Source organism: Myotis myotis, unplaced genomic scaffold (genome assembly GCF_014108235.1).
Source record: "Myotis myotis isolate mMyoMyo1 unplaced genomic scaffold, mMyoMyo1.p scaffold_m19_p_51, whole genome shotgun sequence".
Taxonomy (NCBI): domain Eukaryota; kingdom Metazoa; phylum Chordata; class Mammalia; order Chiroptera; family Vespertilionidae; genus Myotis; species Myotis myotis.
Window position 1 is genome coordinate 950,225 of NW_023416359.1, and position 72,089 is coordinate 1,022,313.

General features: G+C 50.3%; 1 protein-coding gene across 2 annotated transcripts; it reads left to right on the forward strand.

Annotated features, from left to right (window-relative positions):
- The first annotated feature begins 11,423 nt into the window (after positions 1-11,423).
- PRKX (protein kinase X-linked) lies at positions 11,424-57,862 on the forward strand. Of its 2 annotated transcripts, none has more exons than XM_036311181.1 (9): positions 11,424-12,042; positions 34,367-34,535; positions 35,420-35,683; positions 39,567-39,686; positions 47,616-47,711; positions 48,293-48,350; positions 51,467-51,544; positions 54,722-54,883; positions 56,430-57,862. In XM_036311181.1, exons 1-8 carry the CDS (start codon positions 11,883-11,885, stop codon positions 54,845-54,847), a joined length of 1,071 nt encoding a protein of 356 aa, XP_036167074.1. In that variant the 5' UTR covers positions 11,424-11,882; the 3' UTR covers positions 54,848-54,883; positions 56,430-57,862. The 2 variants fall into 2 exon arrangements, with proteins under 2 accessions (XP_036167074.1, XP_036167073.1); XM_036311180.1 differs by having other exon boundaries at positions 11,425-12,042; positions 54,722-54,868; positions 56,430-57,861.
- Positions 57,863-72,089: the final 14,227 nt, after the last annotated feature.

Below are 72,089 nucleotides of genomic sequence, written 5' to 3' on the forward strand. Positions count from 1 at the left end.
CAGTCGCTGTGACGTGCACTGACCACCAGGGGGCAGACAGTCAACCGGTAGACCAGTCGCTATGACGTGCACTGACCACCAGGGGGCAGACAGTCGACGGGTCGATCAGTCGCTGTGACGTGCACTGACCACCAGGGGGCAGACAGTCAACGGGTCGACCAGTCGCTATGACGTGCACTGACCACCAGGGGGCAGACAGTCGACGGGTCAACCAGTCGCTATGACGTGCACTGACCACCAGGGGGCAGACAGTCAACCGGTCGACCAGTCGCTATGACGTGCACTGACCACCAGGGGGCAGACAGTCGGCCAGTCGGCCCCCTCCCCGACCCCAATCGTGCACCCGTGGGGTCCCTCGGCCTGGCCTGCGCCCTCTCGCCATCCGGGACCCCTCGGGGGATGTCCGAGAGCCGGTTTCAGCCCCATCCCGCAGGCCAGGCCTGGGGACCCCACTGGTGCCCGAATTCGTGCACCGGGGCCTCTCGTGAAAAGATATTCGAAGAGAAACACATGCACCGTTCTGTGTCTCCCATTCGGGGCGTGTGACACCCTGAAGACAAAGCCAGGGGCAGGCTGACCAGCCTGCGTCCAGGGGGCCCAGGTGAGGGGACGGTGACAGAGATAAGGGGAGGAAGGCTTGCATGCGACGGAGCCGACACAGGTAGAGTCAACAGGAAGTGGCGACCCACGGAGCTCACAAAAGAAGCGAAGAAAAAAAGTCCCATCTGATTAGGCCTTCGGAGGACGGACCACAAATACATACTATTCTTTAAAAATATATATTTTTATTGATTTCAGAGAGAAAGGGAAAGGGAGGGAGAGACACATCCATGATGAGAGAGAATCCTGGACCGGCCGCCTCCTGCACGCCCCCTACTGGGGACGGAGCCCACAACCCGGGCCTGTGCCCTTGACCGGGATTCGAATCCGGGACCCTTGAGTCTGCAGGCTGATGCTCTATCCACTGAGCCAAACTGCTTAGGTCCGTACCATTATTATTACTTTTTTATGCTTTGAGAGGAAGACAATGACCAGATTGCATGGGGAGGGGTCAAAAGGAATATACTTTTTTTTAAAAAAAGTTGCTTTTAGCCCTAACCGGTGTGGCTCAGTGGATAGAGAATCAGCCTGCAGACTCAAGGGTCCTGGGTTCGATTCCGGCCAAGGGCATGTACCTGGGCTGCGGGCACATCCCCAGTGGGGGGCGTGCAGGAGGCAGCTGATCGATGCTTCTCTCTCGTCGATGTTTCTGACTCTCTATGCCTCTCCCTTCCTCTCTGCCAAAAAATCAATAAAATATATTTTAATAAAATAAAAATATCTTTTAAGAAATGCTCACCGTCACCGATCACCAGAGAGAGATGCCCATGAAAACCACGCCTGCTGGTGGGAAGGCAGGCTGGTGCCGCCGCAGTGGAAGACGGGGTGGAATTTCTTTCCCCCGAGGCCAGAACTCACCCGCCGGTCCCGGGTTCGAGACCAGCCATTTTTTTGAGCTTTGTAGGCCCCGCTCTTCGCTTATCTCGACCGATAAGGTGCCTCAAACCTGTTTTGCAGCTGGGTTTCCGGGTTTGGGGGCTGGTTTTTTCACCCTAATCGTTAACTGGAAATCAGGGCAGAGGGCTGTGGGGCCAAGGTGAATTATTCTCTCTCTCTCTCTCTCTTTTTTAAAAATAAAAATGGCTTTAAAAGAGAGAGAGGATATCTCCATGGATTTCTAGAGAGAGTGGAGGAGAGGGGGAGTCGGGGGAGAGAGAGACACACACCCCCCTTTTGCCTCCTGCACGCACCCCAGCCAGGGCCAGTGCGCTTGCAACCCAGGTCTGTGCGCTGGACTGGGATTCGAACCCGGGACCCTCCGGTCGCCAGGCCGGGGCTCTAACCACTGAGCCAAAACCAGCCCAAAACCTATTCTCTCGTCCATGAATGTTATTATTTTTTTTTTTGATTGTTTGTTTTCCTGTTGGGCTAATAATGCGACAGAGAGGGAATCGCAGGACAGGAAACGTGCAAAGTCTATTTTATTCGTGGGGACCTGGGGACCAGAGAAAGTTCGGACACCCCGTTCCTTATCCAATCGTCTATTTAAAGAAAAGAAAATTTTTAAAATATGTATATTTTTAACTGATTTCAGAGAGGAAGGGAGAGGGAGAAACATCCATGAGGAGAGAGAACCATGGACCGGCCGCCGCCTGCACGCCCCCTGCTGGGGATCGAACCCGCAACCCGGGCCTGTGCCCTGACCGGGAATCGAACCCTGACCTCCTGGTCCATAGGTCGATGCTCAGCCACTGAGCCATGCCGGCCAGACAATGTAGAACTCTATCTATCTATCTATCTATGTATCTATCTATCTATCTATCTATCTATCTATGTATCTATCTATCTATCTATCTATCTATATCTATCTATCTATATCTATCTATCTGTCTATTATCTATCTATATCTATATCTATCTATCTATCTATCTATCCATCCATCTCTATCTATCTATCTATCTATCTATCATCATCTATCTATCTATCATCTATCTATTTATCTATCTATCCTCTATCATCTATCATCTATCTATCTATATCTATCTATATCTGTCTATTATCTATCAATATATATCTATATCTATCATCTATCTATATCTATCTATCTATCTGTCTATTATCTATCTATATCTATATCTATCCATCCATCCATCCATCCATCCATCCATCCATCTCTATCTATCTATCTATCTATCTATCTATCTATCTATCTATCTATCATCATCTATCTATCTATCATCTATGTATTTATCTATCATCTATCAATCAATCAATCTATCTATCTATCTATCTATATCTGTCTATTATCTATGTATATATATCTATATCTATCATCTATCTGTATATATCTATCTATATCTATCTATCTATATCTATCTATCTATCTGTCTATCTATCTATCTATCTATCTATCATCATCTATCTATCTCTATTAATTTTAATTTATTTCAGAGAGGAAGGGAGAGAGAGAAACATCCATGATGAGAGAGAATCACGGACCGGCCGCCTCCTGCACGCCCCCCACTGGGGATCCAGCCTGCAACCCGGGCCTGTGCCCTTGACCGGGAATCGAACCCGGGACCTCCTGGTTCCCGGGGCGACACTCCTGAACCCCGATGACGGGCAGCTATCGCACCTCACCGCTGCCCCTGGGGGCTCGTTAGGGGTGGCCACCTGGGCCCCACGTTGGATGCATCGGTGGAATCCAAATCTCCTGGGATGTGGCTATTTGTACCGGCCTCGCAGCTGCTCCCTGGACATTGCAAACCTGCAGACAGGGGCCTCCTCGAACCCTGGCTGGTGATCGACCTCATTCTCCTTCTCTGGGAGGAGGAGGTGGGCCGGACGTCAATAATATCACGTCTTTTACCCAATAAACAGGTGACTCTTGTACAAAACACATTTGGGTTTTTTGTTTTTTTTTTTGCATTCGGCTCGGTGCCTCAGGAGAGAAGAAATCCAGGCAAGTTCCCCCCAGAAACTTGGGGGAACCCCGAAACACCCATCGGAAAGCATGCATGCACCCCTATGTTCCTAGCAGCTCCATGGACCATCGCTAAGATCTGGGAACAGCCCACCAAGTGCCCATCAGGGGACGAATGGATCAAAAAGCCCTGGGTCGCTTCCACCGTGGAATAGTATGCAGCCCTGAAAAAGGAGGGCCCGGCCGGCAGGGCTCAGGGGTTGAGCCTCGGCCTTCGAACCAGGAGGTCCCGGGTTCGATTCCCGGTCAAGGGCACATGTCCGGGTTGCGGGTTCGATCCCTTATAGGGGGGCGTGCAGGAGGCGGCCGATCCGTGATTCTCTCTCCTCATCGATATTCCTATCTCTGTCACTTCCTCTCTGAAATCAATAAAAATATAGACTTTTTTTTGAAAAAAGAGAGAGAGAGGAAAAAAAAAATGTGAAATTTTGTTCATCTTCCCGGAATAAACCCACGGATGCTCCCCAATGTCACAACCAAGTCTCCTCCACCTCATGTTCGCCCCGATGATGAAATTCATTTCTAAGCCCGCGTCCTGAGTTCTGTGTTTCCTGGTGGTTTCGCACCACAAATTGTTTCACACTCAGCCCAGAGCTTATCTGCGAAACCTCAGCTTTTTTTTTTTTCTTTTCCCCTGATTTTTTTTTAATTTTGTTCTAGAGAGAGAGTGGAAGGGACGGAGAGAAACACACAGAGAAAAACATCATTTTTTAAAATATATATATATTTTTGTTGTTGTTGATTTCAGAGGGAGAGGGAGAGAGAAATGTCAATGATGAGAATCAGGGGCCGGCCGCCTCCTGCACGCCCCCTAGTGGGGATGGAGCCCGCAACCCCGGACCTGTGCCCTTGACCGGGAATCGAACCCGGGACCTCCTGGTTCATAGGTCGAAGCTCAACCCCTGAGCCCTGCCGGCCGGGCCCTCCTTTTTCAGGGCTGCGTACTATTCCACGGTGCAAACGACCCACAGCTTTTTGATCCACTGGCCAGCTGATGGGCACTCGGACTGTTTCCAGATCTTAGCTCCAAACTCTGTTCCCGCATGTCTAGTTTTTATATTTTTTTAATTTTTATAAATATATTTTATTGATTTTTTACAGAGAGGAAGGGAGAGGGATAGAGAGTCAGAAACATGGATGAGAGAGAAGCATCGATCAGCTGCCTCCTGCACGCCCCCCTACTGGGGATGTGCCCGCAACCAAGGCACATGCCCTTGACCGGGAATCGAACCCGGGACCCTTCAGTCCGCAGGCTGATGCTCTATCCACTGAGCCACACTGGTTAGGGCATGATTTTTTTTTTTTTTTTGAGGAAACTCCACACTGTCCTCCCATCGGGGCCGAGAGAGAAACATCGCGGATGGGCTGCCTCCTGGGGACCCGACGGGCCACCGGAACCCCAAGTTTATGGGGGAAACTTGCCTGGATTTCTTCTCTCCTGAGGCACCGACCCGAATGCAAAAAAAAAAAAACCACACAAATGTTTTGTACCAGAGTCACCCTGTTTCTCAGGCAAAAGGCGTCATTTTGTCGCTGGCGGTGTGGGGCCGAGATTCGGCCAAGATAGGGGCCTGGCGCCATTTCCTTGGTGTGTGTGTGTTTTATCAGGACGTGACATCTTTGCCTTTCAGCCCCAGGTGTCGGCTGCTGGCTGTGGTTTCCCGTCTTGAAATATTCGAAACCTCGTTCCTGTGGCACAGGATTCGAGGGGGGTGTTTGGGGAGCGCTGTGGCTATTGGCACTATCGCCTGTTTTTTAAAAATAATGTTTTTGTTTATGAACTAGAGGCCCGGTGCATGAAATTCGTGCACTGGGGCGGGGTTGGGGGGGGGATCTCTCAGCCAGGCCTGCACCCTCTCGCAATCCGGGACCCACAGGGATCGGGCCGAAACCGGCAGTCGGACATCCCTGTCGCAATCTGGGGCCGCTGGCTCCTAACTGCTCGCCTGCCTGCCTGATCGCCCCTAACCACTCGCCTGCCCGCCTGATCGCCCCTAACCACTCTACCTCCCTGCCTGATCGCCCCTAACCACTCTGCCTGCCTGCCTGATCGCCCCTAACCACTCGCCTGCCTGCCTGATCGCCCCTAACCACTCCCCTGCCTGCCTGATCGCCCATAACCACTCCCCTGCCTGCCTGATCGCCCCTAACCACTCTGCCTGCTTGATCGCCCCTAACCACTCACCTGCCTGCCTGATCGCCCCTAACCACTCACCTGCCTCATTGCCCCTAACCACTCACCTGCCTGCCTGATCGCCCCTAACCACTCGCCTGCCTGCCTGATCGCCCCTAACCACTCCCCTGCCTGCCTGATCGCCCATAACCAGTCACCTGCCTGCCTGATCGCCCCTAACCACTCGCCTGCCTCATTGCCCCTAACCACTCACCTGCCTGCCTGATCGCCCCTAACCACTCGCCTGCCTCATTGCCCCTAACCACTCGCCTGCCTGCCTGATTGCCCCTAACCACTCTGCTTACCTGCCTGATCGCCCCTAACCGCCTCTGCCTCAACCCCGCCACCATGGCTTCATCCGGAAACACATCTGGAATGACATCTGTCCGGTCTAATTAGCATAGTATGCTTTTATTCGTATAGATTTTATTATTATTTTTTTAATCCTCACCCGAGGATATTTTCCCACTGATTTTTAGAGAGAGTGGCCCCGGCCGGTGCGGCTCAGTGGATAGAGCGTCGGCCTGCGGACTAGAGGGTCCCGGGTTCGATTCCCCGACAAGGGCACGTGCCCGGGGTTTTTGGGCTCGAGCCCCAGCAGGGGGTGCGTGCAGGAGGCGGCCGATCCGTGATTCTCTCTCTCCCGCTCCCCTCCCTCTCCGAAATCAATATAAAAAGACAGGTTAAAAGGATCACGTGTGAGGGGAGAATTCCAGTAGCAGAGCTTCCTGCATGTTCAAGGTCACAGCCCGTGTTTGGATTTGCCCGTTGCCCTCCGTCGCGGGCCTCGGGCAGATAAAAGCCTCGCTGATGAACGGCCCCAATCAGGCTGGCCGATGAGACTCTCGGAGAAATGTCCTCTTGCTTCGGTCCCGGGAACGGAGATAAACTCGCCTCCAGGCCCCAGATAACCAGGGCGCAATCCATCCCGGGCAGCCGTCCGCCTGGCAAGTCTCTGAGCTGGCAAATCTCCCGGGAAAACGTCTCTCCTGGCTCCGAACTCTGTATCCTCATGTCTGGTTTTTATGTTTTTTTAAATGTTTATAAGCACATATTTTATGGATGTCAGAGAGGAAGGGAGAGGGAGAGAGAGAGATGAGAAACATCCATGATGAGAGAGAGCCCTGGCCGGTGTGGCTCAGTGAATAGACCGTCGGCCTGCGGACTGAAGGGTCCCGGGTTCGATTCCGGTCAAGGGCACAGGCCCCGGTTGCAGGCTGATCCCCAGTCGGGGGCGTGCAGGAGGCAGCCGAGCCGTGATTCTCTCTCATCATGGATGTTTCTATCTCTTTCTCCCTCTCTCTTCCTCTCTGTGAAATCAATAAAAATCTATACTAATAAAAAGGTAGTATGCTAATTAGACCGGACATCTTCCGGACGTCCTTTCGGACAAAGCCACAGTGGCAGGGGCTGAGGCAGAGGGAGTTAGGGGCGATCAGGCTAGCAGGGGAGGGCAGTTAGGGGCGATCAGGCCGGCAGGGGAGGGAAGTTAGGGGCGATCAGGCCGGCAGGGGAGGGCAGTTAGGGGCGATCAGGCCGGCAGGGGAGGGCAGTTAGGGGCGATCAGGCCGGCAGGGGAGGGCAGTTGGGGGCGATCAGGCCGGCAGGGGAGGGCAGTTGGGGGCGATCAGGCCGGCAGGGGAGGGCAGTTAGGGGCGATCAGGCCGGCAGGGGAGGGAAGTTAGGGGCGATCAGGCCGGCAGGGGAGGGCAGTTAGGGGCGATCAGGCCGGCTGGTGAGCATTTACAAGCCAGTTGTCCCAGGTTGCGAGAGGGATGGCCAGTAGGATTGGGCCTAATCCGACAGTTGGACGTCCCCCGAGGGGTCCCAGATTGGACAGGGTGCAGACCGAGCTGAGGGACACACCCCCCTCTCCTGTGCAGGAATTTCATGCACTGGGCCTCTAGTATCTATATATTTTAAAAACAAAGAAAAGGTGCCTGTCATTCTCTCCCCCTCCTCCTTCCTACCATCCCTAAAACACAAGGGGGTGAGGGGGAGGGAGAAGGATCTTTTACCTTTGGCGACAGTAGGGAGGGACCCAGCACATATTCACACCCAGTGACACAAGCCAGTCAGAGAAAGAGGGGTACGTACTCTCCCCCGATCGCACTCCCCCCTGGAACCTAATGAGCCAAAGAAACTGACCGTTTTACTCCTCCCTTCCTTTCCAATCTGGATGCCTTCTTGTCTCACCTGATACCACTCGCCCACTGTCACTGGAGGGGATCAAAAATCATTAAAAAAATTAATAAAATAGAAAAGAAGAATGAAAATAATAAGTCAATAAACAACCCGGCCAGCCCGTGTGGCTCAGTGGTTGAGCGTCGACCCACGAAGCAGGAGGTCAGGGTTCGATTCCCGGTCTGGGTTGCCGGCTCCATCTCCAGGAGGGGGCGTGCAGGAGGCAGCCCGTCCATGATTCTCGCTCATCACATGGATGTTTCTCTCTCTCCCTCTCCCTTCCTCTCTGAAATCAATCAAAAAATAGATATATTTTTTTAAAAAAACCTAGGACTTGACCACGGACCCTCACCAGCCATCAGCATTGCAGTCACAAGGTCAAATCTATGGGGAGTGCGCGCGCGCGCTCAGAGGAGAGATGCGTGCGCCCTTGTTCCCTGGTGGACAGCCGGGGTGTCCCGAGCCTCTTGGGCGGACAGGGCTTATGGGGGGGACGAAGGGGGGTCAGGGCTCGGTGGCCGGGGCGCAGGGACGCCCCCTGGTCCTAACCTGGGGGGAGTGCACCGGCACCCCGCGGCGCGTGCCTGGCGCGCATTGTTGGCATTCCAGCTCCAAGATTGCAAAAGCAGCCAGAGGAAAGCAGGCGTGGGCCACGCCCCGGGGCCACAGGCCACCCACCCACAAGGAGCCGGAGGGGAGGGGTGGGGCGAGGCAAGCGGCCAGGACCAGAACACCACACCCAGAAACGGGTTCTTAGCTTCCTGCCCCCGCCCCAACCCAACCCCGCCCCAATCTCTGTAAAAAAAAAAAAAAAACACACAGAAACCACCCTTTTGTTCTGAAGTTCTGACTTTTGCCCGCCACCGTGCGTCTCCAAGAAAATACCCCCGCCGAGCGCGCGCGCGCGCCCTTGGCGAGGTGAGGACCCAGGGGCAGGACACCCCCCCCCACCTCCCCAAAGCGCACAATCGCTGAGACCCCCCTCCTAACAAGGTCTGTACCCCGCGAGTCACAGAAAGACGCCTCAAGAAGTCCAACGAAAGAGTCCCATTTATTGCAAATCCGGGACTACCAGGGGGACCCCCATTCCCCAAATCTCATAGCGATAAGACGTCCCCAACCCGGGACTCCTATAGGCAAAGATCACAAAGGTATTGATTACTTCTCAGGCTTTGGAATGAGGCACCTGGTTCGCAAAAAAAAAAAAAAAAAAAAAAAAGCAGTTTCCAGAAGCAGCATGTTTTGCAAATTATAGTTTTGGGTCTCGGGGTCACGGAATTGGCAGAAACACATTATTCTAGAGCCTTCGGGCAGGGAATGAGGAAGCTGGGTCAGACTTAGGCATGTTATTGAAATCACAGTTTTTGGGGACACGTTACCTGGAGCCCTCTGACCTTGGGATAGCTGTGCTGACCTTCCCAGGGAAAGGAAAGTGGGCTTTCTAAGGCCAGTATGACCACATGATGGCGACCATCCCTCACTCCCAGGGTGGCCAGTGGGATTGACCAGCCTGGACAGCCCCAGGGGCTCTGCTAGGACTCGAGCTTCCAGGCCTCGCCAGACGCACTGGGGCCCTTGGGTGCATTTTAACCAGGTGTCCCCGGCCCCCGGGCACCCCCGTCTCCCCCAAGAATGGCTTTTGAACACACACACCAAGTCCAGCTCCATTAGAATTCCAGGTACAGCCCGGCCTGTGTGGCCCAATGGTTGGGTCTGGACCTAGGAACCAGGAGGTCAGGGTTCGATTCCTGGTCCAGGGCACACGCCCGGGTTTGCACGTGGATCCCCAATAGGCGGGTGCAGGAGGCAGCCGGCCCATCGATGTTTCTCTCCTCATCGATGTTTCTCTCTTCCCTCTCCCTTCCTCTCTGAAATCAATAAAAATACATTTTCATTTTTTTAAAAATATATTTTATTGATTTTTTACGGAGAGGCAGGGAGAGGGATAGAGAGTTAGAAACATCAATGAGAGAGAAACATCGATCAGCTGCCTCCCGCATGCCCCCCACTGGGATGTGCCCGCAACCAAGGCACATGCCCTTGGCCGGGAATCGAACCCAGGACCCTTCAGTCCGCAGGCCGATTGCTCTATCCACTGAGCCACACCGGTTCGGCTAAAAATACATTTTTAAAAATTATCTGATTCCTTCTGTCCCTGGTGTGTGGGTGTGTGTGTGTGTACGACAGGGGCCCATCAAGTCGCATGCACCGGCCTTAGCCGGTGTGGCTCAGTGGATAGAGAATCAGCCCACGGACGGAAGGGTCCCGGGTTCGACTCCGGTCAAGGGCACAGGCCTGGGTTTGCAGGTTCCCCGGCCCTGGTTGGGGTGCGTGCAGGAGGCAAACCAACCCATCGAGTCTCTCCTCCTCTCTGCCACTGTCTCCAAAAAAAAAAAAAAAAAAAAAAAAAAAAAGGAAAAATATTTTCGGTTGAGGATTAACCAAAAATAATAATAATAAAAAAAAAAACCCGAAAGTTGCATGCATCGCTTTGTTTTTTTTCTGTCCGTCTTTTAAATATAAGATTCATTAAAAAAAAATACACCTTTCTTTTTTTAAAAAAAAATGTTTTTCAACATATTTTTATTGATTTCAGAGAGGCAGGGAGAGGGACAGAGAGAAACATCCATGATGAGAATCATTGATCGGCCGCCTCCTGCACGCCCCCTACAGGGGATCAAGCCCACAACCCCGCCATGTGCCCTGCACGGATTCGAACCCGTGACCTCCTGGTTCCTAGGTCGATGCCCAACCACTGGGCCACACCGGCCGGGCTCCGAAAACAAAGGATTCTTTTGGAAAAAATGCATTTGAGAGGAAGCCCCAAGTGGTTCTCAACCTTCTGGCCCTTTAAATACAGGTCCTTACGCTGGGACCCAAACATACAATTATTTTCGTTGCTGCTTCATCACTGTCTCATGTTAGGAATCGTCATGGAAATATCTGATCTGCAGGAGGGTCTTAGGCGACCCCCTGTGAAAGGGTCGTTCGCCCGCCAAAGGGGTCGCGACCCACAGGTTGAGAACCGCTGCAAGCAAACCTCCCGGAAGCTCCCGTGCGCCCCGCGTCCCGGTGGCACCGTCAATATCTCGCCGCGCGCCCCGGTCCGACGGCGAGACCAGGAAGCTGAGCCGGCAACGCGCACCCCCCCCCCCCGCGCCCCCCGCCTCCCTCCGGGCCCGCCCGCCTCGAACCAAGTTCACGTTCAGTTTTATTTTTCAACTTTACTTGGGTTGGAACCACGCCTTCCGCGTCTCCATCGCGTCCCGCCTCCAACTTTCCGGGCTGCGGAGCGGGCGATGGCCCTGGCCGGCGCGCGCGCGCCCCTCGGATGGGGAACTCGGCGCGGACCCTTCTCTGGGGCGCCCGATTGGGGGTGACTAGGGGGCGCGGGCACCTCCCCAAAGCTGCCCGCCTACCCGATGCGTCGCTACGACCCGCCGCCACGCCCGGGCCTCGCGGTTCCAGGGCGGGGCCTCGGGGAGGGCGGCCCGGCCGGCAGCGTCCGGGCGCGCGGGGCGGGGAGAGCGCGCGGCCCCGCCCCGGCCGCTTCCGCCCGGTCCCCCCGGATCGTCGCGCACTCAGCTCCCGAGCCGGTGCCGGCGGCGGACTGGGGCCGCCAGGAATGAACCAGGAGCCGGGCGCGCGCGGCCGGGACCCCGCCTCGCCCCTGTCCCCCCGCGTCGCGCCTCTCTCCGGGCCTGCGCCGCGCCCCCCACCGCCGCCCGGCCGGCCGCGCGCGCCCCCCGAGGCCGCCGGCGACTCCCACCAGCTGCTCCTGTTTCTGCTTTGGCTGCACTGAACGCCGCCCCGCGCCTCGCCATTGTCCCCGCCGCCGCCGCCCCGCCAGCTGCCCCGGGCCGCGCGCCCGGAGGCGGGGGGCGCGCATGGGGGGGCGCCGCTGATGCCGCCGCCGCGACGCCCTCCGAGGCTGCGTCCCAGGAAGCGCGGTCCCCCTCGCCCCCCGGCCCGGCCCGGCCCCCCGGATCGGAACGCGCCCCCATGGAGGCGCCCGGGGTGGCCAAGGCGGACCCGGACCCTCCTTTGGAGAGCCAGGAGGAGACCTCCGACGGCGCGCCCGCGCCCGCGCCGGGATCCGACGAACCGTCTCCAGACTCGCCCGGTTACCGGCTGCAGGACTTCGACACGCTGGCCACCGTGGGTGAGTCCGCGCTGCGTGCGGGGCGCAGGGACCCGGCGCGGAGAGGCGCTCCGTCCCCCGGGGACGCGGGGAGGCAGACAAAGGACTCGGTGTCGGGTCGCTCGCTCGGCCGCCTCCCGGGGAGGCCTGGGCCCGGCCCCGCCCCGCCCGCTCGGGGTCCCCGCGCGCGGGGTGGCCCGTGCGCCCTGGGTCCCAGCGACGCCGCGAGAGTTGGAGAGAGTACCCCCTTCGCGCCCCCCGCGCGCCCCTCTCCCCCCGCAGGTTCCCCAAAAACCTCTGCACCTGCCTAGCCGGCGCCCCGCCTCGCGCCTCCTCAAGGCACCGTCTTGACCTTTTGGGGAAGTTTACGCCTTTTTTAATGTCTTCATTTTTTGTGTTGTTGTTGTTGTTACCATGGTGAAGGGATTGGTGCGTTTCGTTTCTTCTTTCTATGAGTTCGTTCCGGGTGGATAAAGAAGCTGTCGATTTTGGGGGGGTTGGTTTTGTATCCTTCTACCTTGCCGGATCCGTGGGTGAAGCCTAGTCGGTTTTTTTGTTTGTTTGGTTGGTTTTGGTGGAGTCTTTAGGGTTTTCTGTGTACAATGAGCAAAAATCACCTTTTTTGGAGACGGGCCATGTATTCAACGACCCCCCCCCTCGGGGTCTGGACCCGTCCCCCCCCCCCCGCCCCGCTCCGACGTCACAAACCTACCTGGAGGTCACGTCACATTGGGGACCTCGCGCGCTCCCCTTGGCAACCCCTCCCACCCCCACCCCTTTGCCCCAAGGGACAGAGGCGTCGGCTCTGAGGGCACCTGCGGACCCCCAACTTAGCCACACACACCCCCACCCTGTGCCCAGGGGCAGTAGGCAGCCTCGGGGGGCACTTAGTCGTTTCCCACGTCTTGGGGGACAGGTGTGCGTCTTGGGGGACAGGTGTGCTGTGGGCGCGACGGGGTGGGCGCGTTTGGAAAGCTGATTATACATTTCCTAGAATTGCACCTGCTTTTTTCCTTTTCCTTTTTCTTTTTTTAACATTCTGTACATCCAAATCTTGTCATTTTATTTTCATCAGTTTTCTACTTTTATTTTTTTTTTTAAAAAAAATATTTTTATTGATTTCAGAGAGGAAGGGAGAGGGAGAGAGAGCTAGAAACATCCATGATGAGAGAGCATCATGGACCGGCCGCCTCCTGCACGCCCCCTACTGGTTGGGGATGGAGCCCACAACCCGGGCCTGTGCCCTTGACTGGGACTCGAACCCGGGACCCTTCAATCCGCAGGCCGTCGCTCTATCCACTGAGCCACACCGGGCAGCCCGGTGCTCGGAAATTCGCGCAAGGGGCTGGGCGCTCGCAGCCCTGGTCGCCCGGAAGGCCGCCCGGAAGGACGTCCGGCTGTCCGGCCTAATTAGCATGTGATGCTTTTATTATTATAGATTATAGATAGATTATTATTTTTAAATCCACACTCAGGGAGGAGCCTGCAACCCAGGTACGTGCCCTTGGCCGGAACCGAACCCGGAACCCTTCAGTCCGCAGGCGGGGGCTCTATCCATTGAGCCACACCTGCCAGGGGGGATTCTCGCGCCAAACCCGCTGGTGTAATGGGGTGGCCCTGGCCCCCTAACCAGGCACCGAATTCGACGCCCCTGGCCACGCATGCGCGCCAGAGTGGCTTCTTGGCAACGGTTGCTAAGGGGTTGGGCCGAGGGGCTGTGGGTGGGGAAGAGGACCCTGGTGGGGGGGCCAGACGGAGTGGGACCCTGGAGATGGGGTGCCCGGGGTGTCTTTCTTGCCCCTCCTGCCCGCCCCCCCCAAAAAAAAACCCACAAAATTGGGAAAAGGAGGAGAAAATAAAATGGGCTCAGGTCAGGGCTTAGGGCTCAGCCATACAGACGGGCGGCCCTGGCCGGTGTGGCTCAGTGGGTAGAGCGTCCGCCTGCGGACCGAAGGGTCCCGGGTTCGATTCCGGTCAAGGGCATGGACCTGGGTTGCGGGCACATCCCCAGTGGGGGGCGTGCAGGAGGCAGCTGGTCGATGCTTCTCTCTCATCGATGTTTCTAACTCTCTCTCCCTCTCCCTTCCTCTCTGTAAAAAAATCAATAAAATATAATATTTTTAAAAAAAAATCAACAGAGGGCCCTGGCCGGTGTGGCTCAGTGGATAGAGCAGTGGCCCCGGGTTCGATTCCCCGTCAAGGGCACAGGCCCGGGTTGTGGGTTCGATCCCCAGTCAGGGGCGTGCAGGAGGCAGCCGATCCGTGATTCTCATCATTGATTGATGTTTCTCTCTCTTTCTCCCTTCCTCTCTGAAATCAATAAAAACACATTTTTTTAAAAAATATATCAATGGAGGAATATCCTCCCGGGAGGATTAACAACAAGAAACAGACACAAAAACAAAAATAATGCAAAATATATTTTTATATATTTTATAAAAAAATATTCCAAGCGAGCATGACAGGGTGACGGCCAGTGGAGACGGGTGTCACCACGGGGTTCCCCGGAACTCTGGTTTGGGAAGGAAGACGGTATGGGAGGCTCCCCCATTTCCTGTTGTGTCCCCCCTCTCTCCGGTCTCTCCCCATTTCCATCTATATATCTATCGATATATGCATCTATCTGCCCATCCATCCATCCGTCACCCATCCATCCATTGATCACTTTTAATAATTTATTATTGACTAGAGGCCCGGTGCACGAATTCGTGCATGGGGTGGGGGGGGTCCCTCGGCCTGGCCGGCGATTGAGGCTGATTGGGGGCCGTCTCGTCCAGTCCCCATTGGAGGCAATGGCCAACCTCCCACATCCCCACCCCATTGGTCGGCTTGGGGGGAGGGGCCGCGGGAGATTGGCTGGCAGCAGGGCGGGGCGGGGGGGGGGGTGGCGGAGGGATTACGGGAGGTTGGCCCTGGGAGCGCACTGACCACCAGGGGGCAGCTCTGGCATCGAGCGTCTGCCCCCTGGTGGCCGGTGCACGTCATAGCAATTGGTTGTTCCAGTCATAGGGTTGTTTAGGCTTTTAAATATATAGGTTATCATTATTATTATTATTATTATTATTTAAATTCTCCACCCGGGGGTATGTTTCCATTGATTTTTAGGGAGAGGAGAGAGGGAAAGACAGAGAGAAACATCGATGTGAGAGAAGCACATTGAGGGTTGGGGCCCGGGATGAGCCCCCAACCGAGGTCTGTGCCCTTGACCGGGAATCGAACCCGGGACCCTTCAGTCCGCAGGCCGACGCTCTATCCACTGAGCCAGGCTGGCTAGGGCACCCTCCCTCTTTCTCCATATTTCCCCCACTTCTGTCTCTCCTCCCCCCCCACCTCCGCTGAGCCCATTGGGACGCCGGCTCCGTTTCCCGTGCCAGCAGAAACGGAACAGAAACCAGTAGCTGGAACCCGATCGGACCATGGAAAGTGGTGGCAAGACCCACCCACACCCCGATCCCTGGCCCGGCCGCCCGGCATTGTGATCCTTTCGGGCACGCGCTGGGCCCTGGGCGGGGAGCCAGGGCAGGGTGCCAGGGCAGGGTGCCCGCGGGGCCAGGTGGGCGGGCCCCAGACGGGACCCAGTCTGGCTGCTGCCAAGCGGGCATAGGTGCCCGGTGAGTCATCGTGTCCTTCAGGGGAGAATGCGGGCGCCTCTGGGGACCCGTCGGACGGCTCTGATGTCCAGTGCTTGGTGCTCCTCTTGGGGATGACGATGTGTTTTCGTTTTTCTTTATTTATTGGATTTTAGAGAGAGAGAGAGAGAGAGAAACGTCAGCTTGTTGTTCAATCTATTCATGCATTCATTGGTTGAGTCTTTTTTATTTTATTTCTATTTTTATTTATTTTATTTATTTTATCTTTTTTTTTGGTTGAGTCTTTTTTATTTTATTTGTATTTTTATTTTATTTATTTTATCTTTTTTTTGGTTGAGTCTTTTTTATTTTATTTCTATTTTTATTTTATTTATTTTATCTTTTTTTTTGGTTGAGTCTTTTTTATTTTATTTCTATTTTTATTATTTTATTTATTTATCTTTTTTTTTTTGGTTGAGTCTTTTTTATTTTATTTCTATTTTATTTTATTTATTTTATCTTTTTTTTTTGGTTGAGTCTTTTTTATTTTATTTCTATTTTTATTTATTTTATTTATTTTATCTTTTTTTTGGTGAGTCTTTTTATTTTATTTCTATTTTTATTTTATTATTTTATCTTTTTTTTTGGTTGATGAGTCTTTTTATTTTATTCTATTTTTATTTATTTTATTTATTTTATCTTTTTTTTTGGTTGAGTCTTTTTTATTTTATTTCTATTTTTATTTATTTTATTTATTTTATCTTTTTTTTGGTTGAGTCTTTTTTATTTTATTTCTATTTTTATTTATTTTATTTATTTTATCTTTTTTTTGGTTGAGTCTTTTTTATTTTATTTCTATTTTTATTTTATTTATTTTATCTTTTTTTTTTGGTTGAGTCTTTTTTATTTTATTTCTATTTTTATTTATTTTATTTATTTTATCTTTTTTTTTGGTTGAGTCTTTTTTATTTTATTTCTATTTTTATTTATTTTATTTATTTTATCTTTTTTTTTGGTTGAGTCTTTTTTATTTTATTTCTATTTTTATTTATTTTATTTATTTTATCTTTTTTTTTGGTTGAGTCTTTTTTATTTTATTTCTATTTTTATTTGTTTTATTTATTTTATTTTTTTTTTTTGGTTGAGTCTTTTTTTAAAACAAAATATTTTTAGGGGGAAAGGGAGACCTATGTAAAACTTTAGACAATATAATAAAAAAACAAAATATGTTTTTATTGATTTCAGAGAGGAAGGGAGAGGGAGAGGGAGAGAAACATGAATCAATGATGAGAGAGAATCATGGACCGGCCGCCTCCGGCACGCCCCCTATTGGGGATGGAGCCCGCAACCCGGGCCTGTGCCCTTGACCGGGAATCGAACCCGGGACCTCCTGGCTCATGGGTTGACCTTCAACCACTGAGCCACACTGACGCGGCTCAAATATATTACTCGAAATAAATGTCTCCCCGGCCGGTGTGGTTCAGTGGTTTGAGCGTCGACGCAGGAACCGGGAGGTCGAGGGTTCGATTCCTGGCCCCGGTTGCGGGCTTGATCCCCAGTGGGGGGCGTGCAGGAGGCGGCCGGTCCATGATTCTCTCTCATCATGTCTGTCTCCCTCCCTCCCTCCCTCCCTCCCTCCCTCTTCCTCTCTGAAATGAATGCAAATAGATTTTTAAATAAATAAAAAAACGTCTCATCACTTAAAAAAATAAATAAATAAATAACACAAAAGGTAGCCAATGGGGGCCGTGCAGAGCTCCCGTGGGCGGGCCCGTGAACGCAGCTGTTGTGGGTGGCATGACGGGCAGCCTCCGAACGCTCTACCCACTGAGCCACACCCTCATGCGTTCATTTATTCCCGCCCAACCCCAGGGTGATTGGCGTCTCCCTGTCTGGGCGGGGCGCTCCCAGGTGGCCCGGGAGGCACTGCGTCTCCCTTGCTTTTCCGCGGCTGAGTCATCTGTGGCTTTCTGGTCGACCCAGAGGTTCCATTAATTTTTTTTTCTTTTTTTATTAAATATATTTTATTGATTTTTTTTTTTTTTTACAGAGAGGACGGGAGAGGGATAGAGAGTTAGAAACATCGATGAGAGAGAAACATCCATCAGCCGCCTCCTGCACGCCCCCCACTGGGGATGTGCCCGCAGCCAACGGACATGCCCTGGATCGGAATCGAACCCGGGACCCTTCAGTCCGCAGGCCGACCGACGCTCTATCTATATAATAGATAGATAGATAAATAGATAGATAGATAGATAGATAGATAGATAGATAGATAGATGATAGATAGATAGATGATAGATAGATAGATAGATAGATAGATAGATAGATAGATAGATGATAGATAGATAGATAGATGATAGATAGATAGATAGATAGATAGATAGATAGATAGATAGATGATAGATAGATAGATAGATAGCTGATAGATAGATAGATAGATAGATGATAGATAGATAGATAGATAGATAGATGATAGATAGATAGATAGATAGATAGATAGATAGATAGATAGATAGATAGATAGATAGATAGATAGATAGAGTTCTACATTGGCCGGCCGGCGTGGCTCATTGGTTGAGCATCGAGCTATGAACCAGGAGGTCAGGGTGCGAATCCCGGTCAAGGGCTCGATCCCCAGTTGGGAGGCAGCCAATCAATGATTCTCTTTCGTTATTGACTAGAGGCCCGGTGCACAAAATTCATGCACTCTGGGTTGGGGGGGGGTCCCTCAGCCCGGCCAGCACCCTCTTGCATTCTGGGAGCCCTCGGAGCTGGCCTAAGCCGTCAGTCGGATATCCTTCTGGCTGTGGGAGCGCACTGACCACCAGGGGGCAGCTCCTGCATTGAACATCTGCCCCCTGGGGGTCATTGTGCGTCATAGCGACCGACATCTCCCGAGGGGTCTCAGATCGAGGCCAGGGAGAGGCATAGGAGGTTGGCCAGCTGGGGAGGGACCGCGGGAGGGAGGGCTCCAGGGCGTGTCCAGCCCATCTCAGTCCCGATCGGCCAGACCCCAGCAGCAAGCTGACCTACTGGTCAGACCATCGGCCCCCTTGTGGTTAGTGCACATTATAGCGACTGGTCGACTGCCCCCTGGTGGTCAGTGCACGTCATAGCGACTGGTCGACTGCCCCCTGGTGGTCAGTGCACATGATAGCGACCGGTCGACTGCCCCCTGGTGGTCAGTGCACGTCATAGCGACCGGTCGACTGCCCCCTGGTGGTCAGTGCACGTCATAGCGACCGGTCGACTGCCCCCTGGTGGTCAGTGCACGTCATAGCGACCGGTCGACTGCCCCCTGGTGGTCAGTGCACGTCATAGCGACCGGTCGACTGCCCCTGGTGGTCAGTGCACGTCATAGCGACCGGTCGACTGCCCCCTGGTGGTCAGTGCACGTCATAGCGACCGGTCGACTGCCCCCTGGTGGTCAGTGCACGTCATAGCGACTGGTCGACTCGCCCCTGGTGGTCAGTGCACGTCATAGCGACCGGTCGACTGCCCCCTGGTGGTCAGTGCACGTCATAGCGGCTGGTCGACCGGTCGGCTGTCTGCCCCCTGGTGGTCAGTGCACGTCATAGCGACTGGTCGACTGCCCCCTGGTGGTCAGTGCACGTCATAGCGACCGGTCGGCTGCCCCCTGGTGGTCGGTGCACGTCATAGCGACCGGTCGACTGCCCCCTGGTGGTCGGTGCACGTCATAGCGACCGGTCTGCTGCCCCCTGGTGGTCAGTGCACGTCATAGCGGCTGGTCGACCGGTCGGCTGTCTGCCCCCTGGTGGTCAGTGCCCGTCATAGCGACTGGTCGACTGCCCCCTGGTGGTCAGTGCACGTCATAGCGACCGGTCGGCTGCCCCCTGGTGGTCGGTGCACGTCATAGCGACCGGTCGGCTGCCCCCTGGTGGTCGGTGCACGTCATAGCGACCGGTCGGCTGCCCCCTGGTGGTCGGTGCACGTCATAGCGACCGGTCGGCTGCCCCCTGGTGGTCGGTGCACGTCATAGCGACCGGTCGGCTGCCCCCTGGTGGTCGGTGCACGTCATAGCGACCGGTCGGCTGCCCCCTGGTGGTCGGTGCACGTCATAGCGACCGGTCGGCTGCCCCCTGGTGGTCAGTGCACGTAATAGCGACCGGTCGACTGCCCCCTGGTGGTCAGTGCACGTCATAGCGGCTGGTCGACCGGTCGGCTGTCTGCCCCCTGGTGGTCAGTGCACGTCATAGCGACTGGTCGACTGCCCCCTGGTGGTCAGTGCACGTCATAGCGACCGGTCGACTCGCCCCTGGTGGTCAGTGCACGTCATAGCGACCGGTCAACTGCCCCCTGGTGGTCAGTGCACGTCATAGCAACAGGTCTACTGCCCCCTGGTGGTCAGTGCACGTCATAGCGACCATTCGACTGCCCCCTGGTGGTCAGTGCACATCATAGCGACTGGTCGACTCGCCCCTGGTGGTCAGTGCACGTCATAGCGACCGGTCGACTGCCCCCTGGTGGTCAGTGCACGTCATAGCGGCTGGTCGACCGGTCGGCTGTCTGCCCCCTGCTGGTCAGTGCACGTCATAGCGACTGCTCGACTGTCTGCCCCCTGGTGGTCAGTGCATGTCATAGCGACCGGTCTACTGCCCCCTGGTGGTCAGTGCATGTTATAGCAACTGGTCGGCTGCCCCCTGGTGGTCAGTGCACGTCATAGCGACTGGTCGGCTGCCCCCTGGTGGTCAGTGCACGTCATAGCGACCGGTCGACTGCCCCCTGGTGGTCAGTGCACGTCATAGCGACCGGTCGACTGCCCCCTGGTGGTCAGTGCACGTCATAGCGACCGGTCGGCTGCCCCCTGGTGGTCGGTGCACGTCATAGCGACCGGTCGGCTGCCCCCTGGTGGTCGGTGCACGTCATAGCGACGGGTCGGCTGCCCCCTGGTGGTCGGTGCACGTCATAGCGACCGGTCGGCTGCCCCCTGGTGGTCAGTGCACGTCATAGCGACCGGTCGGCTGCCCCCTGGTGGTCAGTGCACGTCATAGCGACCGGTCGGCTGCCCCCTGGTGGTCAGTGCACATCATAGCGACTGGTCGACTCGCCCCTGGTGGTCAGTGCACGTCATAGCGACCGGTCGACGGCCCCCTGGTGGTCAGTGCACGTCATAGCGGCTGGTCGACCGGTCGGCTGTCTGCCCCCTGGTGGTCAGTGCACGTCATAGCGACTGGTCGACTGCCCCCTGGTGGTCAGTGCACGTCATAGCGACCGGTCAACTGCCCCCTGGTGGTCAGTGCACGTCATAGCAACTGGTCTACTGCCCCCTGGTGGTCAGTGCACGTCATAGCGACCATTCGACTGCCCCCTGGTGGTCAGTGCACATCATAGCGACTGGTCGACTCGCCCCTGGTGGTCAGTGCACGTCATAGCGACCGGTCGACTGCCCCCTGGTGGTCAGTGCACGTCATAGCGGCTGGTCGACCGGTCGGCTGTCTGCCCCCTGCTGGTCAGTGCACGTCATAGCGACAGCTCGACTGTCTGCCCCCTGGTGGTCAGTGCATGTCATAGCGACCGGTCTACTGCCCCCTGGTGGTCAGTGCATGTTATAGCAACTGGTCGGCTGCCCCCTGGTGGTCAGTGCACGTCATAGCGACCGGTCGGCTGCCCCCTGGTGGTCAGTGCACGTCATAGCGACCGGTCGGCTGCCCCCTGGTGGTCAGTGCACGTCATAGCGACCGGTCGGCTGCCCCCTGGTGGTCAGTGCACGTCATAGCGACCGGTCGGCTGCCCCCTGGTGGTCAGTGCACTTCATAGCGACCAGTCGGCTGCCCCCTGGTGGTCAGTGCACGTCATAGCGACCGGTCGGCTGCCCCCTGGTGGTCAGTGCACGTCATAGCGACTGGTCGGCTGCCCCCTGGTGGTCAGTGCACGTCATAGCGACCGGTTGACCGTCTGCCCCCTGGTGGTCAGTGCACGTCATAGCAACCCGTCGACCGTCTGCCCCCTGGTGGTCAGTGCACGTTATATCGACTGGTCGACTGCCCCCTGGTGGTCAGTGCACGTCATAGCAAGCAGTTCAGACTCCTTAGCATATCATTAGCATATTACACTTTGATTGGCTGAATGGCCAACTGTACGACCAGACACTTACCATCTTAGACTATTATTGTAGAAGATGTTTCTACCTCTCCCTCTCCTTCCTTTCTGAAATCAATAAAATATATCTTTAAACAGGAGAAAGGTTGCCTATTCATTTATTGTTGTTGTTAATCTTCACCCAAGGATATTTTCCAGTTGATTTTTAGAGAGAGCGGAAGGGAGAGAGAGAGAGAGAGAGAGAGAGAGAGACATTGATGTGAGAGACACCTCGATGGGTTGCCTCCCGCCCGCACCCTGACCAGGGCTGGGGATGGAGCCCGCCACCCGGGCACGTGCCCTTTACTGGAATGGAACCCGGGACCCTTCCGTTCACAACCCAACGCTCTATCCACTGAGCCACACCGGCTATGGCCTCATCTCCTCTTCGTCGAAGGACCCCAGTCCTATTGGTTTAAGACCCAACCTTGTGACCTCATTTAAGACTTTAATCACCTCTTTATCTATTTATTTTAAAAATATATTTTTATTGATTTCCAAAGAGGAAGGGAGAGGGAGAGAGAGAAACATCCACGATGAGAGAGAATCATGGATCGGCCGCCTCCTGCGCGCCCCCTGCTGGGGATCAAGCCCGCAACCCGGGCATGTGCCCTTGACCGGGAATCGAACCCTGACCTCCTGGTTCAGAGGTCGATGCCCAACCACTGAGCATGCCAGTCAGGCCATGTTCCTTTATTTCTTACCAGAGCCCCAATGCATGAAATTCATGCAAGAGTAGGCCTTCCTTTCCCAGCTGCCGACACCAGCTTCCCTCCAGCCCTGGCTTCGTCAGGAAGGACGTCTGGAAGATGTCTGGTCTAATTAGCATATTACCTTTTTATTATTATAGAAGATTACATTTCCTTTTTTTAAAATTGAATTTATTGTTGTGATATCTATATATATAAAAGCCTAAACGACTCTTCGACCGTTCGACCGGAAGCTATGACGCGCACTGACCACCAGGGGGCAGACGCTCAACGCACAGGCATGGAAACATGGAACAGACGGATGAATCGCAGAGGGAAGGAGGGAGGAGGAAGGGCAGGAAGAGATTAACCAAAGATCTTATATGCATCCTAGAAGCTCGGTGCACAAATTCGTGCACTGGTGGAGTCCCTCGGCCAGGCCTGCGGGGATCGGGCCGAATCCGTGCACCGGCTCTCCGACATCCCCCAAGGGGTCCCGGATTGCGAGAGGTCGCAGGCCAGGCCGAGGGACCCCATTGGTGCAGGAGTCCGTGCACCGGGCCTCTAGTGGGTTAATAAAATTGTATGGGTTTCAGGGCTATCATTCTATAATCCATCTGTATATCGTACCGTGTGCTCACCATCCCAAGTCAAGTGTCCTTTTGTAACCATTTATCCGCCTTTACCCTCTCCTGCCTCCCCCAGGCCCCTGTCCCTCTGGTAGTCAACCTTCCGTGTCTGGCTTCTTTCCATCAGTGTCGTGTCTTTAAGGTTTCACCACATGTCATGGCCTGGCTTCCTAGGTGACTCTTCTTCCTCCCATAAGCCTTGAGGAGGTTTCCATGAAGGGCTCAGAATGTCCCAATAGTGGTGGGGGGAGGGGGTGTTCTCTCAGGGGCTCCTGAGCCTCCAGAGGCCAGCCTGCTGAACTCTCTGAGGTCTAAGGAGGTGATTTCTATAGACTTGGCAGGTGTGTGTCTGTGTGTGTGTGGGGGGGTTGTTTTCCATTTCTTGAGGGTGAATGAGGGACTTCCGTTCCCCCCCAGACCCCAGCAGGGCAACTCTAAGGCAGGGCAGTAAGGACCAATGACTGTGGGGCTTTCTGCGTGACCCAGGAGGTAAGCACACCTCATCCAAGGCAAAGATGATTATCACCATCACCACCATCTCCATCATCACCATCACTATCATCATCACCACCATCTCCATCATCACCACCATTTCCATCATCACCACCATTACCACCATCTCCATCACCACCATTTCCATCACCACCATTTCCATCACCACCACCATTACCACCATCTCCATCACCACCATCTCCATCACCACCATCACTACCATCATCACCATCTTCATCATCACCATCAACTCCATAACCTCACCCTCATCACCATCTCCATCATCACCACCATCTCCATCACAACCGCCATCTCCATCACCACCATTTCCATCACCACCATCTCCATTACCACCATCTCCATTACCACCATCACTACCATCATCACCATCTCCATCATCACCACCATCTCCATCACAACCGCCATCTCCATCACCACCATCACTACCATCACCACCATCACTACCATCATCACCATCACTACCATCATCACCACCGTCTCCATCATCACCACCATCTCCATCACCACCATCTCCATCACCACCATCTCCATTACCACCATCTCCATTACCACCATCACTACCATCATCACCATCTCCATCATCACCACCATCTCCATCATCACCACCATCTCCATCATCTCCATCACCTCACCCTCATCACCATCTCCATCATCACCACCATCTCCATCACAACCACCATCTCCATCAACACCATCACTACCATCATCACCATCACTACCATCATCACCATCACTACCATCATCACCATCTCCATCATCACCATCATCTCCATCACCTCACCCTCATCACCATCTCCATCATCACCATCATCACTGACAGGTTAACGTGGTGGCACATGAGCAGCCTAAACAGCCATCTCAGAAGGTGGGTAAAGAAAAATTGAATTTATCTAAACACAGGGGATGAGATGGGTTATCCAAAGGGCAGGCTGCACAGCACTGAGTCATGGGGACATGGGGTCGGTGAGGGCAACCCCAGGAGCTGGAGTTCCACCCTTAGAAGCGGTCACTGGCAGGAAGCTCTTGTCCGCGGCGGGTCTGGGAGCTGAGCTGGTGGCTGGGAATGCGGATGGACTGCAGGTGTGTGACCGGGTGCCTTCAGGGCAGTGTCCACTCCTTATCTGGTCTGAGACTTGGTGTCCAGCGAGTATTTCCTGTTCTTTGACCTCCTTTGGCAGGAAGCTTGGGAATGGCCGTTAAAGAGTATATACCTCCCATCCCCTTTCTTTAACTACATTCGATCTTTCTTTATCTACCGTCTGAGATGGCCTTCAGCCTGCCGGTGTAGCACCATGCTAACTTCTCCATCACCATCATCATCATCATCACCACCACCATCATCTCTGTCTTCACCACCATCATCACCATCATCTTCATTATCTTCACCATCACCATCATCACTACAACCATCACCACTGTCATCACCACCATCTTCATCAGAATCACCATCATCACTGTCATCATTATCGCCATCACATAATCATTATCATTGTAATCTCCATCATCACCATCACCATATACACCATCATCACCACCATCTTCATCATAATCACCATCATCAGTCATCATCATCACCATCACCATAATCATTATCATTGTAATCTCCATCATCACCATCATCTTCATTATCTTCACCATCACCATCATCACTACAACCATCACCACCATCATCACCACCATCTTCATCATAATCACCATCATCAGTCATCATCATCACCATCACCATAATCATTATCATTGTAATCTCCATCATCACCATCATCTTCATTATCTTCACCATCACCATCATCACTACAACCATCACCACTGTCATCACCACCATCTTCATCAGAATCACCATCATCACTGTCATCATTATCGCCATCACATAATCATTATCATTGTAATCTCCATCATCACCATCACCATATACACCACCATCACCACCATCTTCATCAGAATCACCATCATCACTGTCATCATCGTCACCATCACCATAATCATCATCATTGTAATCTCCATCATCACCATCACCATATACACCATCATCACCACCATCTTCATCAGAATCACCATCATCAGTCATCATCACCATCACCATAATCATTATCATTGTAATCTCCATCATCACCATCACCATATGCACCATCATCACCACCATCTTCATCAGAATCACCATCATCAGTCATCATCACCATCACCATAATCATTATCATTGTAATCTCCATCATCACCATCACCATATACACCATCATCACCACCATCTTCACCGTAATTATCATCATCACCATCATCACCACCATCTTCATCAGAATCACCATCATCAGTCATCTCATCAAATCACCTCACATCATCATATCACCATCATATACACCATCATCACCACCATCTTCATCAGAATCACCATCATCAGTCATCATCACCATCACCATAATCATTATCATTGTAATCTCCATCATCACCATCATCATATACACCATCATCACCACCATCTTCATCAGAATCACCATCATCAGTCATCATCGTCACCATCACCATAATCATTATCATTGTAATCTCCATCATCACCATCACCATATGCACCATCATCACCACCATCTTCATCAGAATCACCATCATCAGTCATCATCACCATCACCATAATCATTATCATTGTAATCTCCATCATCACTATCACCATCACCATATACACCATCATCACCACCATCTTCATCAGAATCACCATCATCACTGTCATCATCATCACCATCACCATAATCATCATCATTGTAATCTCCATCATCACTATCACCATCACCATATACACCATCACCACCATATTCACCATCATATCAATATCACCATCACCATCGTCATCACCATCATCTTTTTAATATATATCTTTATTGATTTCAGAGAGGAAGGGAGATGAGGAGAGAGAGAGAAACATCCATGATGAGAGAGAATCCTGGATCGGCTGCCTCCTGCACGCCCCCTACTGGGGATGGAGCCCACAACCCGGGCATGTGCCCTTGACCGGGAATCGAACCCGGGACCCTTCGGTCCGCAGGCCGACGCTCTATCCACAGAGCCACACCAGCCAGGGCCATTTACAACATCATTCGCCGTCCATACAAAATGATCAACTTAAAAACCAGCCTGCAGGCCCTGACTGGTGTGGCTCAGTGGATAGAGCGTTGGCCTGCGGAATGAAGGGTCCCGGGTTCGAATCCGGCCAAGGGCATGTACCTTGGTTGCGGGCACATCCCCAGTGGTGGGAGTGCGGGAGGCAGCTGATTGAAGTTTCTCTCTCATCGATGTTTCTAACTCTCTATCCCTCTCCCTTCCTCTCTGTAAAAAAATCAATAAAATATATTTTCAAAAATAAAGATAAAATAAAATAAAAATAAAGTAATATCCAGCCTGCGGTACTAGTATTTGGTCACACATTTAATGAGCTCACACCTAATGCCTTGGCAGGGCCAGCCCAGCCAGCATGGCTCAGTGGTTGAGCGTCAGCCTATGAACCAGGAGGTCCCGGGTTCGATTCCCGGTCAAGGCACATGCCCAGGTTGTGGGCTCGATGCCCAGTAGGGGGCGTGCAGGAGGCGGCCAGTCCATGATTCTCATCATGCATGTTTCTATCTGACTCTCCCTCTCCCTTCCTCTCTGCAATCAATAAAAATATATTTTAAAAATATTAAAAGCACCCTGGCTGGTTCGGCTCAGTGGATACAGCCTCGGCCTGCAGACCGAAGGGTCCCGGGTTCGATTCCCGGTCAAGGGCACGTACCTCGGTGGCCGGCTCCTCCCTGGCCCAGACCGTGGTTGGGTCTATGCATGCAAGAGCTTTTTATTTTTATTTCATTTTTATTTTTAATCCTCCCCCGTGGATATTTTCATGTTGATTTCTAGAGAGAGAGAGAGAGAAACATCGATGTGAGAGAGACACCTCGATGGGTTGCCTCCTGCACGCGCCCCGACCAGGGCCCCGGCCGGGGAGGAGCCTGCAACCGAGGTCTGTGCCCTTGACCGGGAATCGAACCCAGGACCCTTGGGTCCGCAGGCCGACGCTCTATCCACTAGGACCCCATGGGAACGCTCGAGAGAGATGGACACGGTTCATGGGGAGTGTGTGGTCCAGGAAACGGGTTCTTTCTTCGTCAGGCAGGGCTGGGCCCCGTGTGCCTGGGGGGCAAAGACACAGAACACGGGCCTGTCCCAGGGGCGGCCGCTCCCACGTGTGTGAGCCGAGCCTGTCCGCACCCGTCTGACACCTCTTGGCAGTTTTCCGGCTCCTTCTCTGCCCTCAGGCGCTCCGGTCACCTGGCCACCACCTCCCTGGGTGTCCCCACCCCACTGAGTCCTAAAGGGCTGTCAGGGCTAAGCCCAGGGCGTCCACTGGGTAATCCCACATCGAAAAGGAATTAATCCAGCCCTGACCGGTGTGGCTCAGTGGATAGAGCGTCGGCCTGCGGGCTGGAGGGTGTCCCGGGTTCGAATCCCGGTCAAGGGCACATGCCTGGTTTGCAGGCTCGATCCCCAGTCCGGGGCGTGCAGGAGACAGCCGGTCCATGATTCTCTCTCATCATGGATGTTTTTCTCTCTTTCTCCCTCTCCCTTCCTCTCTGAAATCAATAAAAATATATTTTTAAAAAAACCCAAAACACAGAGGGCTTCTATCATAACGCTTGGGGAATTTTGAGATTGTCTTTGATTAGCTTTATTCCTTAACCAGAGTCCTGGTGCATGAATTCGTGCACCGGTGGGGGGGTCCCTTGGCCTGGCTGGTGATCAGGGCCAATCGGGGCCGGCTGGCTGGAGGGAGGGAACGCGGGAGGTTGGCTGTCGGAGGGCACTGACCACCAGGGGGCAGCTCCTGCATTGAACGTCTGCCCCCTGGTGGTCAGTGCGCGTCATAGCGACCGGTCGTTCGGTCCTTCGCTGGCTTAGGCTTTTATATATATAGGTTTATTTTTTAAAGTTTTATTCTCATTTTTTAAACCATTCCTGGGCAGAATTATGTTTGTTTTGTTTTAATATATGTTTTTATTGATTTCAGAGAGGAAGGGAGAGAGAGGTAGAAGACACATCCATGATGACAGAGAATCATGGATCGGCTGCCTCCTGCACGCCCCCTGCTGGGGAGGGAGCCCGCAACCCGGGCATGTGCCCTTGACCGGGAATCGAACCCTGACCTCCTGGTTCATAGATTAATGCTCAACCCCTGAGCCACGCCGGCCGGCTCTGATTTTTTAAAGCTTTCTCTGAGAGACTGGTTTGTTTTTAAAAAATATATATTTTTGTTGATTTCAAAGAGGAAGGGAGAGAGAGAGAGAGAGAGAGAGAGAGAGAGAGAGAGAGAGAAACATCCATGATGAGAGAGAATCATGGATCATGGATCGGCTGCCTCCTGCACGCCCCCTACTGGGGATCGAGCCTGCAACCCGGGCATGTGCCCTTGACCGGGAATCAAACCCCGACCTCACGGTTCATCGGTCGACGCTCAACCACTGAGCCACACTGGCCGGGCCAACATACATCTTCAAAGTGTGTTTTCATTCCTTGCTGGGTGGCTAAAGAGCTCTCCCATCCTTGAGAAGAAAGTAGTTCTGCAGCCCAAGCCGGTGTGGCTCAGTGGATAGAGCGTTGGCCTGTGGACTGAAGGGTCCCGGGTTCGATTCCCAGTCAAGGGCACATGCCCGAGTTGCGGCTCGATATATATATATATATATATATTTTTTTTTAAACTGGCTTTTATCATAACGCTTGGGTAATTTTGAGATCGTCTTTTATTAACTATTTTAATTAACTTTTTAAAGTTTTATTGTTCTGATTTTTTTTAAACCTTCCCTTGGCAGAATTTTGCTTGTTTGTTCTGTTTTAACACGTGTTTCATGGATGTTTCTATCTTTCTCTCCCTCTCCCTTTTTCTCTGAAATCAATAAAAATATATATATTTTTATTTTTAAAAAAGGAGAGAGACAGGCTGCTACTAAGTGTGTGTGTGTGTGTGTGTGTGTGTGTGTGTGGCGGGGTGTGTGTTGGGGGCCATTTGTTGATAGGTATGGGACACACTCATGCCAGCCGCTGCTTGTTTAAGAGATTTTAGCAAAGTCTGAGTCCTGAGCGAGGACAGGCCATTGGTATGTAAAGCAGCTGCCCAGTTGACCTGTGCAGTCATTGCTCTCATGAGCTGCTCAGCTACCTCAACGCTGCCTGGCATTCATCTCCACCCACCCTCACTGGCCCAGCCCCATCTAGTCTGTTTCCATGGCCGGTTTTCTATTTGTCCCGTGCCCGCCTCCCAGCTGTGCCTCTCCCAACAATCACAGCTCATGTCTCTTGACTCTGCATCTCTGTCTTATTTGTCCTGCAGCCTCCACTCCCCTGGCCTGTCTGACATCAGGAGAACCTTTACACAATACCACAACACCCTACACAAGCCAAACCCACCCAGGCACTTCCCTGTTCGCAGCCACGTGACATGCTGCAGACCATGGTGTAAATAATTCACACCGTCCTAGCTGGTTTGGCTCAGTGGATAGAGAATTGGCCTGTGGCCCAACGGGTCCCGGGTTCGATTCCCGTCAACGGCATGTACCTTGGTTGTGGGCACATCCCCAGTGGGGGCCGTGCAGGAGGCGGCTGATCGATGTTTCTCTCTCATCGATGTTTCTAACTCTCTATCCCTCTCCCTTCCTCTCGGTAAAAAAAAAAAAAAAAAAAAATCAATAAACTATATTTAAAAAAAATATTTCCCTCTGTCTCTTTTATTCTCTCTAAAAAGCAACGGAAAAATATCCCCGGGGGAGGATTAACCAGAAACCAAAACAAAAGCAAAAACAGAACAAAAAAAACAGAATTGAAGCAAAGAATTTCAAAATCCCTTCCTTTTCCTGACCGGTTTCTTCCTACCTCACGAATCTCAAGTTTCCTTATTGGTTTTTGACTCACCCATTCTTTTTTTTTCTTTCTTTCTTTTTTTAAAAAAAAATATATATTTACTGATTTCAGAGAAGAAGAGAGAGAGATAGAGACATCCATGATGAGAGAGAATCATGGATCGGCTGCCTCTCGCACGACCCCTACTGGGGATCCAGCCCCCAACCCGGGCACGTGCCCTGGACTAAAATCGAACGGTGACCTCCTGGTTCATAGGTCAACGCTCAACCACTGAGCCACACTGGCCGGGCCCTCAGAGGAGTCCTGGCAACAACACAAAACCCTGCACGACCAAAACCCACGCAGGCACCTCCCTCCTCTCAGCCTCCTGATGTCCTGTTGCCCTTTGAGTAAAGAATCCACCCAAAGGGTTTCGAAACCCCTTCCTTCTCTTGAACTGTTTACTCCAACCTCACCAGTCTCGATTCCCTTTATGGCTTTGGACTCACCCTTTTTTAAAAAAAAGTTTTTCATTTTTTCTAGATTTTAAAAAATAGATATATTTTTGTTGGTTTTAGAGAGGTAGGGAGAGGGAGAGAGAGAGAGAAACATCCATGAGGAGAGAGAATCACGGATCGGCCGCCTCCTGCACACCCCCTACTGGGGATGGAGCCCGCAACCCAGTCCTGTGCCCTTGACCTGGAATCGAACCCGGGACCCTTCAGTCCGCCGGCCGACGCTCTATCCACTGAGCCACACTGGCCAGGGCCATCCCTGTGTTCTTCAACTCACCCGCCTTCTGCTGTCTTTGAGGTGAAAGAAACCCCTTAAACCACTGTGATAATTAATGTCTTTCTAACTGAAATTATTGGGTTGACATCCTCTATAAGAAAAGCCTCATATGCTAAGTGTCTGGTTGACAGGTCGGCCGTTCAACCAATCAGAGCGTAATATGCTAATGGTATGCTAAGGCCGCTCAAGTGCTCGCTGTGACGTGCACTGACCACCAGGGGGCAGATTGTTGATCGGTGGACCAGTCGCTGTGACGTGCACTGACCACCAGGGGGCAGACAGTCGACTGGTCGACCAGTCGCTATGACGTGCAATGACCACCAGGGGGCAGACAGTCGACCGGTCAACCAGTCGCTATGACATGCACTGACCACCAGGGGGCAGACAGTCGACCGGTCGACCAGTCGCTATGACGTGCACTGACCACCAGGGGGCAGACAGTCGACTGGTCGACCAGTCGCTATGACGTGCACTGACCACCAGGGGGCAGACAGTCGACTGGTCGACCAGTCGCTATGACGTGCACTGACCACCAGGGGGCAGACAGTCGACTGGTCGACCAGTCGCTATGACGTGCACTGACCACCAGGGGGCAGACAGTCGACTGGTCGACCAGTCGCTGTGACGTGCACTGACCACCAGGGGGCAGACAGTCGACTGGTCGACCAGTCGCTATGACGTGCAATGACCACCAGGGGGCACACAGTTGACCTGTTGACCAGTCGCTGTGACGTGCACTGACCACCAGGGGGCAGACAGCCTACCGGTCAACCAGTCCCTATGACGTGCACTGACCACCAGGGGGCAGACAGTGGACCGGTGGATCAGTCGCTATGACATACACTGACCACTAGTCGGCAGATGCTCAGACCGGTAGGTTAGCTTGCTGCTGGGGTCCGGCCGATCGGGACTGAGCGAGACGGGCCGGACACGCCCTGGAGGCCCCCCTGCAGTCCCTCCCTGGCCCCGATCATGCCTGCGCCCTCTCGCAATCCAAGCTGAGCCCCGCCCCCCCCCCCCCCCCGGCCTCAAGTGCACGAATTTCGTGCACCGGGCCGCTAGTTGGTCCATAAAATTCTACACGTTTCAGGGATAAAATTCTACAAACTAGCACCCCCCTACCATCAACCACCACCAAAATTCCTGCAGCCCCAAACGGCAGCTGTGCTGAAAAACCCCCCAATGACAAGGGCATTGAGACACGTTCTGTCATGTGGGGGATCCCGTGACATCATCAGGTACCCCGTCTGGGGGTAGTGTACGGCTGTGGGTGTCACCCGGCTGGCGTGGACTGTGCGTGGATGACGTCCGACGATCGTGGCTGTTTGGGTGAAAACACCCCTTGTGCCAGTCGTAGCTGCAGTCGGGGCGCCCATGGGAGCTCCAGGCCTGAGCCAGGAATGCCAGGCATGTCCCGCCTACGACATTCCTTAGCGGCCTTGGCCTGGGACAGACACTCCCAGGTCTTTTGCGATTGTTTATGTGACTTCTTTTTATTTATTTTTTCTATAAAATATATATTATTGATTTTTTTACAGACAGAAAGGGAGAGGGAGAGAGAGTTAGGAACATCGATGAGAGAGAAACATCGATCAGCCGCCTCTTGCACGCCCCCTACTGGAGATGTGCCCGCAACCCAGGTCCATGCCCTTGGTCAGGAATCGAACCCGGGACCCTTCAGTCCGAAAGGCCGACGCTCTGTCCACTGAGCCACACCGGTCAGGGCTATAACTATATTGAAAAGTTGTGTTTTTTTTGTTTGTTTATATATTTTTATTGATTTCAGAGACGAAGGGAGAGGGCGAGAGAGAGATAGAAGCATCCATGATGAGAGAGAATCATGGACCGGCTGCCTCCTGCAGGCCCCCCCACTGGGGATCGAACCCGCAACCCGGGCCTGTGCCCTTGGCCAGGAATCGAACCCGGGACCCTTCCGTCCGCAGGCCGACGCTCTATCCACTGAGCCACCCCGGCCAGGGCTCCAGGGTTTTAATAATCAGGATTTTTTCCGGCAGCTCTGTTAGAGAGAATGTCTTATTTCTGGTCATTTTTTGGGGGTATTGTGTAACTCTGCCCATCGAATCACCTATCAAGCAGCTGCTGTGCTATTTTTAAAACAACCTACGTTTCTCACATTTATTCTCTGAAGTAGAAAATGTGCTAAATCGAGAATTTTTAAGGAAAGAAAATATTAAAAAAAATGGAACAATGCCCTGGCCGGTGTGGCTCAGTGGATAGAGCGTCGGCCGGCGGAATGAAGGGTCCCGGGTTCGAATCTGGCCAAGGGTGTGTACCTTGGTTGCGGGCACATCCCCGGTGGGGGGCGTGCAGGAGGCAGCTGGTCGACGTTTCTCTCTCATCATCGATGTTTCTGACTCTCTATCCCCCTCCCTTCCTCTCTGTAAAAAAATCAATAAAATATATTTTTTTAAAAAAAAAATGAAATAAATAAAATTGTGCCCATCGTGGATTTTCGTCCGACACAAAAGCATTCCCTCCTCTGTGTGTTGACGGGGAGTCGTTTTTCTCAGGCTGAGGCCTCAACTTAAAAGGGTTTTCGGGCCAAAAAAACTGAAGTTCTGGTCCATGACGGGGGCAGCTTTTCCGCCAACGGGTTGGTCGGGAACCAGATCGATCGAGATGGGAGAGGCTCGGGGGCCGAGGTCCGAGTGTGCAGTTCTGTTCTTGCCTCCAAATGATCTTTTTTTAAAGAAAATATATTTTATTGATTTTTTGCAGAGAGGAAGGGAGAGGGACAGAGAGTCAGAAACATCGATGAGAGAGAAACATCGATCAGCCGCCTCCTGCACGCCCCCCACTGGGGATGTGCCCGCAACCCAGGTCCATGCCCTTGGCTGGATTCGAACCCGGGACCCTTCAGTCCGCAGGCCGACGTTCTATCCACTGAGCCACACCGGCCAGGGCCTGTAGAGTATTGTTTAAACTGTATTGTTATTGATTTCAGGGAAGAAGGGAGAGGGAGAGAGAGAGAGAAACATCCATGATGAGAGAGAATCATGGATCGGCCGCCTCCTGCACGCCCCCGACTGGGAATCAAGCCCACAACCCGGGCCTGTGCCCTTGACCGGGATTCGAACCCGGGACCCCCTGGTTCCTACGTCGACGCTCAACCCCTGAGCCCGGCCGGCTGGACTCTTGCCGGTCCAATCCCGGTGCCCGTTCAGCCCCCCGTCTTGCTCCTCCGCAGGCACAGGGACCTTCGGGCGGGTGCAGCTCGTCCGGCAGAAGACGGGCAAGCAGTTCTTCGCGCTCAAGGTCATGAGCATCCCCGACGTCATCCGGCTCAAGCAGGAGCAGCACGTGCACAACGAGAAGTCGGTCCTCAAGGAAGTCAGCCACCCCTTCCTGGTCAAGCTGTGAGTCCGTCCCCTCTCCTCCCCCGCCCCCCGGGGTCTGGTCCCAGCCCCTTCTCCTCTCTCTCTCTTTTTTTTTTAAAAAAATATATCCTTACTGGAGCCCCAGCGCACCAAATCGGGCGCTGGGAGGGTCCCAGGTCTAGCCTGCGGTCAGGGCCGTCTTCCGCCCACTGGCCAGTCCCTAGTCCCGCCCCGCCGCTACCCACCCTGGTTCCCCAGTGGCCGGGCAATCGATCGGAGGCTGCGGGCTGTGGGGAGGGACCGAGAGGCGGTCATAGCGGCTGGTCAGTCGGTCGTTCTGGTCGTTACGCCGTTACGGTCGCTGGGCTTTTATTATATAGGATTGATTTCAGAGAGGAAGGGGGAGAGAGAGAGAGAGAGAGACATTCATGATGAGAGAGAATCAGGGACCGGCTGCCTCCTGCACGCTCCCCACCTGGGATCGAGCCTGCAACCCGGGCCTGTGACCTTGACCGGGAATCGAACCCGGGACCCTTCAGTCTGCAGGCTGATGGTTCTATCCACTGAGCCACACCAACTTAGGCGAACCTGTACCTGTTTTTAAAAATACATTATTGATTTCAGAGAGGAAGGCAGAGGGAGAGAGAGACATCCATGATGAGAGAGAATCATGGACCGGCCGCCTCCTGCACGCCCCCATACTGGGGATCGAGCCCGCAACCCGGGCCTGTGCCCGTGACCGGGAATCGAACCCGTGACCTCCTGGTTCCTAGGTTGACGCTCAACCACGGGGCCACACGTGCACCTCCATGTCCATCTGAGCTCACACCTGTGCTCACACCTGTGCACACCTGCCTGGTCCAGGCGCCCCCACCCCCCTCCCCGCCCGGCCCAGCCCTCCATCCCCGGCCTCTCCCCTGCAGGTTCTGGACCTGCCACGATGACCGCTTCCTGTACATGCTCATGGAGTTCGTGCCGGGCGGCGAGCTGTTCAGCTACCTCCGCAACCGGGGCCGCTTCTCCAACGCGGCCGGCCTGTTCTACGCGGCCGAGATCGTGTGCGCCCTCGACTACCTGCACTCGAGGGAGATCGTCTACCGAGACCTCAAGCCGGAGAACATCCTGCTGGACCGCGACGGGCACGTCAAGCTCACCGACTTCGGCTTCGCCAAGAAGCTGGTGGACAGGTGAGGCGTGGTGCCCCCGGGGCCGCCACCCCCAGGCCCCTGTCTGCGTCTGTTAGTTTTTGGTTTTTTTTAAAAAAAATATATTTTATGGCCCTGGCCGGTGTGGCTCAGTGGGTAGAGCGTCGGCCTGCGGACTGAAGGGTCCCGGGTTCGATTCCCGGTCAAGGGCATGGACCTTGGTTGCGGGCACCTCCCCAGTGGGGGGCGTGCAGGAGGCGGCCGATCCGTGATTCTCTCTCATCGATGTTTCTAACTCCCTATCCCTCTCCCTTTCTCTCTGTAAACAATCAATAAAATATATTTTAAAAAATCAATAAAATATATTTTTAAAAAAATAAAAAATATATATATATATTTTATTGATTTTTTACAGAGAGGGATAGAGAGTTAGACACATTGATGAGAGAGAAGCATCGATCAGCTGCCTCCTGCACACCCCTCACTGGGGATGTGCCCGCAACCAACGTACATGCCCTTGACCGGGATTCGAACCCGGGACCCTTCGGTCCAAGGGCCAACACTCTATCCACTGAGCCAAACCAGTTAGGACTGATTTTTAAAAATATATTCCTCTTGGCTCTGGCTAATGTGGCTCAGTGGATAGAGCATCAGCCTGTGGACTGAAGGGTCCCGGGTTCGATTCCCGGTCAAGGGCATGTGCCTTGGTTGCGGGCATATCCCCAGTGGGGGGCGTGCAGGAGGCAGCTGATCGATGTTTCTCTCTCGTCGACGTTTCTAACTCTCTATCCCTCTCCCTTCCTCTCTGTAAAAAATAAAATAAATTAAAATAATAATAATAATAATAATCATAAGAATAAAATGTACTTTTTGGCCCATCGACTCTCAGGTTGTGTCTGTATCTGGGTTTCGGGAACAAGCCAGCCATCAGCCAGAAGTGAAATCCGTGGGTCCGACGACGGTTCTATTTTTAATTTTTTTTTTTGAGGAACCTTTGCGCTGTTTTTCCACGGCGGCTGCACCCACCCTCATGCCCTCCCGTCCTCGTAAGGTGCAAGGGGGGGTCCCTTTTCTCCACCCCTGGTTTGTGGATGGACCCATGGTAGCCATTCCGACCGGTGTGAGAGAGCATGTCCCTCAAGGTAGCTTTTCTGTCTTTTTTTTTATGAAAACTTTTTTTAAAAAAACAAAAATATTTTTATTGATGTCAGAAAGGAAGACAGAAAGAGAGAAACCTCCATGATGAGAGAGAATCATGGACCGGCCGCCTCCTGCACGCCCCCGACTGGGGATCGAGCCCACAACCCGGGCCTGTGCCCTTGACCGGGATTCGAACCCGGGACCCTTCAGTCCACAGGCCGACGCTCTATCCACTGAGCCACACTGGCCGGGCCGGGCCGGCGGCTTTTCTGGTTGGAATTTTCTGCTCTAACGAGGTGTCAGGCACCTGTGGGTGCTTAACAGACTGGAATTGGATACAGCCCGGGCCCCTCACCCTCCCACCCCCCTCGCCTCGCCTCCCCGTCCACGTGGAAGCCGACACCCTGCATCGAAGGCCGATACAGTTACCTGTGGCCGCCTCCGTCCGGCTCTTCTGGGCGGCCAGGCAGGTGTGATGAGCAGGTGTAACCTCTGCCCTCTCGCAACTTTATTATTTTTATGTTATTTTATTTTTTTTTCCCCTCTGGCCGCTTTCCAAGAAGCGACACCGTGTTATGAACTCCCGTGAAATGATAATTCATCTCCCGACTGGAAGTTTATAGCTTCTGTATCTTTCTAAGGGTGAGATTTCCCTTAGCAAAATTCTATCAAATTAGCCCTGGCTGGTGTGGCTCAGTGGATAGAGCGTCGGCCCGCGGACGGAAGGGTCCCGGGTTCGAATCCCGGTCGAGGGCATAGGCCCGGGTTGCAGGCTGGATCCCCAGTGGGGGGCGTGCAGGAGGCAGCCGATCGATGATTCTCTCTCTCCCTTTCTTTCCTCTCTGAAATCCATACAAATAGATTAAGAAAATTCTATCCAATTATACAAACTTAGCAGAAAATTCAGAATATTGGTTCTGCATTTTCCGAACAGCCTAAAATTCATTTAGTTTTTTAATTTTGTAAAATAGATGTTTCTTGGTATCAGAGAGGAAGGGAGAGGGAGAGAGAGAAACATCCAGCCGCCTCCTGCACGCCCCCGACTGGGGATGGAGCCTGCAACCCGGGCCTGTGTGCCCTTGACCGGGATTCGAACCCAGGACCCTTCCGTCCGCAGGCCGAAGCTCTACCCACTGAGCCACGCCGGCCGGGCTATTTTTAATTTTTCATTGATTTTTAGAGGGTGAGAGAGAGAGAGGACCATTAACAGAGCAGACCATCAATCCAGAGCCTCACATATAGAGATTTTAGCAGGAACGTCTCAAAATCTATAGATTTTACCCCAATATTGCCGCCCTTTTGAGGTATAAAAAAAATTCTTCTGCAAGAAGAAAGGACCTGTTTTCTCCTATTTGTGGAGATAAAAAAAAAGGCATCTAAGGCTGCACAGAGAAGGGGGGTCCCCAATTAGGGGGAAAAAAAATTAAATAATCAAATACGTAACCAGAAAACTTCAACTTAGATGTGGGCCCCACTTGGCTGTTCACCCAACTGGCCACCAGGTGGCGCTAGAAGCTAATTTTTCTATTTTTTTTCTTTTCTTTTTCTTTATGTTTTTTTTTTTTTTGCAAATTATTTCTCCTATGGCCCTAGCTTGTTTGGCTCAGTGGATAGAGCATCGGCCTGCGGGCTGCAGGGTTGCGGGTTCGATTCCCGGTCAGAGGCACATGCACGGGTTGTGGGTTCGATCCCCAATAGAGGGCGTGCAGGAGGCAGCTCATCGATGATTCTCTCTCATCACGGATGTTTCTCTTTCCCTCTCCCTTCCTCGCTGAAATGAATTTCAAAAAATATATTAAAATCTTAAAAAAATAAAAAATATATAATATTGAAACATGCACCTCAGTCAATGAAATTTTGTTTTTTTTTCCTTTTTCAATGACAGTGGGCATTCGCTATTATTTTATATTAGTTTCAGGTGTGGTCAGATATATCATCAATGCTTCTATTTTTTAAAAAATACATTTTTTTGATTGATTTCAGAGCAGAAGGGAGAGGGAGAGAGAGATGGATAGAAGCACCCATGACGAGAGAGAATCACGGATCGGCCGCCTCCCGCACGCCCCCGACTGGGGATCGAGCCTGTAACCCAGGCATGTGCCTTGATCGGATTCGAACCCAGGACCTTTCAGCCCGCAGGCTGACGCTCTATCCACTGAGCCACACCAGCCAGGGCTCACTATTATTTTATACTAGAGACCCGGTGCACGAATTCATACACGGGTGGGGTCCCTTGGCCTGGCCGGGGATCGAGGCCTATCGGGGGGCCAGCCGGATGGGGGTAGGGACTGTGGGAGGTTGACCAGCCGGCTCCCCCGTTCGGAGCCAATATAAAGGGTGTCCCAGAATTCACGCAAGATTTGAATTCTGCGTGAGCATTAACAACGGCAACAAAAAAACATAAAAGCCTAATTTTACTGGGTTTATTGAATCGGATTCTAATATCTGTTGCCCTTGGATGTCAATCCCTTCGATTCAATCAGCATCACCAAGGACCAATGACGGCCCAGGAGCAGGGACCAGGAAGACCAATGAAGACCGCGGCTTTGCGTCTGTGCCAGCAGAGCCGGGGAGGCCATGGACCCGATGTGCTATTCCACACATAAACCCTAGACTGTCTCCTTTACGAATCCATAGAAAATTTACAATTTTTAATGATAAACCTGTCTTTTCCATCAAAATTACTTCTTGCGTGAATTTTGGGACGCCCTTTATCACCAACGGACTCACCCCTCGCCAAGCCCAACTGAGTTTTCATGCTTCCGTCCTCTCTCCACCCTCCCAGGACCTGGACCCTCTGTGGGACCCCCGAATACCTGGCCCCCGAAGTCATTCAGAGCAAGGGCCACGGCCGCGCGGTCGACTGGTGGGCGCTGGGCATCCTCGTCTTCGAGATGCTTTCGGGGTGAGTAAGGGATTCTGGGAAAATCGGACTATCCCCTGCCAGGCTCCCGTCCCCTGCTCCCTTGACCTGATCCCTTGGCCCCAAGGACACTCTGAAAATTTCCGGGGTGCGATTCTCACCGCCATTTCCCTAAATAGGTACCGTATTGATCAGCTTCCTATAATAGGCCTGCAGTTCGATTTATTCCGGGAGTGACCACTAGGGGGCGGTGTTCCCTATAAGGCCTGCAGCTCGATTTCCTCCTGGAATGACCACTAGGGGGCGGTGTTGCTAAGACGCCTGCAGCTCAATTTATTCCTGGAGTGACCATTAGGGGGCGGTGTTGCTAAGACGCCTGAAGCTCGATTTATTCCTGGAGTGACCATTAGGGGGCGGTGTTGCTAAGAGGCGTGCAGCCCGATTTATTCCTGGAATCACCACTAGGGGGCGGTGTTGCTAAGAGGCCTGCAGCTCGATTTATTCCTGGAGTGACCACCAGGGGGCGGTGTTGCTAAGAGGCCTGCATCTCGATTTATTCCTGGAATGACCACCAGGGGGCGGTGTTGCTAAGAGGCCTCCAGCCCGATTTCCTCCTGGAGTGACCACCAGGGGGCGGTGTTGCTAAGAGGCCTGCAGCTTGATTTCATCCTGGAGTGACCACTAGGGGGCGGTGTTGCTAAGAGGCCTGCAGCCCGATTTCCTCCTGGAGTGACCACTAGGGGGCGGTGTTGCTAAGAGACCTCCAGCTCGATTTCCTCCTGGAGTGACCACTAGGGGGCAGTGTTGCTAAGAGGCCTGCAGCTCGATTTCCTCCTGGAATGACCACCAGGGGGCGGTGTTGCTAAGAGGCCTCCAGCCCGATTTCCTCCTGGAGTGACCACCAGGGGGCGGTGTTGCTAACAGGCCTGCAGCTTGATTTCCTCCTGGAGTGACCACTAGGGGGCGGTGTTGCTAACAGGCCTGCAGCCCGATTTCCTCCTGGAGTGACCACTAGGGGGCGGTGTTACTAAGAGGCCTGCAGCTCGATTTCCTCCTGGAGTGACCACTAGGGGGCGGTGTTGCTAAGAGGCCTGCAGCATGATTTATTCCTGGAGTGACCACTAGGGGGCGGTGTTGCTAAGAGGCCTGCAGCTCGATTTATTCCTGGAGTGACCACTAGGGGGCGGTGTTGCTAAGAGGCCTGCAGCATGATTTATTCCTGGAGTGACCACTAGGGGGCGGTGTGGCTAAGAGGCCTGCAGCTCAATTTCCTCCTGGAGTGACCACCAGGGGGCGGTGTTGCTAAGAGGCCTGCAGCTCTATTTATTCCTGGAGTGTCCACTAGGGGGCGGTGTTGATAAGAGGCCTGTAGCCCGATTTATTCCTGGAGTGACCACTAGGGGGCGGTGTTGCTAAGAGGCCTCCAGCTCGATTTCTTCCTGGAATGACCATTAGGGGGCGGTGTTGCCTGATGAAAATTGAATCCTGGGGAACCGTGATCTTAAAATATTTGTTTATTAAATGTATGTCATTGATTTCAGAGAGGAAGACGGGGCAGGAGGAGAGAGAGAGAGAGAGAGAGAAACATCCATGATGAGAGAGAATCATGGACCGGCTGCTCCTGCACGGCCCCAACTGGGGATCGAGCCCGCAACCCGGGCCTGTGCCCTTGACCGGGAATCGAACCCGGGACCCTCCAGTCCACAGGCCGACGCTCTGTCCAATGGGGCACACTGGCTAGAGCCCAGCGGTCTTTAAATAGAATGAGGTTCCCATGTTTTCCCTTTATCGTTTTATTATTAGGGTAGGATAGAATAATGCAGAATATCCCATTTTGCAACATTATTGGTAAATGCAATGTTATAACGCGGTGCATTGCTGAGCATAATATTCACAGACTGTAATAGGAAATTGTTAGAGTAGCATTAGAATGTATTAAAATTATAGTAGGATTACTATACAAATCATGATTATAAGGAATTATCATTAAGGAATACTATACACTATAATTATATTCCTATATTATCATTAAGGAATACTATACACTATAATTATATTCCTATATTATCATTAAGGAATACTATACGTTATAATTATATTCCTATATTATCATTAAGGAATACTATACGTTATAATTATATTCCTATATTATCATTAAGGAATACTATACGTTATAATTATATTCCTATATTATCATTAAGGAATACTATACATTATAATTATATTCCTATATTATCATTAAGGAATACTATACATTATAATTATATTCCTATATTATCATTAAGGAATACTATACACTATAATTATATTCCTATATTATCATTAAGGAATACTATACATTATAATTATATTCCTATATTATCATTAAGGAATACTATACACTATAATTATATTCCTATATTATCATTAAGGAATACTATACACTATAATTATATTCCTATATTATCATTAAGGAATACTATACATTATAATTATATTCCTATATTATCATTAAGGAATACTATACATTATAATTATATTCCTATATTATCATTAAGGAATACTATACACTATAATTATTTTCCTATATTATCATTAAGGAATACTATACATTATAATTATATTCCTATATTATCATTAAGGAATACTATACATTATAATTATATTCCTATATTATCATTAAGGAATACTATACGTTATAATTATATTCCTGTGTTATCATTAAGGAATACTATACATTATAATTATATTCCTATATTATCATTAAGGAATACTATACACTATAATTATATTCCTATATTATCATTAAGGAATACTATACATTATAATTATATTCCTATATTATCATTAAGGAATACTATACATTATAATTATATTCCTATATTATCATTAAGGAATACTATACACTATAATTATATTCCTATATTATCATTAAGGAATACTATACATTATAATTATATTCCTATATTATCATTAAGGAATACTATACATTATAATTATATTCCTATATTATCATTAAGGAATACTATACATTATAATTATATTCCTATATTAATCATTAAGGAATACTATACATTATAATTATATTCCTATATTATCATTAAGGAATACTATACATTATAATTATATTCCTATATTATCATTAAGGAATACTATACATTATAATTATATTCCTATATTATCATTAAGGAATACTATACACCAGAATTATATTCCTATATTATCATTAAGGAATACTATACACTATAATTATATTCCTATATTATCATTAAGGAATACTATACATTATAATTATATTCCTATATTATCATTAAGGAATACTATACATTATAATTATATTCCTATATTATCATTAAGGAATACTATACATTATAATTATATTCCTATATTATCATTAAGGAATACTATACATTATAATTATATTCCTATATTATCATTAAGGAATACTATACATTATAATTATATTCCTATATTATCATTAAGGAATACTATACACTATAATTATATTCCTATATTATCATTAAGGAATACTATACATTATAACATGGGAACCTATGCTATTAGAAAATAGAGTTCTTCTAATCAATTAGCATAAGAATGGAAAGGGAAGTGATATAATTATAATCTGATATGCTATCCGGCTGCAATGATGTATATATTTATTTACTTAAAATTATAATAGCCTCACTGAGGATGAGCACAAATAACATTTTAATGGAATGTTCTAGCTGGTGTGGCCCAGTGGATACAGCGTTGGCCTGCGGACTGAAGGGTCCTGGGTTCGATTCCCGGTCAAGGGCACAGGCCCGGGTTGCGGGCTCGATCCCCAGCGGGGGGCCTGCAGGAGGCGGCCGGTCCATCATTCTCTCTCTCTCATCATGGATATTTCTCTCTCTCCCTCTTCCTTCCTCTCTGAAATCAGTAAAAATATATATTTTATTTAAAAAAATGTTTGTAATGGAAAAATAACTGTCTTTCCTCGAATTGAACACATTCAGCGAGAAGTGTGGCTGGGTCCATGTTTTCGCCCACCTCCCCCCCATCCAGCGGCCTCCTGCAAGGCCATGAGATTTTCCGCTCTTGAGTGTAGCCGGCCTGGTGTGATAATGTTGTTCTGGTGGAGGAAGAGGGAGAAGGTGCTTCCTTCCGCTTTCAGGATTCGGAGTCAGAAAAAACATCGGAAAATAGAAATGGTCTCACAAGAAAAATCCCGGCACGGCCACGAGGAACCCCGGGGGTTCCCTGGGTCCCCACTTTGAGAACCAGGGCTGCCAACGCCGCCGACCGGACGTTCCCAGATGAGGTTTTACTCGACACCGTCCCCCAGTGTTGACACAGCCCGGCGCTTTGTGCCTGGCTCTTGTCATCTATCTATCATCTATCTATCTATCTATCTATCTATCTAGTCATCTATCTATCATCTATCTATCTATCTATCTATCTGTCTGTCTATCTATCTATCTATCTATCTATCTGTCTGTCTATCTATCTATCATCTATCTATTATCTATCTATCATCTATCTGTCTACCTATGATCTATCTATCTATCTATCTGTCATCTATCGATCTATTATATATCTATCATCTATCTATCTATCTATCTATCTATCTATCTATCTATATCCATCATATATCTATCTGTCATCTATCGATCTATCTATCTATTATATATCTATCTATCTATATATTATCTATCTATCTATCATCTATCGATCTATCTATTATATGTCCATCTATCTATTATATATCTATCATCTATCTATCATCTATCTATATATCTGTTATGTATCTATCTATCTATTACCTATCTATCTATCTATTATGTATCTATCATCTATCATCTATCTATCTATCATCTATCTATCTATCTATCTATCTATCTATCTATCTATCTATCTATCTATCTATTACCTATCTATCTATCTATTATATATCTATCTATCATCTATCTATATATCTGTTATGTATCTATCTATCTATCTATTACCTATCTATCTATCTATTACATATCTATCATCTATCTATCATCTATCTATCTATCATCTATCTATCTATCTATCTATCTATCTATCTATTACCTATCTATCTATTATATATCTATCATCTATCTATCATCTATCTATATATCTGTTATGTATCTATCGATCTATCTATTATATATCTATCTATCTATCTGTCTATTATCTATCTATCATCTATCGATCTATTATATGTCTATCTATCTATTACCTATCTATCATCTATCTCAGCAATTCTCAACCTTCCTAAGGCCGCGACCCTTGAATGCAGCTCCCCATGCTGTGGGGACCCCCGACCATAACATTATTCTCGTGGCTACGTCATCGCTGTCATGTGGCTGCTGTTACGGATCGTCACGGAAACATCTGACCTGCAGGATGGATTTTCATGGTGACACATCGAACATCATGAAAGCTCAGTGATCAATCACAAAAACCATATGTGATTATAGATGTGTTTTCCGACGGCCTGAGGCGACCCCTCCAATGTGGAAGGGTCAGGTTCTGATACGAGGCCTGTGGCATGAGTTCCTCCCGCAATGACCACTAGGGGGCAGTGTCGCCCCGACGATAATTGAATCCCAGAGACCAGTGATTCCTAAACAGAAGGCGTTCATGGGTTTGTTTTTATGAGGTTTCTTTGTTTTTTAAAAATGTTTTTATTGGTGTCAGAGAGGGAGACAGAAAGAGATAAAAACATCCACGATGAGAGGGAATCCTGGACCGGCCGCCTCCCGCACGCCCCCCACTGGGGATCCAGCCCACAACCCGGGCCTGTGCCCTTGACCGGGAATCGAACCCGGGACCTCCTGGTTCCTAGGTTGACGCTCACCACTGAGCCACACTGACTTGGACTCGAACCCAAGACCCTTCGGTGCAAAGGCGGGGATGCGCTTACTACTGACACACTCTGGCCAAAACTATTCTCTATTTTTTTTTTTTTTTAATTTATTGATTTCAGAGACGAAGGGAGAGGGAGAGAGAGAGTCAGAAACATCAAAGATGGGAGAGAATCATGGACCGGCCGCCTCCTGCTCGCCCCCCTTCATTCTTCAAGTTCTTCGTCACCCTCAGATTCTGACGTGGGGACATTTTGCTTCAAGAATATTTCCGTTACCCTGGCTGGTGTGGCTCAGTGGATAGAGCGTCGGCCTGCGGACTGAAGGGTCCCGGGTTCAATTCCCAGTCAAGGGCACAGGCCCGGGTTGTGGGCTGCATCCCCAACCAGTAGGGGGCGAGCAGGAGGCAGCCGGTCCATGATTCTCTCTCATCATGGATGTTTCTCTCTCTCCTTCTCCCTTCCTCTCTGAGATCAATAAAAATTAATTTAGATGATAGATAGATAGATAGATAGAGATAAATAGAAGATAGATAGATAGATAGATAGATAGATAGATAGATAGATAGATAGATAGATGATAGATAGAGATAGATAATAGATGATAGATAGATGATAGATGGATAGATAGATACATAGAGATAGATAGATACATAGATACATAGATACATAGATAGATAGATAGATAGATAGATAGATAGATAGATAGATAGATAGATAGATAGAAAGATAGATAGGTAGATACATAGATAGATAGATAGATAGATAGATAGATAGATAGATAGAAAGATAGATAGGTAGATACATAGATAGATAGATGATAGATAGATAGATAGATAGATAGAAAGATAGATAGGTAGATACATAGATAGATAGATAGATAGATAGATGATAGATAGATAGATAGATAGATAGATAGATAGATAGATAGATAGAAAGATAGATACGTAGATACATAGATAGATAGATAGATAGATAGATAGATAGATAGATAGATACATAGATACATAGATACATAGATAGATACATAGATAGATAGATAGATAGATAGATAGATAGATAGATAGATAGATAGGTAGATACATAGATAGATAGATAGATAGATAGATAGATAGATACATAGATAGATAGATAGATAGATAGATAGATAGATAGATAGATAGATAGATAGATAGATAGAGTTCTACATTGTCCGGCCGGCATGACTCAGTGGTTGAGCGTCAACCTATGGACCAGGAGGTCAGGGTTCGATTCCCGGTCAAGGGCACAGGCCCAGGTTGCGGGCTCCATCCCCAGTGCGGGGCGTGCAGGCGGCGGCCGGTCCATGATTCTCTCCCATCATCAATGTTTCTTTCTCTTTCCCTCTCCCTTCGTCTCTGAAATCAATAAAAATATCCTATATAAGACAGGGCTGATGTGCAAATTGCCCCCTCAACTGGGAATTCAACCGGGAGTTCGACCAGGGGCCCAGCCGAGTCCCAGCTGTGCACGAATTTGTGCACCGGGCCTCTAGTGTATCCCATATACTAAAGAGGAAATATGCAAATTGACCCTCACGCCCTCACAAGGTGGTCACCTCCAGGTCATCACAAGATGACAGTTGGGGCGGGGACGAGGCCTGCAGGGTCGGCCATCCCTCGAGGGGTCCCAGATTGGAGAGGGTGCAGGCTGGGCTGAGGGACACCCCTCCTCTCCAGTGCACGAATTCGTGCACTGGGCCTCTAGTGTATATATAAAGGGCGTCCCAAAATTCACGCAAGAAGTAATTTTGATAGAAAACACTGGTTGATACGTAAAAATTGTAAATTTTCTATTGATTCATAAAGTAGACAGTCTAGGGTTTATGGATGGAATAGCCCATCGGGTCCACGGCCCCCCCGGCGTTGCTGGCACAGACGCAAAGCCGCAGTCTTCATGGGTCTTCCCTGACCCTGCTCCTGGGCCATCATCGGTCCTTGGTGATGCTGATCGAATCGAAGGGATTGACATCAAAAGCAAAAAAAAAAAAGGCTGCATTTGAAATAACCCGTGTCTCTCTCCGTGGCCCGGCCACAGCCCTCCCCCCCTCCCCGTGGCGGCTTGTCCCCGAGCCCCCCGGCCCCGGGAGAACCAACCCGTGTTCATGTTTCCGGCAGCTTCCCTCCGTTCTTCGACGACAACCCGTTTGGCATCTATCAGAAGATTCTCGCCGGCAAAATCGACTTCCCGAGATACTTGGATTTCAACGTCAAGTCAGTACCAAGGTTCCCTCCCTGTCTGGGGGCGCGTTGATTTTTTTTTTTAAAGCGTCAAAAAAACCCACAAAAAAACCCCAAAAACCCGACGCCAGGCATCTCGCGGGCAGATGTGCCCATAGCTCTAGATTCAGTGGGATATGTCGGAATTATTTGGATTCTGTTTTCATGATAGTTAACCTGTTTTTTTTGGGGGGGGTCTTTTCCTGCTGAAGATATTTCTTGTACCTCATTCCTTTTATTTTTTTAAGTATATTTTATTTATATATCTAAATAAAATGTATATTTTAAAATATATATATTTTTTTATATATTTAGAAAATATATATATTTTTATTGATTTCAGAGAGGAAGGGAGAGGGGGAGAGAGACAGAGAAACATCTATGAGGAGAGAGAATCACGCACCGGCCGCCTCCCGCACGCCCCCGACTGGGGATCGAGCCCACAACCCGGGCCTGTGCCCTTGGCCGGGAATCGAACCCGGGACCGCCCGGTTCCCAGGTGGACGCTCAACCTCTGAGCCAGGCCGGCCGGGCTGTATATTTTTTATTCTTTTTTTCCCTCTTCTTCCCGACAGAGACCTCATCAAGAAGCTGCTGGTGGTGGACAGGACGCGGCGCCTGGGCAACATGAAGGTGAGACGTGCGGCCGTGAGGGTTAAGGGGTTTTCACGATGAGTCCCTGTCAGTCGACGCCAGCGTTTCCATGTGGAGAGAGAGTCGGGGGTACAGGGTCCCGTTGAATCCGCGGCCAGATTCCGTCTCGGTTCCTGGGCCCACAAAATTCACCTCGGTCCGCACCCGTCTCCCCGTGTGTCCGTACTAGCCAATGACTCAGCATTGATAAGTGATTAGTTATCTGTCAACTATCTATCTGCCTCTCTATCTATCCATCTATCTGTCTATCTATCTATCTGTCTGTCTATCTGTCTGTCTATCTGTCTGTCTATCTGTCTGTCTATCTATCTGTCTATCCATCTATCTGTCTATCTATCTATCTTTCTTTCTATCTGTCTGTCTATCTATCTGTCTGTCTATCTATCTATCTATCTGTCTGTCTATCCATCTATCTGTCTGTCTATCTATCTGTCTGTCTATCTATCTATCTGTCTGTCTATCCATCTATCTGTCTATCTATCTGTCTGTCTGTCTATCTGTCTATCTGTCTGTCTATCTGTCTGTCTATCTATCTGTCTGTCTGTCTATCTGTCTGTCTATCTATCTGTCTGTCTATCTATCTATCTATCTGTCTGTCTATCTATCTGTCTATCCATCTATCTGTCTATCTATCTATCTGTCTGTCTGTCTGTCTATCTATCTGTCTGTCTATCTATCTATCTATCTGTCTGTCTATCCATCTATCTGTCTATCTATCTATCTGTCTGTCTATCTGTCTGTCTATCTATCTGTCTGTCTATCTATCTATCTATCTGTCTGTCTATCTGTCTGTCTATCTGTCTGTCTATCTATCTGTCTATCTATCTATCTATCTATCTATCTATCTATCTATCTATCTATCCATCTATCTGTCTATCTATCTATCTGTCTATCTATCTGTCTGTCTATCTGTCTGTCTATCTATCTGTCTGTCTATCTATCTGTCTATCTGTCTGTCTGTCTGTCTATCTATCTACCTACCTATTCACCCACTCACCCAATTCGTTAATCTAATTCATCCTTCATCTCTCTCTAGCTATCATCTATCTATTAATCAATCTACTATCAATTTATCTTTCTATTATCTATCAATCTACTATCATCCATTTGTCATCTAACATCTATCCATCTATCTATCTATCTATCTATCTATCCATCCATCTATCTATCTATCTATCATCTATCTATCATCTATCTATCTATCTATCTATCTATCTATCTATCTATCTATCCATCTATCTATCTATTCACCCACCACTCAGTTCATTAATCTAGTCATCCTTCATCTCTATCATCTATGTATCATCTAACTATCAGTCAGTCTCCTATATCTATCTTTCTATCAATCAATCTATCAATCTGTCATATGTCTGTCATCTAACGTCTATCATCTATCTATCATATCTATCTATCATATCTATCTATCATATCTATCTATCTATCATCTATTCATTCACTCACCCAATTCATTAATCTAGTCATCCTTCATCTCTATCATCTATGTATCCTCTAGCTATCAATCAATCTACTATCTTTCTTTCTATGAATCAATCTATCAATCATCTATTCACTCACTCACCTAAATCATTAATCTAGTCATCCTTCATCTCTATCATCTATGTATCCTCTAGCTATCAATCAATCTACTATCTTTCTTTCTATCTATCGATCATCTATTCACTCACTCACCCAATTCATTAATCTAGTCATCCTTCATCTCTATCAGTCTATCGTCTATGTATCATCTATCTATCTATCTATCTATCTATCTATCTATCTATCTCTTTTTATCTGTCTATCCAGGTTTCATCTCTTTTTCTGTTATCTGTTATTCTATCTGTCTCTCTCTGTGTGTATATGTATCTGTCTATCCATCTATCATCTATATTTCAGCCTATTGACCTGTCTTTCTTTCTTTCTATCTCTCTATTATCTATCTATCTATCCATCTATCATCTATATTTTAATCTATTGACCTGCCTTTCTATCTATCTATCCATCTATCATCTATATTTCAATCTATTGACCTGTCTATCTATCTATCTATCTATCTATCCATCTATCATCTATATTTCAATCTATTGACCTGCCTTTCTATCTATCTATCCATCTATCATCTATATTTCAATCTATTGACCTGCCTTTCTATCTATCTATCCATCTATCATCTATATTTCAATCTATTGACCTGTCTATCTATCTATCTATCTATCTATCCATCTATCATCTATATTTCAATCTATTGACCTGTCTATCTATCTATCTATCTATCTATCCATCTATCATCTATATTTCAATCTATTGACCTGCCTATCTATCTATCTATCTATCCATCTATCATCTATATTTCAATCTATTGACCTGTGCTTCTATCTATCCATCTATCCATCTATCATCTATATTTCAATCTATTGACCTGTCTTTCTATCTATCTATCTATCTATCTATCTATCTATCTATCTATCTATCTATCTATCTATCTATCTATCATCTCTCTAGCTATCACAATACCTTAGGATCCCTACTAGAGTTTGGACAACTTGAGAGTCAACTTCGTGTCTTTCTTTCTGTCTCTTAACCTCACGCAGGTAACACCCAACAGATATTTCTTCTTGGACTTAGATGTGGACGGACAACATTTATCCCCCAAAGGAAAAGACGACAGGTCACCATAGTGGGATTAAAAAAAAACACGTAGAAAGAATTCATCAGCATTTCTTCCTTTTTGCAGTTGTATCAATCGAGTCCTTTCCTGTGGGCGAAATAATAGGAAAATCTTAAAAGTTATGATCCAGGCCCTGGCCGGTGTGGCTCAGTGGATAGAGCGTCCCCCTGCGGACGGAAGGGTCCGGAAGAGAGAGAGAGAGAGAGAGACACATCGACCGTCCGCCTCCCCCACGCCCCCTGCTGGTTGGGGATGGAGCCCGCAACCCGGGCCTGTGCCCTTGACCGGGAATCGAACCCGGGACCTCCTGGTTCCCAGGTCGGCGCTCTAACCACTGAGCCACACCAGCCGGGCAGGGAGATTGCTTAGAACATGTTCTCTCCCCAGTGGTTGAATTCTGTGCCCTGATGGCCCCTGTTTCCTTTCAAAGAACGGGGCCGAGGACGTGAAGAGGCATCGCTGGTTCCGCCTGGTGGACTGGGACGCCGTCCCCCAGAGGAAACTCAAGGTACGGCCGACGCCAAAGGGGCGCCCCTGCCCTCAGACCCCGAGATTCCCGGGTTTATGGCGGATGCGGGATGGGTCTGGACGGTCGGACCGGCCGTCTCAGGGCGTCCCTGAGACCACGCTGGCTGCGCCGTGGCCATCTGAGCGCAGAAGAGGAATGGAGACGGGGGGAGGACGGGAGGCGGGGTGTCTGCGGGGCCTTAGGGAGCTGGGTCCATTCCCCAGTAGCTCTGTGACCACATCCTGTGGGTCAGGCCACACTCTGGGGTCAGCCTGGCCCATATTCTAGGGTCAGCCCAGCCCATATCCTAGGGTCAGTCCAGCCCATATCCTAGGGGTCAGCCCAGCCCATATCCTAGGGGTCAGCCCAGCCCATATCCTAGGGGTCAGCCCGGCCCATATCCTAGGGGTCAGCCCAGCCCATATCCTAGGGGTCAGCCCAGCCCATATCCTAGGGGTCAGTCCAGCCCATATCCTAGGGTCAGCCCAGCCCATATTCTAGGGGTCAGTCCAGCCCATATCCTAGGGGTCAGCCCAGCCCACATTCTAGGGTCAGCCCAGCCCATATCCTAGGGTCAGCCCCGCCCATATTCTAGGGGTCAGCCCAGCCCATATCCTAGGGTCAGCCCAGCCCATATCCTAGGGTCAGCCCGGCCCATATCCTAGGGGTCAGCCCGGCCCATATTCTAGGGTCAGCCCAGCCCATATCCTGGGGGTCAGCCCAGCCCATATTCTAGGGTCAGCCCAGCCCATATTCTAGGGTCAGCCCAGCCCATATCCTAGGGGTCAGCCCAGCCCATATTCTAGGGGTCAGCCCGGCCCATATTCTAGGGTCAGCCCAGCCCATATCCTAGGGGTCAGCCCAGCCCATATCCTAGGGTCAGCCCAGCCCATATTCTAGGGGTCAGCCCGGCCCATATTCTAGGGTCAGCCCAGCCCATATCCTAGGGTCAGCCCAGCCCATATCCTAGGGTCAGCCCAGCCCATATCCTAGGGGTCAGCCCAGCCCATATCCTGGGGGTCAGCCCAGCCCATATCCTGGGGGTCAGCCCAGCCCATATCCTGGGGGTCAGCCCAGCCCATATCCTGGGGGTCAGCCCAGCCCATATCCTAGGGTCAGCCCAGCCCATATCCTAGGGTCAGCCCAGCCCATATCCTAGGGTCAGCCCGGCCCATATTCTAGGGGTCAGCCCAGCCCATATCCTGGGGGTCAGCCCAGCCCATATCCTAGGGTCAGCCCAGCCCATATCCTAGGGTCAGCCCTGCCCATATCCTAGGGTCAGCCCGGCCCATATTCTAGGGGTCAGCCCAGCCCATATCCTAGGGGTCAGCCCAGCCCATATCCTAGGGTCAGCCCGGCCCATATCCTAGGGTCAGCCCACCCCATATCCTAGGGTCAGCCCAGCCCATATCCTAGGGGTCAGCCCGGCCCATATTCTAGGGTCAGCCCAGCCCATATCCTAGGGTCAGTCCAGCCCATATTCTAGGGTCAGCCCAGCCCATATCCTATGGGTCAGCCCAGCCCATATTCTAGGGTCAGCCCGGCCCATATCCTAGGGTCAGCCCAGCCCATATCCTAGGGTCAGCCCAGCCCATATACTAGGGTCAGCCCAGCCCATATCCTAGGGTCAGCCCAGCCCATATCCTAGGGTCAGCCCACCCCATATTCTAGGGTCAGCCCAGCCCATATCCTAGGGTCAGCCCAGCTCATATTCTAGGGTCAGCCCAGCCCATATCCTAGGGTCAGCCCAGCCCATATCCTAGGGTCAGCCCAGCCCATATCCTAGGGTCAGCCCGGCCCATATTCTAGGGGTCAGCCCAGCCCATATTCTAGGGTCAGCCCAGCCCATATCCTAGGGTCAGCCCGGCCCATATCCTAGGGTCAGCCCACCCCATATCCTAGGGTCAGCCCAGCCCATATCCGAGGGGTCAGCCCGGCCCATATTCTAGGGTCAGCCCAGCCCATATCCTAGGGTCAGTCCAGCCCATATTCTAGCGTCAGCCCAGCCCATATCCTAGGGGTCAGCCCAGCCCATATCCTGGGGGTCAGCCCAGCCCATATCCTAGGGTCAGCCCAGCCCATATTCTAGGGTCAGCCCCGCCCATATCCTAGGGTCAGCCCAGTCCATATCATAGGGGTCAGCCCAGCCCATATCCTAGGGTCAGCCCAGCCCATATCCTAGGGTCAGCCCAGCCCATATTCCAGGATCAGCCCAGCCCATATCATAGATGATAGGATGGATGGATACATAGATGATCTAGATAGATGATAGATAGATGACAAATATAGGTAGGTAGGTAGGTAGATAGATAGATAGATTATAGGATGGATGGATAGATAGATAGAGATGATAGATAGGTAGATAGATAGATAGATAGATAGATAGATAGATAGATAGATGATAGATAGATAGATAGATAGATAGATAGATAGATAGATATATGATAGGATGGATGGATAGGTGGATAGATAGATAGATAGATAGATAGATAGATAGATAGATAGATGATAGATAGATAGATAGATAGATAGATAGATAGATAGATAGATGATAGGATGGATGGATAGGTGGATAGATAGATAGATAGATAGATAGATAAACAGGTAGTTGATAGGATGGACGGATGGATAGATAGATGATAGGATGGATGGATAGATAGATAGATAGGTGATAGGTTGGATGGATAGATGATAGATAGATAGATAGATAGATAGATAAACAGGTAGTTGATAGGATGGACGGAATGATAGATACATGATACACTGAGAGGCCTGATTATGATGACTACCCCATCATGCAATGAACTGAATTAGTTACGCAAATTAATAATGATAATAAGACCTTGGGAGTGTTTGCTTAGGGAGTTTTCAATATTCAGTATTTTGGGGGCGTGTCCGTGAAGGCCTGCTGGGGTGGCCATCACCATCTGGCCGGTCAGTGTGTGTCTCCTCCTTAACCCTGTTGACCACCCCCAGGCCTCACCCCCCACCCCCCGCCCCCTCCCCCCTCCCCAGGCCCTCACCACCCCCCCATTATTGTCTGTGTCCATGGCTGATGCCTAAAGGCGTACAAAGTCCTTGCTCGGTCACCTCCCGCCCACCCACCCCCCTTCCCCCGGCCTCACCCTCTCCGTCTGATCTAACCGCACCCCTTCTCTCGGCCGCCCCCCCCCTCAGCCCCCCATCCTGCCCAAGGTGCGCGGCGAGGGCGACACCTCCAACTTCGAGGCGTACCCTGAGAACGACTGGAACACAGCCCCCCCGGCGTCCCCCAAAGACCTGGAGGCCTTCAAGAACTTCTGAGGGCGGCCGCCGCCCCAGCAGGTGCGTCTGTGCAGGGTATTATTTAAAACAAAACAATAACAACAGCCAATTCCCCGCTGGCGTGGCTCAGTGGGTAGCACGTCGGCCTGCGGACTGAAGGGTCCCGGGTTCGATTCCGGCCAAGGGCATGGACCTGGGTTGCGGGCACATCCCCAGTGGGGGCGTGCAGGAGGCGGCCGATCCATGATTCTCTCTCTCTCCCTCTCCCTTCCTCTGAAATCAATAAAAACATATTTAAAATAATTGTAATAGAAAGCAGCGAGGTTAGTGCACTAAACAGACGATGTATGATGGCAGCGGACACCGGAAACGGGTGTCCTTTGATGAACCAAAGCCAGCCCGATCTATTCCAAAAAAAAATTTTTTTAAATATTTTTATTGATTTTTTACAGAAAGGAAGGGAGAGGGATAGAGAGTCAGAAACAGCGATGATAAGAGAGAAGCATCAATAAGCTGCCTCCTGCACGCCCCCCACTGGGGATGTGCCCGCAACCCAGGTACATGCCCTTGGCCGGATTCGAACCTGGGACCCTTCAGTCCGCGGGCCGACGCTCTATCCACTGAGCCACACCGGCCAGGGCTCAGTTTTTAAGACAGAAAATCCATTAAAAAAAAAAAAAAAGATTCCAACGATGGTTTGTTTCTTTGGTGCTATTATTATTACTAGAGGCCCGGTGCACAAAATTCGTGCATGGGGCAGGGGGGATGGGGTGACCCTCAGCCCGGCCTGCACCCTCTCACAATTCGGGACCGCTGGCTCCTAACCGCTCACCTGCTGGACTGATCGCCCCCAACTGCCCCCCCTGCCGGCCTGATCGCCCCTAACTGCCCCCTCCTGCTGGCCTGATCGCCCCTAACTGCCCTCCCCTGCCGGCCTGATCGCCCCCAACTGCCCTCCCCTGCCGGCCTGATCGCCCCTAACTGCCTCCCCTGCCGACCTGATCGCCCCTAACTGCCCTCCCCTGCCGGCCTGGTCGCCCCCAACTGCCCTCCCCTGCCGGCCTGATCGCCCCTAACTGCCCTCCCCTGCCGGCCTGATCGCCCCTAACTGCCCTCCCCTGCCGGCCTGATCTCCCCCAACTGCCCCCTCCTGCCGGCCTGATCGCCCCTAACTGCCCTCCCCTGCCGGCCTGATCGCCCCTAACTGCTCTCCCCTGCCGGCCTGATCGCCCCTAACTGCTCTCCCCTGCCGGCCTGATCGCCCCTAACTGCCCTCCCCTGCCGGCCTGATCGCCCCCAACTGCCCCCTCCTGCCAGCCTGATCACCCCTAACCGCCCTCCCCTGCCGGCCTGATCGCCCCTAACTGCCCTCCCCTGCCGGCCTGATCGCCCCCAACTGCCCCCTCCTGCCGGCCTGATCGCCCCTAACTGCCCTCCCCTGCCGGCCTGATCGCCCCTAACCGCCTCTGCCTGGTCCCCACCACCATGGCTTTGTCCGGAAGGACGTCCGGAAGGTCTCCCGGCCTAATTAGCATATCACCCTTTTATGAGGATAGATGATCGCACAGTTTTGCCCACTTACTTGGAAACTAACCCGGTCCTGTGTCCCGTTCCCCACCAGACACGGGAGGAGTGGAGCCTGCAGGCAGCCTCGAAGGGTCGGTCCTCTCCCGGGTGTGCCGGACACTGCACCCCGGGGTCCCTCGCCCGCCTGTACATAAAGGGATCGGCCGGCACTGGACGCGCGTCGACATTGCGTTATTGAAGCAACTGGAAGCCTGCGCACAGTAGGGCCCCAAGCCGTCGTAGCGTTGACCGCGTCCTCTCGCGTGCGGTCCTACTGTGTGCACCTCTCGCCCTCTCCCCACAGACTCCGCTGGACAAGCTCGAACTGGACGTGTTTGGCTATGACCACAGAGGGCGTGTGTGTACACGTGCACACGTGTGTGTGTGTGTGTGTGTGTGTGTGTGTAGGCGTGAAAGACTATAGGACGCACACCGTACGGTCATGTCCGTGCTCACAGGCCCCAGAGCCGGTGATGTTTAGCTTTCAAATTTCTCCCTCAGGCCCCGGCCGGTGTGGCTCAGGGGATAGAGCGTCGGCCTGCGGACCCAAGGGTCCCGGGTTCGATTCCCGGTCAAGGGCACGGACCTCGGTGGCAGGCTCCTCCCTGGGGCTCGTGCGGGAGGCAACCCATCGAGGCGTCTCTCTCGCATCGATGTTTCTCTCTGTCTCGCCCTCTCTCTTCCGCTCTCTCTAAAAATCCATGGGGAAATACCCTCAGGGGAGGTTTAGCAAAAATGAATAAAAAAAACCTATTCCTCAGGAATCTGTGTTGTCTTCGGAGAACAAAGCCCTAAAAGGATGATGGGTGCGTTTTTATTTAATTTTTTTTATCACCTTCTATGCATTTTTTTAGCTCTTGGTGTAGCCAATGTGTGTGGCCTTCTATCGCTAACGTCTTTTCGTGCCTCCCATCTGTCTGGTAACGTTAGGTCTTGAAACCAGAAGGAAACGGTTGAATTTTATTTATTTTAATTATTACTTTTTTAAGTATATTTTTATTGATTTCAGAGAGGAAGGAAGAGAGAGAGAGAGAGAAACATCGATGATGAGAGAGAATCATGGGCCGGCTGCCTCCCGCATGCCCCCTACTGGGGATGTAGCCCGCAACCCGGGCCTGTCGACTGGGCAGAATTCGCAAAAATCTTTGCAGCAAAAAGATACGATGTGTCCACCTCCCGCCTTCCGCTCCCAGAGATCCTCAGCCCCGCCCACAGCCAACTTTCTCTAGGTGTCTAGAACGTTTCATTTCGTGCTGCACATCTAAACGTCAAGACCCGCGTGCAGCCAGTGGCGGGTTCCCCAGTCGAGCTGAACGTGGGACGACTTTTCTAGCGAAAAGATGGCTGGTGCTGCTCATTCAAAACCCTGTGTCTGCCCTGGCCGGTGTGGCTCAGTGGATAGAGCCTCGGCCTGCAGACTCAAGGGTGCCGGGTTCGATTCCGGTCAAGGGCACATACCTCGGTGGCAGGCTCCTCCCCGGCCCGGGCCCTGGTCAGGGCACACGTGCAGGAGGCAACCCGTCGATGTGTGTCTCTCACATCGACGTTTCTCTCTGTCTTTTTCTCTCTCTTCCACTCTCTCTAAAAATCGGTGGAAAAATGTCCTTAGCGGTGGATTTTTTTTAAAAAAAGGAAAAAATGGAAAAATAGGCCAGTTTCTGACGAATTTGTGCATCTTGAGGGGGGTGACGTCCACTTGCAAAAACACAGAGAAATAGCACAAGAATGGGTGTGTGGGTAATGTATTCGGACGGTCTGTTTGGCATGTGTGTGTGTGTTTGTGTGTGAGTGTGTGTGTCTGAGGCGGTGTCCGTAGGGCCACAGCTTCCCCTACGTGTGTGTGTGTGAGTGTGTGTGTGTGTGTGAGCCTGGTGTCTGCAGGGCCACAGCTTCCCCTACGTGTGTGTGTGTGTGTGTGTGTGTGTGTGTGTGTGAGCCTGGTGTCTGCAGGGCCACAGCTTCCCCTACGTGTGTGTGTGTGTGTGTGTGTGTGTGTGAGCCTGGTGTCTGCAGGGCCACAGCTTCCCCTACGTGTGTGTGTGTGTGTGTGTGTGTGTGTGTGTGTGTGTGTGAGCCTGGTGTCTGCAGGGCCACAGCTTCCCCTACGTGTGTGTGTGTGTGTGTGTGTGTGTGTGTGTGTGTGTGTGTGAGCCTGGTGTCTGCAGGGCCACAACTTCCCCTACGTGAGTGTGTGTGTGTGTGTGTGTGTGTGTGTGTGTGTGTGTGAGCCTGGTGTCTGCAGGGCCACAGCTTCCCGTGTGTGTGTGTGTGTGTGTGTGTGTGTGTGTGTGTGTGTGAGCCTGGTGTCTGCAGGGCCACAGCTTCCCCTACGTGAGTGTGTGTGTGTGTGTGTGTGTGTGTGTGAGCCTGGTGTCCGTAGGGCCACAGCTTCCCCTACGTGTGTGTGTGTGAGTGTGTGTGTGTGTGTGAGCCTGGTGTCTGCAGGGCCACAGCTTCCCCTACGTGTGTGTGTGTGTGTGTGTGTGTGTGTGAGCGTGGTGTCTGCAGGGCCACAGCTTCCCCTACGTGTGTGTGTGTGTGTGTGTGTGTGTGTGTGTGTGTGTGAGCCTGGTGTCTGCAGGGCCACAGCTTCCCTACGTGTGTGTGTGTGTGTGTGTGTGTGTGTGTGTGTGTGTGTGTGAGCCTGGTGTCTGCAGGGCCACAGCTTCCCCTACGTGAGTGTGTGTGTGTGTGTGTGTGTGTGTGTGTGTGTGTGAGCCTGGTGTCTGCAGGGCCACAGCTTCCCGTGTGTGTGTGTGTGTGTGTGTGTGTGTGTGTGTGTGTGTGAGCCTGGTGTCTGCAGGGCCACAGCTTCCCCTACGTGAGTGTGTGTGTGTGTGTGTGTGTGTGTGTGAGCCTGGTGTCCGTAGGGCCACAGCTTCCCCTACGTGTGTGTGTGTGAGTGTGTGTGTGTGTGTGAGCCTGGTGTCTGCAGGGCCACAGCTTCCCCTACGTGTGTGTGTGTGTGTGTGTGTGTGTGTGAGCCTGGTGTCTGCAGGGCCACAGCTTCCCCTACGTGTGTGTGTGTGTGTGTGTGTGTGTGTGTGTGTGAGTGTGAGCCTGGTGTCTGCAGGGCCACAGCTTCCCCTACGTGTGTGTGTGTGTGTGTGTGTGTGTGTGTGTCTGTGTGTGAGCCTGGTGTCTGCAGGGCCACAGCTTCCCCTACGTGTGTGTGTGTGTGTGTGTGTGTGTGTGTGAGCCTGGTGTCTGCAGGGCCACAGCTTCCCCTACGTGTGTGTGTGTGTGTGTGTGTGTGTGTGTGTGTGTGTGTGAGCCTGGTGTCTGCAGGGCCACAGCTTCCCCTACGTGTGTGTGTGTGTGTGTGTGTGTGTGTGTGTGTGAGAGCCTGGTGTCTGCAGGGCCACAGCTTCCCCTACGTGTGTGTGTGTGTGTGTGTGTGTGTGTGTGTGTGTGTGTGAGCCTGGTGTCTGCAGGGCCACAGCTTCCCCTACGTGAGTGTGTGTGTGTGTGTGTGTGTGTGTGTGTGTGTGTGAGCCTGGTGTCTGCAGGGCCACAGCTTCCCCTACGTGAGTGTGTGTGTGTGTGTGTGTGTGTGTGTGTGTGTGTGAGAGCCTGGTGTCTGCAGGGCCACAGCTTCCCCTACGTGTGTGTGTGTGTGTGTGTGTGTGTGTGTGTGTGTGTGAGCCTGGTGTCTGCAGGGCCACAGCTTCCCCTACGTGTGTGTGTGTGTGTGTGTGTGTGTGTGTGTGTGAGCCTGGTGTCTGCAGGGCCACAGCTTCCCCTACGTGTGTGTGTGTGTGTGTGTGTGTGTGTGTGTGAGCCTGGTGTCTGCAGGGCCACAGCTTCCCCTACGTGAGTGTGTGTGTGTGTGTGTGTGTGTGTGTGTGTGTGAGCCTGGTGTCTGCAGGGCCACAGCTTCCCCTACGTGAGTGTGTGTGTGTGTGTGTGTGTGTGTGTGTGTGTGTGTGTGTGTGTGTGAGCCTGGTGTCTGCAGGGCCACAGCTTCCCCTACGTGTGTGTGTGTGTGTGTGTGTGTGTGTGTGAGTGTGAGCCTGGTGTCTGCAGGGCCACAGCTTCCCCTACGTGTGTGTGTGTGTGTGTGTGTGTGTGTGTGTGTGTGTGAGCCTGGTGTCTGCAGGGCCACAACTTCCCCTACGTGAGTGTCTGCAGGGCCACAGCTTCCCCTACGTGTGTGTGTGTGTGTGTGTGTGTGCGTGTGTGTGTGTGTGAGCCTGGTGTCTGCAGGGCCACAGCTTCCCCTATGTGTGTGTGTGTGTGTGTGTGTGTGTGTGTGTGTGAGCCTGGTGTCTGCAGGGCCACAGCTTCCCCTATGTGTGTGTGTGTGTGTGTGTGTGTGTGTGTGTGTGTGAGCCTGGTGTCTGCAGGGCCACAGCTTCCCCTACGTGTGTGTGTGTGTGTGTGTGCGTGTGTGTGTGCGTGTGTCGGTGGAGGCGGAGTGCACGCCCAGGGAAAGCTTTCACGTCGCGTTTGCTGTGCGGACCCCGTGGTCTTGCACCTGAGGGCGGAGGGTCCAGGCCCTCCATCCCCGGGGGAAAATGCTGTACAAATGCGGGTTTTTCTGTAAACGATTGTGTCTTCAGCCCTGTCGTCGGCTCGTTCGTGGGGCACGTTCTTCTGTTAACTTAGCTGAAAGGCCGTGGCCTCTGTGTGTGTGTGTGTGTGTGTCCGTGGACGGGACGGACGCCATCCGGCCCCCGGGCAGCCCTCCTGCCTCTTCGTTGTCCCTCTGGCGCGCGCACTGTGCCGTGGCCCCGCTGGCCCCGCAGACACCCCGCTCAGTGCCTTTGCACACGGTTGTGCCGGACGCGCCTATTAATTTTGGTGGAAAAAAAACAAACAAAAAACTCAACCCACCAACCACCCAACAAAAAACACACAAACAAACCCTGTTTCAAATCCCGTCGGTTCCTTGCACAATGGAGATCACTGTGACGTGCAGATACGCTCGAGGGAGGTTTGGCTGCTGCCTGTAATTTGTGGAATAAACGCGGCGGACCCCAGGTTTGTGTAATAAAACTTTATACCTTTGACGAAGGGCTGTCCGTCTCCTGGGTGTGTGCGGGGCGGGAGACGCTGGGGCCGGCCTGCGTGTATCTGTCCCAGGAGCCTGCGGTCTTTTTCCGTTTGTTTTAAGACTTTTTATTGGTTTCTATTTTTTTTAAAAAAAATATATGTTTATTGATAGAGAGGACGGGAGACGGAGAGGGAGACATAGAAACATCCATGAGGAGAGAGAATCAGGGATCGGCTGCCTCCTGCACGCCCCCTGTTGGGGATCGAACCCGCAACCCGGGCATGTGCCCTGGACCGGGAATCGAACCCGGGACCCTCCCGTCCCCAGGCCGACACTCTAACCACTGAGCCAAACCAGCTAGGGTAACATTAGCAATCTTTTTTATTTTTTCTTTTAATTTTCATTTGTGTATATATATGTGTATAGGTTTACATGCAATAAACATTAATATTGCAAGAAAAACGATTTTCAATATAATGTGACACCAAGAAACATTCATATTTCAAGGTTTTTTACAGAGAGGAAGGGAGAGGGATAGAGAGTTAGAAACATCGATCAGCCGCCTCCTGCACGCCCCCCATTGGGGATGTGCCTGCAACCCAGGTCCATGCCCTTGACCGGAATCGAACCCGGGACCCTTCAGTCCGCAGGCCGACGCTCTATCCACTGAGCCACACCGGTCAGGGCCTAAGTCTGCTTTTATGAGCGATGATGATCTCGCTAAATCCGTCGATTCTTGCTGCGAAGATGACGATTTCATGGGAGATACTGGTGGAGGGCGTCCCCCTATATTTTAACATTATATGTTTTGTTCAAATTTTTTTTCTACTAGGATTTTATAATACGATCAGCAAACAATATATGTCAAAGAGGAAAGCCAATATACCCAAGGTCCCCTTACGTGTTCGAATATGTAACTTCATTGACTTGCGATGCGTAATTTTTTTTCCCTAAACTGCTGTAAAATCGGCAAAAACGCCTTGGCAATTTTAGCATAGTTCCTAGGATATTGATTGGCACTCAGAGGGTTGAAGTAACTGTGGGGTTTCTGTCTGCCTTTTCCTCCTGCCCTCGCCCTCCCTCCCTCCCCGGGGATCCCAGGCGGCAGGGGCCGGCCGCTGAGGTCAGAGCCCCCACATTTCTGAGTTATCAGGGCTTCCCGTCCTGCCCACCACAGGATGCAGGGGCCGGACCGCTGACCTCAGGCCCGACAGGTCTGGGGAGAGCTGCCCCAGGGGCTGGCTCTCCTCCTAAATGACTGCCTGACTGACGTCCAGCTCTGGGTGGCCCCACAGACACCCCGTCTCACGCTCCCCATCCGGTCACCAGGGTCATCAGCTCCCTGGAGGATGGGCCCAGTGGGTTATGCAGGGGCCTCGCTCACGTTCTGAGATTCGTGCGCTCAGACCTTGTCCATTGGTTTCTTTATTTATTGTTCCTCCCATTTCTTTATTTACTTATGTCATTTATTCATTATTTATTTATTTGCTCATTCATTCCTTCATTCACTCGTTCACTCATTCATTATTATTTATTATTTGTTTATTTGTCATTTATTCATTCATTCCTTTAGTCATTCATTCACTAATTCATTCATTCACTTATTTATTTGTCATTCATTCATTCACTTATTCATTCACTTATTCATTCATTTATTATTTATTTTTTGTTTCTTTGTCATTTATTCATTCATTCCTTTAGTCATTCATGCACTAATTCATTCGTTCACTTATTCATTTATCATTATTTATTTGTCATTTATTCATTCATTCCTTCATTCATTCACTTATTCATTCATTTATTATTATTTGTCATTTATTCATTCATTCACTTATTCATTCATTTATTATTTGTGTATTTGTCATTCATTCCTTTAGTCATTCATGCACTAATTCATTCATTCATTATTATTTATTATTTGTGTATTTGTCATTTATTCATCCATTCACTTATTCACTCATTCACTTATCCATTCACTTATTATTTATTTATTTGTCAAGTATTCATTATTCACTTATTCATCTGTTCACTTATTTATGATTTATTCATTCATCCATTCACTTTTTTAAAAAAATACATTTTTATTGATTTCAGAGAGGAAGGGAGAGGGAGAGAGAGAGAGAGACATCCATGATGAGAGAGAATCATGGACCGGCCGCCTCCTGCACGCCCCCCCACACGGGATCAAGCCAGCAACCCGGGCCTGTGCCCTTGACCGGAATCGAACCGTGACCTCCTGGTTCCCAGGTCGGTCGATGCTCAACCACTGAGCCACACTGGCTGGGCTATTTTTATTTTTTATCTTTCCTTTTTTTATTGACAATTTTTTTTTCAAGTTGATTTTACATTTAATATTATTGTGGATTAGTTTCAGGCGTATAACCTAGAGTTTAGACAATCATATACTTTACAAAGTGTCCCCCTCTCTGGGCTGAATAAATGTGCCCAAATAGAGCAAAACACTTCAAAGTTGATATTTAATTCTATATAATAAAAGCCTAATAGGCTAAGTGTCCGGACATCCAGTCGGCCGTTCAACCAATCAGAGCGTCATATGCTAATGAGATGCTAAGGCCGCTCAACCGCTCACTATGACATGCACTGACCACCAGGGGGCAGACGGTTGACCCTTTGACCAGTCGCTATGACATGCACTGACCACCAGGGGGCAGCCACTGCGACCGGTAGGTGAGCTTGCTGCTGGGGTCCGGCCGATCGGGACTGAGCGAGACGGGCCGGACACGCCCTGGAGAGAGGAAATATATATATTATTGATTTCAGAGAGAGAGGAAGGGAGAGGGATAGAGAGCTAGAAACATCGACGACAGAGAAACATCGATCAGCTGCCTCCTGCACGCCCCCCACTGGGGATATGCCCGCAACCCAGGTACATGCCCTTGACCGGGAATCGAACCTGGGACCCTTCAGTCCGCAGGCCGACGCTCTATCCACTGAGCCACACCGGCCAGGGCTAAACACGTGTACGCATTTAACACACGTGTGTGTGTATGATGTTGTCTTTCCTCGACATTCCTGCAGCCAAGTAGGGTTGTGTTTCGGAGCAAAAGAAATCCTAAGATCAGATTTTTGTATGAAAATGGAAGAAATACATAGACCCAATAAAGTATTTATATTTCTAAAGAAAAATTAAAAAAATTAAGAAATTCATACAGGTCTATCTGGTGTTGCCCAATGGATAGACCGTCGGCCTATGGACTGAAGGGTCCTGGGTTCGATTCCTCTCCCTGAAATCAGTTTTAAAAAAATGTATATATATTTTAAAAACCTGTAGAAATCCTCCCGTGACCTTTCCCTCAACTTCTGAGCTTAGCAACAGACCCCCAGGGCCCATAGCTATTCTTGTTATCATAGCTCACGAGGGCCAAATACAAACGTCTATTCATTTCATTCTATTTTTTTGTGTGTTTTTTTTTTTTAAGGAGCGTCCCCTTTTTGATCCCCAACATTTGAAAGTCAAAGAGCCGACGGTCTGAAGTCCCCCCTTGTTCCTCTCGCCAATTATTCTGAACAGCAGGGACAGGGCACGGAAATGAACGTCCGCATGCTGCTCTGTGTTTGGGGGAAAGCTGGTAGCAAAATGGAATTTATCTCCTCGGTTTATGTCCGGGCTCATGGGTCTTCCCTTTATTAAAAAGAAAATCCCTTCCTCTCTGTAAAAAATCAATAAGATATATTTAAAATATATATATATATATGTATATGTGTGTGTGTGTCCCAAAATTCACGCAAGAAGTCATTTTGATAGAAAACATAGGTTTATCATTAAAAATTGTAAATTTTTTATTGATTCATAAAGGACACAGTCTAGGGTTATGTTCGGAATAGCATATCGGGTCAATGGTCTCCCAGGCTTTGCTGGCACATACACACTCTTTTGTTGAAATTTAACAGCCTTTGAATATGGGATATGTATATAGTGTATATATATATATATATATATATATATATATATAAAGGGTGTCCCAAAATTCACGCAAGAAGTAATTTTGATAGAAAACAGAGGTTTATCATTAAAAATTGTAAGTTTTTTATTGATTCATAAAGGACACAGTCTAGGGTTTATGGATGGAATAGCACATCGGGTCCATGGTCTCCCCGGCTTTGCTGGCACAGACGCGAAGCCGCGGTCTCCATTGGTCTTCCCTGTCCCTGCTCCTGGGCCATCATTGGTACCTGGTGATGCTGATCCAATCGAAGGGATTGACATCCAAGGGCAACAGATATTAGAATCTGGTTCAATAAACCGAGTCAAATCGGGCTTTTACGTTTTGTTATTGTTGTTGTTGATGCTCACGCAGAATTCAAATCAATTAAAATCTATCTATCTATCTATATCATCTATCTATCTATCATCTATCTATCTATCTATCTATCTATCTATCTATATCTATCTATCTGTATCATCTATCTATCTATCATCTATCTATCTATCTATCTATCTATATCATCTATCTATCTATCTATCTATATCATCTATCTATATATCTATCTATCTATCTATCTATCTATCTATATCATCTATCTATCTATATCATCTATCTATCTATCTATCTATCTATCTATCTATATCATCTATCTATCTATCTATCTATATCATCTATCTATCTATCTAATCTATCTATCTATCTATCTATCTATCTATCTATCTATCTATCTATCTATCTATATCATCTATCTATCTATCTATCTATCTATCTATCTATCATCTATCTATATCATCTATCTATCTATCTATCTATCTATCTATCTATCTATCTATCTATCTATCTATGATTTCAGAGAGAGAGAGGGGAAGGAAGAGAGAGATAGAAGCATCCGTGATGAGAGAGAATCATGGACGGGCCGCCTCCTGCACGCCCCCGACTGGGGATGTGCCCGCAACCCGGGCCTGTGCCCTGGACCGGGAATCGAACCCGGGACCCTGCAGTCCGCAGGCCGAGGCCCTAACCACTGAGCCATGCCGGCTGCACGACTCCTTTCTTTTTTAAAAAAGTTTTTTATTGATTGATTGACTTTAGAGAGAGAGGGGAAGGAAGGGAGGGAGAGAGAGACATCAATTAGCCGTTCCACTCATTCACACATTCACCGGGTCCATGTGCCCCGACTGGGATCGAACTCCAGACGTTGCTGGGTGTCCCGTGACCTCACTTCTATGGAGAATTTCATGGGCACAATAAACGGATGAAAAAAAAAAAACATAGATACAAAGTCCCGGCCAGTATGGCTCAGTGGTCAGGCGTCGACCTAAGAACCATGGACCGGCTGCCTCCTGCCCGCCCCCTACTGGGGACCGAGCCCGCAACCCGGGCCTGTGTGCCCTTGACCGGGAATCGAACCCGCGAACCTGCCGTCCGCACAGGCCGGCGCTCTAACCACTGAGCCACACCACCTAGAATCCAATGATGTTTAGAGCGAGTGTCAGAGAGAGAGTAACGTTGATGTGAGAGAGACACATCGCCCGGGGCCCGGGCCTGGGAGGAGCCCTTGACCGGGAATCGAACCCGGGACCCTGCCGTCCGCACAGGCCGACGCTCTAACCACTGAGCCACACCAGCTGGAGTCCAATGATGTTTAGAGCGATTGTCAGAGAGAGAGAGAGTAACGTTGATGTGAGAGAGACACATCGCCCGGGGCCCGGGCCTGGGAGGAGCCCTTGACCGGGAATCAAACCCGGGACCCTTCCGTCCGCACAGGCCTGCGCTCTAACCACTGACCCACACCAGCTGGAGTCCAATGATGTTTAGAGCGATTGTCAGAGAGAGAGAGTAACGTTGATGTGAGAGAGACACATCGCCCGGGGCCCGGGCCTGGGAGGAGCCCTTGACCGGGAATCGAACCGGGGACCCCGCCGTCCGCACAGGCCGACGCTCTAACCACTGAGCAACACCGGCCGGGGCCCTCCCGTGTTTGCATCGGCTCCAGCCCCGTCTCCCGTTGCCCGGGCACCGAGACTCACCCCCGGCCACCATCTCCGCGGGCCGGCCTCTCGTTCGGAAGGCGGTCCGGACGGGGTGGACGTCCAGAAATGCAGAAATTCACACGTGAGAGGGACAGAGAGTCTCATTCACGAAAGACGGGGGGCTCCCGGGGGACGGGGGGCCTTCCGGGGGGGGCGGGGAATTGGCGGAGAAAACGAATTTCCCCGGACGAGAACCTCAGACAATGAATGACACGTACGGAAAGCCACCCGGGACCCCTGGGCGTTTGGTTTTTATTTTATTATTATTTATTTTTTGCTCATTTTATCCCCGAATCAGCAGAAGCTCTCAGTGTCGGAGAGAGAGAAAAAAATAAAATACGGGGTGTCCCCCCCCCCAAAAAAAATATATTTTTATTGAAATTTTTTTTTATTTTTTTAAATAAATCATTCAGCCCTGGCCGGTGTGGCTCAGTGGATAGAGCGTCGGCCTGGGGAGGGAAGGGTCCCGGGTTCGAATCCCGGTCAAGGGCATGGACCTGGGTTGCGGGCACATCCCCAATGGGGGGCGTGCAGGGGGCAGCTGATCGATGTTTCTCTCTGTCCCTCCCCCTTCCTCTCTGCAAAAAATCAATAAAATATATTTTTAAAAAAATGGATTTCAGAGAAGGGAGGGAGAGAGAGAAAGAAACATCTATACTGATAACAGGGTAATATGCAAATGAGCTAGAGGCCCTCAGGCGTAACGGCCAATCAGCAGGAGGCTGCGTGCACAGCAGGGGGGGGGGGGGGGGGGGGGGGGGCTTGGGTAGTCGGGGACGAGCCACGAGCCAATGATGAGAGAGAATCATGGACCGGCCGCCTCCTGCACGCCCCCTGCTGGGGTTCGAGCCCGCAACCCGGGCCTGTGCCCTTGACCGGGAATCGAACCCGGGACCCTTCAGTCCGCGGGCCGACGCTCTAACCACTGAGCCACCCCGGCCAGGGCTAATCATATACATTATTTTTGGGGGGGGCGGGTGAGGGAGGACCCTCTATATCTACTGGACTTGGGTTTGTGTCCGGGAATCGAACCCGGGACCCTTCCGTCCGCGGGCCGACGCTCTAACCACTGAGCCACACCGGCCAGGGCTAATCATATACATTCTTTTCGGGGGGAGGTGAGCGAGGACCCTCTATATCTACTGGACTTGGGTTTGTGTCCGGGAATCGAACCCGGGACCCTTCCGTCTGCAGACCGACGCTCTAACCACTGAGCCACACCGGCCAGGGCTAATCATATACATTATTTTCGGGGGGGGAGGTGAAGGAGGACCCCCCTATGTCTACTGGACTTGGATGTGTGTCCGGGAATTGAACCCGGGACCCTCCCGTCCGCGGGCCGACGCTCTAACCACTGAGCCACCCCGGCCAGGGCTAATCATATACATTATTTTTGGGGGGGCGGGTGAGGGAGGACCCCCCTATATCTACTGGACTTTGATGTGTGCCCGGGAATCGAACCCGGGACCCTTCAGTCCGCAGGCCGACGCTCTAACCACTGAGCCACACCGGCCAGGGCTAATCATATACATTCTTTTCGGGGGGGCGGGTGAGGGAGGACCCCCCTATATCTACTGGACTCGGATGTGTGTCCGGGAATCGATCCCGGGACCCTCCCGTCCGCAGGCCCACGCTCTAACCACTGAGCCACACCGGCCAGGGCTAATCATATACATTATTTTGGGGGGGGGTCCTGAGGGAGGACCCCCTAAATCTACTGGACTTGGATTTGTGTCTGGGATAACCATTGTCCGACCCCCCCCCCTTCCCCGAGGCCAGGACACCATCCTACGCAGAAGGGACCCCAAGGATTGGAACGGTCTACAGACCGAGGGCCCCGGAGACACCCCGACCGGGGCCCATTTTAGCGAAAGTCTGGTCCTGTTTCCACTCCTTCCGACCCTCCCTCCTCCTCCTGCTGCTGCCGCCGCCTCACATTTTCCCATATTATTTTGTGCAGAAAAATAAACACCAAGTCCCCTTCCTACGGCCGCCTAGGGGTGAAGAATAATCATTGAACGGCTCACCCCTGACCAGGGGCTATTGATACAGGTGGGGTGGGGGTGGGGGTGGGGGTGGGGTGGGGGTGGGGGGTTATTTCTCTGGGGAAACGCACGCCTGGCCGGAGTCACAGAGACGACGGCTTTTCCCATTTCTGAGGGCGATTGGGCTGTTTTTGTTTGTAATATGTGTTTTTTTGTTTTTTTTTTTATCGAGCCCGCGACCCCGGGCACGGGCCCCTGGCCGGGAATCGAACCCTGACCTCCTGGTTCGGAGGCCCATCGATGATCATCCGCTGAGCCGCGAGGGCCCGGCTGTTATTGTTACTTTTAAAATGCATTGTTATTGATTTCAGGGAGGAAGGGAGAGGGAGAGAGATGTTAATGATGAGAGGGAATCATTGATCGGCCGCCTCCTGCACGCCCCCTACTGGGGACCGTGCAACCGGGTAATGATGTTACATGCAATAAACAATATTTCAAGAAAATAATTTTAAATATCTTACATGCAATAAATATTAATATTTCAAGAAAATAATTTTAAATATAATGATGTTACATGCAATAAATATTAATATTTCAAGAAAAATGATTTTAAATATATTACATGAAATTAATATTAATATTTCAAGAAAAATGACTTTAAATATAATGATGTTACATGCAATAAACATTAATATTTCAAGAAAATTTTAAATATATTACATGCAATAAATATTAATATTTCAAGAAAATAATTTTAAATGTATTACATGCAATAAATATTAATATTTCAAGAAAAATGATTTTAAATATAATGATGTTACATGCAATAAATATTAATATTTCAAGAAAAATGATTTTAAATATATTACATGCAATAAATATTAATATTTCAAGAAAAATGATTTTAAATACAATGACATTACATGCAATAAATATTAATATTTCAAGAAAAATGATTTTAAATGTAATGATGTTACATGCAATAAACATAAATATTTCAAGAAAATTTTAAATATATTACATGCAATAAATATTAATATTTCAAGAAAAATAATTTTAAATATAATGATGTTACATGCAATAAATATTAATATTTCAAGAAAAATGATTTTAAATGTAATGATGTTACATGCAATAAACATTAATATTTCAAGAAAATTTTAAATATATTACATGCAATAAATATTAATATTTCAAGAAAAATGATTTTAAATGTAATGATGTTACATGCAATAAACATTAATACTTCAAGAAAATAATTTTAAATATATTACATGAAATTAATATTTCAAGAAAAATGATTTTAAATATAATGACCTTACATGCAATAAACAATACTTCAAGAAAATAATTTTAAATATATTACATGCAATAAATATTAATATTTCAAGAAAAAATGATTTTAAATATAATGACATTACATGCAATAAACATTAATAATTCAAGAAAATAATTTTAAATACATTACATGCAATAAACATTAATATTTCAAGAAAAATGATTTTAAATGTAATGATGTTACATGCAATAAACATTAATACTTCAAGAAAATAATTTTAAACATATTGCATGAAATTAATATTTCAAGAAAAAATGATTTTAAATATAATGACATTACATGCAATAAACATACCTCAAGGAAAACAGTCTTCAATATAATAATGCTACATCCAATAAACAGCAATTATTCAAGAAAAACGACCTTAAACATAATATTACATGCAATAATCATTAATACCTCAAAAAAAAACCCGATTTTAAATATAACCATGTCACCACAACTGAGCTGACATGGCCTAACCTCACAGCAGTTGTAGGAAATATTAAACACCCGCCAAGCACAGGGTGGCTTCCCTTCTATTCTGAAATATTTCGTTCTCCTCTGGCTCTATTTTATTATATTTTTTTAAAATGTTTTTATTGATTTTTTTTAGAAAGAGAGGGAGGGAGAAACATCGACGATGAGAGAGAATCACGGACCAGCCGCCTCCTGCACGCCCCCTGCTGGGGACCGAGCCCGCCCCCCGGGCCTGTGTGCCCTGGACCGGGAATCGAACCCGGGACCCCGCAGTCTGCCGGCGGACGCTCTACCCACTGAGCCACACCGGCCGGGCTCGAAGTCTAATTGTGCGTCAGACTCAGGGACCTCTGGGGGCCGGGGCGTTAAAAAATAAAGGCCGGCTCTTGGCTTGGAGAACGCCAGCCGCAGGGAGGGGGTCCCCGAGAAAATGATGACACAGACAAAAAAAGTGGAGAAAAAAAGAAAAAATGGACAAAAAAAGCCTCCGGCCGCCAACAGCTGCCCCTCGCAGACCGTTGGGCGCCGGCCATCCATCTGCAGGCCGGAGGGAGGGTGGTTTTTTTTTTTCCAGGAAAAAGGCATGATGCTGACTCTGCTATCAGCCAGTGTCGGGGCCTGGCCGGCGTGGCTCAGTGGTTAGAGCGTCCACCTAGGAACCAGGAGGTCCCGGGTTCGATTCCCGGTCAAGGGCATATGCCTGGGTTGCCCAGTAGGGGGCGAGCAGGAGGCAGCGGGTCCCTGATTCTCTCTCCACATTGAAGCTGCTCTTTCTCTCCCTTCCTCTCTGACATCAATAAGAATCTATACGAATAAAAGGGGAAGATGCTAATTAGACCAGGTCGACCGGACGTCTTCCAGCTGTCCTTCCGGACAAAGCCATGGTGGCGGGGGCGGAGTCAGAGGTGGTTCGGGGCGATCAGGCCGGCAGGGGAGAGCAGTTAGGGGCGATCAGG

What these genes read in the sequence shown, in the direction of transcription:
- PRKX (XM_036311181.1), top strand. Translation starts at nt 11,883, where the DNA reads ATGGAGGCGCCCGGGGTGGCCAAGGCGGACCCGGACCCTCCTTTGGAG. An exon ending in CGACACGCTGGCCACCGTGG is followed by an intron (nt 12,043 to 34,366) that starts GTGAGTCCGCGC and finishes GCTCCTCCGCAG; the next exon opens with GCACAGGGACCTTCGGGCGG. An exon ending in CACCCCTTCCTGGTCAAGCT is followed by an intron (nt 34,536 to 35,419) that starts GTGAGTCCGTCC and finishes TCTCCCCTGCAG; the next exon opens with GTTCTGGACCTGCCACGATG.